General features: G+C 41.8%; 3 protein-coding genes across 8 annotated transcripts in view; 2 read left to right on the plus strand and 1 right to left on the minus strand.

Moving 5' to 3' along the window:
• Positions 1-3,288, plus strand: part of si:dkey-171c9.3 — a 3,547-nt gene extending 259 nt beyond the window's left edge. The window contains exons 1-2 of one of the 3 annotated variants that reach the window (XM_026353566.1): positions 1-234; positions 1,736-3,288. The exon at positions 1-234 is cut by the window's left edge and continues 132 nt beyond it. In XM_026353566.1, the coding sequence (XP_026209351.1) occupies positions 1,742-2,650 (909 nt within the window). In that variant the 5' untranslated portion in view covers positions 1-234; positions 1,736-1,741 and the 3' untranslated portion in view covers positions 2,651-3,288. Of the gene's footprint in view, positions 235-1,713 lie in introns of all 3 variants that reach the window. The other 2 variants (XM_026353565.1, XM_026353564.1) reach the window with 2 other exon arrangements.
• A 5,398-nt stretch (positions 3,289-8,686) lies between these two features.
• tnfsf10l (TNF superfamily member 10, like) lies at positions 8,687-52,061 on the plus strand. Its single transcript, XM_026352870.1, has 7 exons — positions 8,687-8,923; positions 27,510-27,659; positions 45,164-45,200; positions 45,292-45,399; positions 47,520-47,683; positions 47,857-47,967; positions 48,062-52,061. Exons 1-7 carry the CDS (start codon positions 8,687-8,689, stop codon positions 48,245-48,247), a joined length of 993 nt encoding a protein of 330 aa, XP_026208655.1. The 3' UTR covers positions 48,248-52,061.
• A 10,125-nt stretch (positions 52,062-62,186) lies between these two features.
• clcn5b (chloride channel, voltage-sensitive 5b) overlaps positions 62,187-72,089 on the minus strand; it is a 24,406-nt gene continuing 14,503 nt past the window's right edge. For all 4 annotated transcript variants that reach the window (XM_026352780.1, XM_026352781.1, XM_026352779.1 and 1 more), the window contains 9 exons: positions 70,682-70,916; positions 70,394-70,569; positions 69,944-70,084; positions 68,783-68,969; positions 67,447-67,589; positions 67,030-67,179; positions 66,736-66,841; positions 66,274-66,490; positions 62,187-63,387 (listed from right to left, as the gene is read on the minus strand). In XM_026352780.1, the coding sequence (XP_026208565.1) occupies positions 63,297-63,387; positions 66,274-66,490; positions 66,736-66,841; positions 67,030-67,179; positions 67,447-67,589; positions 68,783-68,969; positions 69,944-70,084; positions 70,394-70,569; positions 70,682-70,916 (1,446 nt within the window). In that variant the 3' untranslated portion in view covers positions 62,187-63,296. The remainder of the gene's footprint in view (positions 63,388-66,273; positions 66,491-66,735; positions 66,842-67,029; positions 67,180-67,446; positions 67,590-68,782; positions 68,970-69,943; positions 70,085-70,393; positions 70,570-70,681; positions 70,917-72,089) is intronic.

Consider the following 72,089-nt stretch of genomic DNA (forward strand, 5'->3'; position numbering starts at 1 on the left):
TTTGGATTCGGAGTCCAGTTTTAATAAAAGGTCAGTGAGCAGTAATGTGGAAACTGTCAGGATGTTATCAGAGACGTGTGTAAGGTGCATTAGTATCAAACACATCATCAGCATATGATGTTGTGCTCCTCTCTGGGCTTCGGACCCAGACTGTGGCACATGACTGTAACACACACAGACTGTTAAAAACAGGAGTGTCGATCGCAAGCGTGGAGAGGAAAGACAAAAAGCTCTGTGAGTGCTTTATTATATTTATAGCTTGTCATGTTTCGATCTAGCTTTCCACAGGAAGAGTTGAACTTAAGTCTTTTAAGTCAACTTTTCTAAGTTGATGTTAGGTTCAGTTTCACATTACTTTCTCTCATCTGCTTCTCTTTTTCAGTCATCCTTAAAATAACCTTAGCAATACTGATGCTAGCTTGGAAAAGTGAAACAGATTTTCAGTAGCTGCAAATGATTATTTGAAGACAGCTCAGGCGTAGTTGGCATTTCTGCTACCTAGACAAAGTTTTACCTGTTGGCTGTTTAAGACAAAAACAACAACAACAACAATATATGTGATTAGCGGGTGCTAACATCTTTGTGCTAACTTCTGCTATCTAATGCTACAGCTAGCTTGCTAAATATTAAGTAACTTGAACATGTACAGTGCAGTAAATAAAACCCACTTCTCTGTAATAACAACTATGTTTTGATGTTTTTGGCCAATTGTTGAACCTAAAAATCTAATTGAACTGAAAAGAATTAGCTGGATGCAAAGACACCAACAACTAAAACAACAGAATAACATTTCATTGTTCAATTCACTTCTTTTCCAGGTTTTGGGGATTAAAACTTGTAATGTTGTGTTGTTATTTAATGTGTTTATGAGCATTAAAGGTGCTGCTAGACAGATTTTGATCAATTCAACAGCCACTCCCCTCGGTTGCCAGTCTGTGTTAAGATGACGAGTTTCTGCCAGGAGCTTTATATTAAACATGCAAGTACGAGAGTGGCATTGATCGTCTCATCTAACTCCCATTTTAAGCCTTTAAAGGTATTTTCAAAAATGATCAGACAGACCGTCTTGATCATACATCAATGTTCAACAGAATACCCATGTAATATTGGGTTTACCCCATTTCTGACATTACAGTCTGAACGTTTTGTCTAGATCACCTGAAGATGGGTACAACCGAGTTTAGAGAAATGACAGGTTGCTACTTTAGGGACAAGTGCAGAGTTTTTTTGCTAATCTACATCAAACTGAACTTCCTGCTTGTCACTTCCTGGCTGGCTGACAGCTCGTGTGGTGACAGGCTGTGGTCGGAGGCCTCGATTACTTTCCATGAGGCTGCAGCTAGGACTTCCTGTTCTTTCTGCCCCTGTGTTTTCTTCCTCTATTTATTACTGATATTACGCTTTCTATTTGACTGTACATATAACATTCTTTCAATTTCTAGCTTATCTATTTCTTTTCTAATCTTAAACAAGCAAGGAATGTGGTATTAGCAGAGACTTTGAAGGAAACGCTGCACCAGAGGAAATATTTATAGTCTTCCAAGCTTTAGCTGCTGGCAAGTAATACTCTAATAAAAAATACAAACATTTGCTAATTATAGGAACAAGGCTGTGGTTCAAACCATCTTTGGAATTTTTTGTGCTTGTGCTTTTCAAAGTCCTTTTTACAAAAAACGGCATCAATTAAAACAATATCTCTTCATCCTGATTTAGATTATTGCTCTTATTCTCACAGGATCTGATGCAGACAACAAGTGCAGCTTCAAGGGTGCCAGAGCCCACTCCAGAAAACCCTGGCCTTGTCGAAGGCCTTAACAGACCCCCCCTAAACACTGAGGCTCATGAGAAGTTTGCCCAAAATATGGCAAAAAACATCATACAGTCGTTTCTAGGCCAAATGGAAATCGTGGAATCCAAAGCATCCAGCTCTAAACAAGTCGAGGAGATTTTAGCTGAAGAGTTAGCATCAGCTGTGATTGATGTTGCTCTAAGGGAGGCAAGCAGAGGTCACAATGTCAAGGCTTTCCAGAGTTCAACATTAGCTGGCGTGAAGTTTGGTGATGGACAGGTTGAAAGTCAGTCTATCATGGATGAAGCTGGGGGAGAAAAAGATGTTTTGAACACAGATACAGAGATGGATCAAGTTGTAGAATTCCAGTCCTCCAAAGACACCCAGCCCTACCACCCCCCTCTGTCACAGTCAGGGCTCCCTGTTGTGGGATCCCTCGACTACCCTGATGCCCCTCCAACTACCCCTCTTCTCCCTGAGCTTGAGAGGAGCCGCCACAGTTTTGCCCGGAAGCTGAAAGGGGGCTTGGCAAAGGTTTTCTTGCCCTCACCCCCTCCACCAACCCCAAAGGAAGATGACTCAGATGGTGCCAACAATGACCACAGGGTGGAGTTAATGGAGCAACTGATGCATTCACTGTGCACAGATGATATGGCAAGAGACAATGTGGAAGTTGGCTCTCAGCACGGAGCCATGATGGAAGCTTTTGCAGAGGCTCTCTCATGTGATATTATGGAGTGGGTCTTAAACGCAAAGAGCAGAGAGCAGAAAGCAGATGACAGCAGTCTTCATGTATTTGCTCACCAGCTGGCTGAAAGCATCATAACCTCCTCCCTTGATGAAGCAAAAATGCTTATCTAGCCTTTAAATGTGCTCAGTAGGATCATATTTGTGATGACTGGCATGTGTATACACCCCCGAGAACAAAAACACCCATGTTACCTTCAGGATAAATACCGCTGCTTGAAATTTCCATTGAAGTGTGGTTTACAACAATAACATTGCTCCATATTCTAAAGTTGATTTTTAACTTGTTTGTTTTGACAAGAAAGTTTAGTCACAGCACATCCAGAAGAAAGGTTTAATCCTGAAATATTACTCAGTTATTGCAAAAGACGACCACAAGTCCAACCACAAAACATGCTTGATACATAATTATAATATACTATGGCAATTTTGATAACATATGTATGCTGGAAGCTGCAATAGATGCTGGAAAAACAACCCAACCTAACAGTTTAATGCCAAGATCTATAAAAAGCACATTGGCAGGAAGGCTAATCTAATTTTGACTGGGATCCAACAGCAGTGACCATATGTGTCCTTTAGATGGCAGCACAGGAGCAATGTTTGCCTAATCAGTGCCTGGCAGGAGTTGGAGATGGTCCAGTTTTCCTTTTGAATTTAAAGTTTTGCTGTAAAGACACATGTAAAACGAGCTTTATTTGTCTATGTGTAGTGTTGATAGAATATGAGTATTAAAGTTTTTTTCATTTTTAGTATGTGCACTTTCATTTTCCACGATAGACTGAAACTGAAGGACACTTCAGATACTGTTGGAGTATCACCATTAAGATATTGTTTTTCTACATTATACAAAATATGACATGACATTGTAGATGTTTGATTGCTTTGTATTCATGATGTGCTACACCACTGCACAATTGAGTGTGATGTTGGGAACTTGTTTGGTTATTTCCCCTTTGTGATTGGCCTAATTTTGAAAAATGCAGAATGATTCATTCATCCCCGGACAGAGCTGAACATTTGCATGTGGATATAATTTGCGTTCTGGCTCGAAGATAACACATTTCTTTACTTACTCATTGAGGTCAGATCTGGAAGAAGAGGGAGCCATGGTGTTTAACCAAACAGTGATGTGATCCAGAGGGGAAAAAACTCTTTTTTCTATTAAAAAAAAAAAAAAAGGAAAAACGTTTTTCTTAACTTTTAGAGTGGTTTCAAGTGACAGGTACGTGTGTGTGCAAGAACATGTGCGCATACAGATCTGCAATAAATATACAGCACTTCTCTCGCTCCAACACAGATGGAGTGAGCAAATTGGATTTTATGTGATCCCTGATTCCTGAGAGGGACAAAAAGGGATCAACAAGGACTTAGAGCACAAACTAGTGAAACATGTCACAGCTTAATTCCATGTAGATTTAGGATTTAGATGTTACGCCCTGCAAGGACCTAACTACACATTAGTGACGTGGACTAAGAAATGGCAATATCAGAATTTTGTTTTCCTACACTTGAGGTCAAGTTTAAAAATCATCAAATGGATTGTCATGATATGTTTAGTAAACATTCATGGTGCCTGTGTAACTGTAATAACTCTAATAATCCTCTTTAGCGTTGGGGGGAACAGGTTGTATCAGGTGGGTTCAGACTATTACACTCAGATGCCAACATTACACCAGCAATATGTTTGACTGGCCAACACTGTGCCTTGCTTAATGACAGCAGCACTGCGTCGTTTCGTCATCAAGTCAAAGATGGTGAAAGTTGTAGAGTGGTTTTAGCCTGATTCTTAGGCTCCATTTACATATAGGCTTTACAACAACATTTGTGCGAAAGTCAAATCGCACATTGTGCTCAAAAATATTTTCCATGCAGTTTAAGATTTGGTTTGTTAACACTTGCGTAAAGAAATCAGAAATTAGACACAGGAGGGACAAAAAGATCAGATTTGGGGAGGCTACACTAGGCAATGAGACATATGGATTGGTCATTGATTGATTGTTGATTGTTATCTAATCAAATGACCATGCTTCATGGCCTACTGTAAAGCAGCATGTACTGTATAAAAGGGGAGGCATCATATTGTGTCATTAGGGAATAACATGGAGGTGTGGCACACATTTTCATTTCTCTCTCAGAGGTCATTTGTATTGTTGCATTACACTGGACTGACTGTTGGGTTTGAAGATTTTCACAGCTTAGTGTTGCACAACACATTCACACAAAGCAGACCACAAAACACACGTCAACTTGGCCGCAGTGTGTGATAGTCCCTCGGCTCCGATACATAATATGCTATGGAATGCTTACTCTGAAAATCTTCACTCCCTCTGCTTATCACCACTGTGTGTTTTTGACGCACACTGATGCACATGCACATAGATAAGCTGAAGGGATGGGTGGACAGCTGCGGTGTCAGAGGAGGCGCACACACATCTGGAGAAGTGCTTGTTATGCTGTCAGGTGGTGGTTGGCTGCCAGAAAGAGAGGGACACTGAGGGGGGAGATGGAAAAAGCACACAGAGGACGTACTGGAAAGCAGCTTCGTGAATAAATCTTTACACTCTGAGAGAGGACAGTTGTAAATGTAATATTGAAAGCAATATTATTTTGGGGTATACTCAGGGGCAAACAAAACAAGCAAGGGGTGATGTAGACATGTACCTCTTTATGCAGACACAATTTCCTTTTCATTTGGATTCCCTTTATACGTCAGTTTGAAGAGTTTAGATGACTGTCTTGTGTTCGGACAGTGGGTCAGAGAAGCTAATGAGGTAATGTCCGCAGTAATCTGAAAGTTAAAGACGCAGCACTGCTGGTTCTAGTGCTTTGCCTATCTGGGAAAATGGTGCCCTTCATTCAACTTACACTGAAATGCCCAGCAACAGATGCTGTAAGCACCTCCCAGTTATGAATGGGAATGAGCCAATGCCAGAAAAAAAGTTTTCACAACTGACTGAACACTATCCATCTGTAGTTTCACTGTCGGTAGCTACAAGAGCAGCATTTTAAGGCTGCTGAGTGCACATATCAGTTGATTTTACAAGGGTACCACAGGCTACTGGTGCTAAGTTCATAAATCTGAGTGAGGCAGGATTAGCACACCCGCAGAGTGGAGAATTCAGACTTGACCTTCTTGTTAGCACCTATTAATCAACGGCCCGCAGGAGGCTCTGCTTTGTTTTTCTACCTCTGTTACTGATAATACAGAAGAATGGTGGAAGGTTGTTATACATGTTATTTTACAGAGTGTGCCACTTTAGGGAAAAAAGTATTAGTTCTTTTCATTATTATATTATATTTAGAAAATACCACGGTACCGGCTGTTAGTCCCATTGTGTGCCTCTAAAGCTTTACTATTACATTTGGGTAACACAGCAAAATGTCCGCTTTCCCTCGAGACAATAACCAAACAATCTTTGAGAATATGTTCTGAAAGTATTTCTACAGTCCTCAGTGATTCGTTTAAAGACATCTGGTTCTAAGAATAATCTGTCTGCTGTGCACTGTAAAAGCATTTTAACCCGTTTGCCAAGTTTTGTTCCTTTTTTCTAATCCACACAACAGTGGTAGCCAAAAAATGACATTTCACCTTGCTGTACATGTGTAACAAAATAAAAAAAACGATACTGGTGGCTATAAAGGTGCTTTATCCAATATTTTGGATTTTATATGTTAAAAAATAAAGAAAAAATAAAGAAGTTAATATGTCGCATATGGTTGTAAAAGAACAGGAACCCACAGAACATCATTTCATGAAATACACCTTCAACTTGGGGTACGAATCAATCAACCTTTTTGTTAGAGGACAGGTAGATCATTTCTTCAATTTGGAAAACCCCTTCAGAACTTTGTAGTTAATCAATTTTCTGGGTTTTACAAAGATCTCTGGACATTTATTTTTTGTCTAAATGAATGCTGAGCTCCAGCAGTCCAGTCCCCCTCTGACAGCCCCATTCTGGAGGTCTTCCCTAAGCTCTTACCACAGACTTGGAAAAGCACCTCAACAGACCTGATGATAACCATAACAATTGAAAACATAATTTAAAAGGACGTCAGCCACAGTATTAGCAACATCTGCTCCTTTCCAAATCTCACTGCGCTACTTGTACAAGCAAGCGTTTGCCTAAAGGCGTCGGTGCAGGTAGTAAGTGTCAGCCAGTTGTAAACAGTGAGAGATTTGATTATTGCGGGCAGGGGTTGAACTCGTGACACCGTGGTGTTGCAAAATCATTCAGGACAATACACGTTTTAACAGCTGTGATAGAATCGGCCCTGAGGATTTAAACTTCAAATCCATCATAACAGACGTGAAAAGAACCCGACTCCTCCTTCCCCTCAGTTTTACAACGTTAGTGCTGTGGATTTAACCATCTGCTTTTTGATATTTCTTATAGCGCAAGTCTCACTCAGGACTCACCTACAGAGCACAGCATCCTCACGCTGGACACCAACATTTATAGTGACAGTTCCAGGCAGTGGACTGGATGCCTTTCACATCTGGTGCAGATAAAGAAAAGTATCACTTACTGGTTACTGATTAGTAAATGAAGAAGAGCAGAAGGTCACTTCAAAATGACTCAGTGTTCTCCAACCTCCTTTAAACTTAGTTCTACACGTGACTCTTTCAGCCTCCTCAGCTTGATAAACGTTCACACACACACTGCTGCCCAGCTGCTTGCGGTGATGAAGAGGAAACAAAAGGAGAGAGCGCTGTTTAGAGCTGAGCAGTCAAAACAGTTTAAGCCCATCTCCTTTCTTTAAAGTCTTTATTGTCTGTTTAGGGGAAAATATGACTCATGATGTCAATGCAACAAGCCAATACAAAATCTAGGCACTGTGTTCTCATCACTCATTGAGTTAACATCTCCCAGTCAGTGGCCTGAGAGCAGCTTTGTCATGTTTTTTGGAAACTGAAGTTCAAATATTTCATCCTGGCTGCACTTGTTTCACATTAACTAGAGGGCGTTGGGCAAATATTTGCTCTCAAACAGTGTTAAGCTCTAAAACAGACACACACACAGACAAACACTGGACCAATCAGGTCAGAAAAGACAGAGATAAACAGGGAGGGTGGCGGCTGCATTTATTTACGATTCTGGATCTGGTGAAGATTCTTCAAACAATGAAAAGATCAGCGTTTGTTCAGAGGAAGGAAAAAGCAGCAATTGCACATAATTGTATTTAAGATTTGTAAACCATTTCTCCTTTCCTGTTTATATTCACGTGTCACCATAACTTACCATAAGGATGAAATTGTGATGCAATCCCACGAAAGATGGGAAATGATGTTTGGCAGGACACAGAAATAAAATAAACTAACTCGCATATCTGCAAACCTGGAATCCCATATTTTAGGCCTTTAGGGTGGAAAGAAATGACCATTCCAGCCTTTATTTCTGTTTAGGGAGCCCCAAATTTAGCTGCAACCAAATCTGGAGCCAAAGGGAAAGCAGAGAGCGGTCCCTCAACGCAAGAGGCTCAGGTTTGAGTCTGATCCAAGTGTCTCAAAAGACACAGCCAGGCCATGGTGGAGGTCTGAACACAGTCTTATCAGTTTATCAGGTTTATTTGTTTCAACAAATTGGCAAATAATGAAGGAACTGGAGGTGCGATGGTGTCAGCTGAACATCTGGTGTCCTGTGCCTAGAAAGCACCGCAGAAACAGAAAGAGAGGCGACAGAGAGAGAGAGAGAGAGAAAGGGCGAGAGCATTCCTCCACCGCTCCAGGGTGATGAAGAGGTTAACCCAGCCCCTCGTCGCTCCTCTCTCTCTCTCTCTCTCTCTCTCTCTTTCTCTCTCTCTCTCTCTCTCTCTCTTATGGTTGCAGCCCATCAGTCCAGTGCTGCCTCCTCCTGCGGCTCCAATCCCACTTAACGCAGCAGCTTAGTGCTGAGCAGACATGGACGCATCCCAACTTTAACTTCCACCTCTCCTGCTTTGCTCTCCTCTCCTCTCCTCCCCCGGCTGCTTCACCCGCCGAGCTCCGAAAGAGTACAAAAAAAAAAAAAAAAAAACCCTTGGAGACACATGGAGATCTAATTTTGCTCTGATTGGTCGGTCAGTCGGTCAAGTCTGTGGAGGCTGTTGTTGGCTGTTGTTGTTTTGTTGTTCCTTGGTTTTGTGATCTACTCATGCGTCGGGAATGCCATGGCCACTCCGAGCGCACAGCAGCAGCAGCAGCAGCAGCAGCACCAGGATTATTTCAGATCGGTCAGCAGCGAGTCCACCACCTACATGATGGTCCCGGCCGGCGGGCCGAGCGGGACGAGGCGCAAGGAAGCGCCGTCCAAGATGTGGGTGGCGATGGTGGTGATCGTGGTGGTGGTCCTGCAGATCGCCTCCACTACGGGGCTTTTTGTCTACCTGAACATGTCCATATCGGAGGTAAGAGCTGGTTCCCACTTGTCCTAAGAGTTTAGAAGCAGCCCTTCACTCCATTTGGTGACTTTAGTTGCCTTGTGAAGGAGTAAAGTGGCTCAAAATGCGCAACTCAGCACCAGGAGCTGAAACACACAGTTGAATGTTAGGTATTATTATAGTGATGCTGCAGACAAAATAAAAACAAATAGTCCCATTTGTGCACATTATAAAGCCGTGGGCACGAGTTTTAACCATCCACAGGAACAGAACCTGTGCAGACACATTGGAGAGATGAAGCGAAACGTCACTTTGGAAAGTCGCTGGTTACTAGAAGAGGTTTGGTGAAGTTTGCCCCCGTGTCTGACTTGTCAGGCGCTCGAAAAAGAAAACAGCCGTACCTGAGTGGACTTGTTGAACATTGCAATCCGAAATTTAAAGGAAATCAAGGCAGAGAGAATAAGTAATGTGTCCGTCCAGCAGCAGTTGTCGAAGTTAACGTGCGTAAAGAGACATATTGGAGCCATGTGGGTAGAAAGCACACGGAGACGGGAGCGCACGGCTGGGTAGACTGTACAATGTACAGGTCAGTCAGGCTGGGAGTCCGATTTGTGTTTCCGACCTGGAATAATCACTTACTATTAGGACTAGTGTAGGTGTAAATGTGTATGTAGTTCACAGCTGGAAAAATACGCTGAAGGCTTCAAGACAAGCAGATTTACTGCAGTGTTTGCTCAGCTTAGCTTTGACTGGTCACTCTGCAAATCACTCAGCTTTGCCTCTGTCCCTGCACTGAAAGTGAAAAATGACAAGGTCATCTGTCCTGTTGTTAAGTGAAATCTGCTGCTTGGAGAAAACGTTAAGTGTCCCAGCAGGGGAAAGTCCATGATGACGAGTGAACTCATTACTCTCAAAGCTAGTCCTCATGGTTGCTCAGGGTGGAAGGCAAAGGGAAAGGAAAGGAAAGGTAAAATCTGCAAGGATGGAGCACAATCCTGATGATGAACCCCTGCAGGAGGCCGGTTTAAGCTGTAACGGCGGGGAGACTGACTGGCTTCAGTGTACTGTGCCTAAGAAGATGTGCAATGCGTGGCACTTTCCCCTCCCTGCTGGAAAATCACTTTAGAAATTGGGGTGATAAGTCACACAGCTGTGCATTGTTAAAGACCTCAATCAAGCACGTGTCCTGCACCAGAGCTGAGGATAATTCAGCCCTGAAACACGAAACCTGAGCACGTCTCTGCCACGCTTTCTTACACCGTGTAGAGGCTGGAGAAGATAAATGACATGAGAAGTTGGACTTTATTCCAGCTAGTTTTCATTGAAAACTTTCAGACGCCCAGCTTTTAGTGAGGTACTAAAAGTGAATTGTGACGAACAAACAGTTTAATGTGAGAAGGACAAAAAACCTGCGTCAGCAAATGTGACTAAGAAAAACAAAAGCAACAAGTGGTCAGTCCAGGTATCTCCAGCTTTTTGCTACATGTTTTATCATATCTGGCTCTTAGGAAGTTGTATCAGTTTTAGGATAAATGCCACTGCTGATAGAGCAGTTATAAAGTTGCTATATAAACATCTCAGTGCTGATGTTTTAGTTTAGAGTCCTTTGGTTACAAAGCCAAATTATCATCATGCGGGGGAAACCAACACTGGATACACCGACACACTGCCTTAGATAGCTTTGTAGTGTTGAGATACATAACATTATTCTCTAATGATGGGACCTGCTAAAAACTACATCTTTCAACATGTTTTCTCAGCTTTTAATGGATTTTGCTAAATCGTTGAACCCCTTTATGTCTTTCTTGAGCTGGGAAACAGTAAACAAAGATACATCAGATTTATATTATGTCTGTTTCTGATTGACTTATTTGCATGAAAGCAACAGTGCTGGATCATTGAAGTCAGCTGCAGCGCTGTAGTGAAATAATGCAGACCTCAGTATACACTGCTCTAATGCTAGTTTAACAGTTTGTAGCATCGTGATCAACGGTTTGGTTACTGTGTTTCTGTGGTGAAGCGTCAGAGGAGGCAGGAAATCACATAAGGAATAGTTTAGGGATGATACTGGACAGAGACCAAACACAAACACGGAGCTATGAATCTGCATGTGGGGAAACCCCCAGATTGTCATGTGAAAGCTATTTTAATCTAGAAACAGGCCCCGCTTTGAATCGCAGCGTTACGCCCCCACGTCAGCCTGACTTAGACAAAAGGTGCATGGAACAATACAAATTCAAGAGGAATTCTCCAGTGTTGCCTGAGTGCTGCAGCACTCACACACACACACACACAAATACGTGCAAACACAGAAGCTCCTGGTCTCGTGGGTGCGTGTTGTTTTGCTGTTGTCCAATGAATGGATTCTGTCACTCTGGATTCACATAGAATCCTTCCTACAGTTGCAGTTTCAGTGAGTTGGTTTCAAGGGAAACTTGCTGGTATCTGCAATAAAACTTGATTCATGGCTGCTGACAGTCAGAAATTGCGGGTTTTTGTGCCATTTTCTTTTGTGCTACCTGCTATTGCGTGTGTCTGTGCAGTCGAGATGTCGCGTTCTGGTGCAGATTCACGTCAGAGTTTGGGGAGGATTAGTGAGTGTAAGGTCACAGCGGGGTGAAGGGTTAAAGCTGCGTAACTCGATGAACTGATAAAACAAAACAAAAACTTAATCTGCAGCTGTTTTGAAGTGAATTTCTCTCAGGTTTGGACAGAAATATGTAGCTCGCTTCATGCTCTAATACGGGTACATTGTGACTATAACAGCACCCCATTATAGGGGTTAATTGACTGTTCAGACTCCATTTGTACTTTGTAAAAAAAAGCAAATGGTTTGTAATTGCACCTTTCCTGCTCCAGTTCTGAGAACTTGTTCAGCACCAGCATTTCTTGTTTGTCTTTCCTTTTATCCATCAAACAAAAATGCCTTAATTTGAAAACAACATATTGCTAGACATACATATATGTGTGTATATATATATATATATATATATATATATATATATATATATATATATATATATATATATATATATATATATTCCTTAATAATATAGTGATAGCTGAAGAAACAAACAGGAAACATGAGAAGAGAGAGAGGGGTTTGAAACACAATGGTCCCTTAATTGAAATCACCCAGGGATGTTGTGGTCATATGGTATGCACCTCAACCACTAGGCCACATACTGTTTGAGTTTCTGTTCGGCGTTACATAATGTCATATGCTTTTCATAAATCTGCAGTGACTGTCTGTTGAATATAAAACACCAATATTAGTAGTTAAAAGTAATGACATACATTAACTTAACATTTACTTAACTTAAGTTTTGGGTGTACTTCAAAATACTCATCAAAATACATTTGATCCTACTTAGTAGCTTAGTTTTTGTTACAAAAGTAGAATTCTAAATGCAAATTAGAGTAAATTTGTATAGCGATATTGGTATTTTTACTTTATTATATATATTTTTATATTTTAATCCACTTGACATACTCACTTTAAGTGAGTAGAAGTGAACAGTGGGATCTGCACCGGCTAAAAAAGTAACCAACTTCCTTTTGCACAAGAGAAACCTTGTAGAAAACAGTGCTATTACAAAGTGAACATAAAGTGATTTCACTCTACTGAGTGGCCTCAGCTGTTGTACCCACCACGTTATCAGTGGATGTCCTGACAAGAATAGGAATGTGTGATGTGTTTTCAGGGGTAGACATGCAACATGTGTGCATCACAGGGGGGTTTCATGTCGCAGAGTGTGTGTGTGTGTGTTTGTGTGAGAAACAGGGAGACAGATATTTGAACTTTAACCCTCCCTTCCACACACAAACACACACACTCACACAGGTGCATGAACACACGCATGTTCATCATTAGAAGCCAATTTTGACTAAAATCCAATCTTTCACTGCAAATATTTAGCTTTAATTCAAAGCCACTAATATAAACCTCCCACACCAGACTCCATTGCCAAAATACACAATTCTCTTCCCTCTCTCTCTCTCTCTCTCTCTCTCACACCTTCCTTCTTTCTCTCTTCCTCTCTGTCTGTCTTTTCACCTCCCGCCCCCCTGCAGTCTCTGTGTGTTATGGTTCAAGTCCACGTCGGAGAATTGAGTTACAGTCAGCTTTAGGGCTGGAGGGAGGGACGAATTTTTCAGCAGTGACACATGCAGTTTTTTTTTTTTTTTAAATCCTTTTATGAGGTAGAAACTTAGAAGTTAACAGATTTCTTGGTAATGTGTGTGTGTGTGTGTGTGTGTGTGTGCCCTGTGCATCTAAACAGTCCTTGGGCATATCTCCAGAGTTACATAAGATGTTTATATATAAAAACAGCAAGATAGTGAGAAAACAAGAGGTTTAAATATGCATGCAAACAAACAGTTAATGGAAGAAGGCGAAAGAGAAATATATTTTGGCCTTGCTTAACATGTCTTCACAGCTTAAAGAGGATTAAAACATTTTGAAGATTAAATTGTGTCATGAAATTTTAAAACCACAGTGCACACAAACATACACTTTTCAGTCAAGAAGCTTTTTTGAGTGCTCTGCAAAACTTACTCTGATATGATACATGTTAGATTTATCCCCAGAAAGAGAATCTCCAATCTCCCACCAAGAAAGGTGTTTTCTACGCACGTTATTTGTCTTGTGCAGACACATGCAAGAGACACAGTGCTGTTATTGCATTGGACTCTCGTGCACACTCTGTGTTTCCATGGCCAGGTCATTTGGATGAAGATGAAAAGGAAAGCAGTGATCACAGGGAAGAGAGGGGAAAGAGGAGAAAGTGAGAAGACAGAGAGAAAAGTGAAGGACAGAGACAGGAGCAGATGATAATGAGCCTTGTACATAAAAGAGACGAGGTCCAGAAATACGCAGCTTGAGGGTTTGAAAACCAATTCCACAGTAGTGTAGACTCACAAGTGACAAACCGAATGATCACAATTGAAGCAGCAGAGCCCCAAACTTTTAATATCAGTAGGTCAAACTCCAAAACTGATGGCTTTAATGTTAAAGTTTATCGCCAACAGAAAGGTCTCCTCGAAATGAAATGCATGTTGGACTGTCCCTTTAAATGGTGAATCAGCAGCAAGAAAGAGAAATAAAATACTTTAAATTTTATATTTGAAGCTGCTCAAAGTCATGAACCGTATTTCAAACTCTAGTGAAGTGAGTCCCAAATTCTCCAAAAACACCAAATATAGAGATTATTTGTACTTTTCAAACAGAACAGAGGAATCTGCTGCATTACGTCATCTGATGAGTACAGATACACAGACCCACCACACACACACACACACACACACACACACCTTGGTTTAACAGCTCGACACGTGAAAGCAGGATATGTGCATTCCCACGTTGGAATGCACATTAGGACGCAGCTACAGCTGTGTGTGTGTGTGTGTGTGCGCGCGCACAAACAGCTGGTGCTGCACTGTGTTATCACTGTGTTTGCTCAGTCGACATGGCTATAAAGTGCTGATAAATGCTACTCGTGAGATTTGAGGGCCCTGAAACTCCTCATGGACTTCTACTACATCTGTTAAGAGATATCAGTGCTGTTAACCTCTCTGTGCACCTGGGAACCATAGTATCTTTTCAGTTTTTTCTATTGTTACACCATGTCGACTGCAGAGTCACGTGAACTACAACTTCTGATATTTCAGTTTTTACCATTTGTGTCCAATAATTGACTTACATGATTCATTGGTGAACAGAACTGATGATCATTTTCATTTGATTTTAAATTCTGTTCAGAAACCTTTATCTACTTCTATCTCCACGTGCAATAAAAAGTGTATCTATCTGTCTCTACTGTAAAACATACAGAAGCAGGTTTAAAAACATACATCTTAATATACTGCATATTGATCATTGTGGCTGGTGTTAATTTAATTTTAAAAAACTGAAATTAGGTTTTTGAGCCCAGTTTATGTTGTTTTGGTCATCACTGAGGTGAAATACTGAGCCTTATGGACTAAAGAAATGATGCTGTAAAACTGGACGTTTACATACCTCAAATTGAGTTTGATGACATTAGATCAAAGTCCAGTTTCTTTTTCTTCAATTTAGTATCCCCACGTTTAGTGCTACAGATATTTTATAGTAAGAACACCCACGGTTGAGCTTTAAACAGCATATTAGTTCTGAATATCAAAGGATGCAAAAATGTGCCAGTTGTGGGAAAATGAAAGTTTCCAGAAACTATTTTAGAATTTATGGTGCTATCATCTCCATCAGTTCTAATCTCCACTGTAAGACCCCCATATGGCTTCTATTATATGGTAATCAACTCCTTCTCATAGTTTCTGTAAGTTTCAAACCGAAGGAGAGGTGAAAAAGAAGCTGCTTTGGCCTGTTGGAACATCAAACTATCAAACTGCAGCTGAAACCTCGACTTGGATCAAAAGTGACAAAAAAAAAAAAAAAGAAAGAAAAGGAAAAGGTAAAGACTTTCCCAGGTTCTTCTCAAGGTGACTGTAAAGCTTTAAGGCCAGAAGCAGTGTTAGAAGTATGATGTCACTGATACTGTATTTACTTTATTCAAATGCGATTGTTTTCATGCTGTAAAAATAAGTCAAATTCAAATGAAATCAGCATTAAATTCATTCTCAAAGTCTGATGAAATTCCTTCAGATAAGAAGCTCTGCAGCAGCTATTCAGTAGTAGAAAAAAAAAGCACCCACTTCTTCTAGCTCTCCACACATCCTGTAAAACCAGGAAGCCTTGAATGCAGCATTCCAGTCCTGGTAAGTAATGGAAACATGGAAACAACAACAAAGTTCCCTTGACAAGCTTTTCAATGTGCAACAAAATTAAAATCAGGTTTTATTAAAAGTAAACAGTCATATCACAGACGCCCTAAACCTGTCGATCGATCAGCACAAAAATCATCAGCTAGTAGTTTGATAAGATGTAATCTAATCAGGGAAGTCGTCTTTCTTGCAAACATTCCCAAATTGAGCCAGAAAACCTGCACATGCACGTTGTATGTGTTACTCCAGGTATGATATACTGCATGTTCGTAAACTGATGGTGATGATGAATTTGTTACTTAATTGCCCAGCGGTTGATTAGATGGACCGTTCTCAGTTGGTCTAACCCTGGGAATGAGCAAAAAACTCCTTGTCCTGGCACAAGGAGGAGGGCTTGTTGGTATCAGCCGAAAGTCTGTCTACTCCAGTGTTTTCCTCCCTCACACACACATATACTTGTTCTCTCTCTAATATCAGTGTTTTGACTCTGAACCTGGTAACAAGACCCCCCTCTCCCTCCGCCAGCTCTCATTTCTGTACCAACGTGAACCCTCGCTTTCTCTGTAAACCTCGGCTTTGGCCGTCTCTTTGTCTCCCTCATGTCTCATTGACTGTGAGGAACACTGTGGTTTTGGCCCTTCTGTCCCAGCCCCTCGCAGCCCATCATTATAGGTCATGTAGATCAAAAAACCACTATAAACATTACGGTTGATGTTCCACTTCCTCGGTGCTGCAGTGAGCCCCGGACTGATGCTAGTTTTTTTGGCTTTGCGTTTCACAGCATAACACTACCTCATTAGAAGCTTGGACATGTGTGGACAGAGGTCATCCATGAACCAATGAAGCAGCCTCTAAGGGAGGGTTTGGCCTGGTCTGCAGATGCCGAATGGAAAACCTTAATAAGAAAATCTCCAAGTAAAGAGGTGAAATCATGGACCTGCCAGGCAGCCGGTCAAATCTTTCCTTCAGGCCTTGACTTTTAAGTAATGCTGTTGTTTTTGGTCTAAGTGTGGCCTGTTTAGAGCAGGAGGTGAGCAATTTAGGAAAGCAGAGGTGGGCTCAATTGCTAGATTACATCACCATAATATTGACATTATAGGACTCAGAGAAATTAGACTTAAGACGGATGAGTCACCAAACGCACTATGTTTGGATCTGCATCAGGATGAGTCATCGTTTTGAAACAAGTCAATCCTTGTATCCTAATTGTTTCAGTATCTTGATGACTGAAATTCAGCATCTCACTTCCAACCTCACAGATCCAAATATAACCAACCTCAGCACTAACAGCTTGTCCTGTTTGGACAAAAAGACAGAACTCCTGTTTCCAAAAATAATGTCTTAGATAGCTTAACCTCCCGGAGTGTAGTAGGAGATAAAAATCTTGCATGAATGTTATGAAAACATATGTCCAATCTAGGATTGTGTTTCTCCACTGACTCAAAAACACGGGATCCCAGGCCTTGGTGCTTCCAAAATATTATGAACGAGCAGGGACAGTGGAGAAAAAACTAGATAGAGGTTTTTAAAATTCAAAAGGCTGTTTGTCGACTCACTCACTCACTAACAGCCTATTTTTAAATTCTTTACATTTCATAAAACTGTCACTAAAATATTTCTGCAAGGACAACAAAGGCGAAGAAATCCCCTGAAATTTCTTTGATAGGTTTTAGTAAAACTAAAAAATGTTCCAGCTCCCAGTCTTGACACTCTCAAATGGCACAAGGTGTGTAGTTGTCGGTAAGAAGCGGAACGACTTCACTTCCTGCTCTAGATTCTCAGAGAGCCGAAGGTATTTGAAAGCAACATAATACTAGAAAAGAATCCCATCGGTTCAGATCACAAACGGGTTCTTTGGCCTCAAGAGTTGGCAGCGTTCGGCACTTCTCATGAGATGCTTCTCATTGCTAACGCACAGTGATGGCTTCGGCTCGGTGGCAAATTCAGAGCATGTCGAGAAACACAAGCCGCGGCGAGGCTTTTCAGCTCCGTCAACCCTGAGTTGAAGTCGATTAGCTCTCAGCAAACGAGGCCGGATTCATCGAAGTCATCTTCTGTGTGTAGAGGGATGCGTAGAGGCACTTTGTGGAGAGGAAGGCACTTGTTATGTCATCTTTGTTTATCAGCGATTAACTCAGTGGAACAATTAGTGAACGTGTTAACAATGTTATTTGTACGTAACAATTTCTTGGAAAAGTCCAAACTGCCCGGTCAAACTGGAACTGGTTTCCTATTATTGTGCTAACGTGTTCAATGCCCAGAGCACGAAAGGTTCCTAGAAGTCAACACTGTGTTTTTTATTGTGAGAGCCAGTGACACCAACAAACACTTATCTGCCAGAACAGTAGCTGCACAGAGAGGCCTTCATCCATCCACGGAAACACTTACAGGAGCGACTTTCACGTCACTGATGTCATTTAAATGCAACTTTTAACCAAACGGCCATGAAACTATTTTGAAATGATCATTTTTAGCTCCCCTCTCCTCGCTGGCTATATTATTCTTACCCCCCCTTCTTGTCCAGGCACATTTCCAGACAGATGCTTCAAATGCCTTTAAATTCTAACTTTAGCTTTAAAGAAACACCTTTGTCAGCTTTCTGAAGTGGCTGTTTTCATTCTTGCGCGGAGGTCTGGACCCCACCAGGAAAAAAACTGCTACAGTAGCGTCATTACCATAACACTTGTATAGGCCCCACTCATTTGAGTCATACTTGCTCACCACCTCACACACACACACACAAACAACACTTTTGCCCACCCATGCTGGACCTGCCCACCCACAGGCGCCTCAAAGGCCTCACAGCAACACGACCACCTTGGCTGGTTACTGCTTTGTTTGATCAACATCATTGTGAATCCTTTGGTCAAGCACTAGTTTTATCGTTGCTTCACTTTAATTTTCCTAAATAAAACCCACAGTGAAATCATCCAGTCATGGAAAACATAATTTTGAATTTAGGCGTAATTGCATGAAGCAGATTTGCTAAGTTGGTTGTTTACCAGAGATAAGCAGAGGTCACTTCAGGTCAAAACATGCACCAGGACTACTACCTTTCCCAATTTATATTGGTTGTCACATAGAAGCCACTTGTCAGTTGCATCCCCACATTTCCAGACACATGACGTCGATGATAAGGTGTCACTGGGTCCAAATGTATGAAGAAATACAGCCAGTGTTTTACAGAGTGACAGTCAGTTGTTGGGAGGCATCACAAGGATTCTTGACATCCTTGCCAGTAAATCATGAAATAACACGTTGCGATAGCACAGTGTAAATGTTGTGATTCACTGGCTGTTAGAGAAAAATAAAAACCACACAGATACTTATCATTGACCTGCTGCACTATCAACATCACATCCCAGAACTTGTATCAGTGTTTGTTTCCTGGTGATAAGTCTGGAAAATGATTGACTCGCCCGACTGCATCTTAAGTTGTGTTTTCTGTCACACTTCACCGTCTCCTGTTTGGACTCTGAACACGGATCGTTTCTTTTTCTTTTAATTGCCTTTCTCTGCTTCTCGCAGTCGCCCGGAGCGCTTCCATCGGTATGTGTGTGCACAGGTGACTGAGACAAACGGGAAAGTCCTGACCTCTCCTTGCTCTTTTCTTTACCTCTCTTATGCCTTTACTTTTTTTTTATTTCTATCCTTCCTGTTCATCTTCTCAAGAGACAACCAGAAACTTAACCCTTGCAATAACAGAATAGTTGACTCTTCATTTCTCATTGCCAGTAATCCAGATAACACAGCCCACACTCCTATAAACCACTTACAATAAAGTCTGTGTCTTTATCACAGTGGATCTTTACAGCCAATTTTAACCAAACAGTAACATTCTCAATTGTTTTAAGGGACAAAGAAGTTAATACGTCCACCCTGCTCCTGTACGTCTTTATTTAAACTGGATAAAATCCAAAACAGCACATTTGACAAAGAGAGGTCAAAGTTCCTCGTGCAATGCTGGGAGTGGTAATTGCTGTCTTGCTGTGGGATTGTGTACCTTATCACGAACAGTCGCAGAGAGCTGCACAGATATACAGTATACACCCAATCATGCATACAGAGGGCTGGCGGCGCCCGCACAGATTTGCACAGGTGAAAGATTTAACAGCAAGCACATGCGAAAGCTTGAGAACGCACAACTAGATCACTTGCAGCATTCCTCATCACAAAGAAAAGCTAAGTAGCTTGCACACACCAACACAAACACATAGTGCACCGGACACAAAGGAAGTAACCGCCTGCGAGTGACGTCACTAATGCCTCTAAGCAGAAGCAGACTATCTTCTGGATTGATTTAAAAATGGATTGGGTGTGGAAAGCAACTGCATTCGTGGAGGAGAAGAATCGGATCCTTTCCAACGAGTGTATAAACCAGTTTGTTTGCTTTACTGCTCAGAAATTGAAGTGTGATCGGGAAGATGGGAATGAGGAAAGACTTCTGTTCCCAGAAATCCCAGCGTGTGAAACTCCCCACACTTCAGTTTGCGAGTGACGCGTTTCGTGTGTGTCGAAACGGTTCGAGTGTAATGTCTGTGTGTGAATTTGGTCCAACAAGACGAACTTCAATCTAGTGAATCTTTTACCTGCTGCACGGTGTGTCTGCATTGCTTTTGGTTGTTATTGATGTCTCCATATCGTGCATGGACCGAATTTCAGGATAAACCTCCTCATCATTTTAAAATAAGCCTTAAAAATGCAACTGAAGCAGATTTGCGAAGGTTGGTGTGAAATAACAGTATTCCCCTGTGAGTCAATAACGTTGTTATTTGAACTCTTTCACTTTTCATGCAACTTATCAGAAGACTGTTTTTAAAGTGCAGTCTTGACCTTGACAAACACAACTCATCTCAGCATTTTAAAGCACCTGCTGCTGTTATCGGAGGAAATGCGCAAAGACCAAACACACATTCTTCGATCACTTACGTCTCAAGGAAACGCAAGTGACCCACTGAGAAGTGGGAAGAGGAGGTAGACTTCGGAAGCTGAGGATCAGTTTTTGGTGATTATTCTAATCAGCTTTAGGCCAGGGCTGGCGCTTCCTCGTGTTTCACAATTAACAGTCATTTCAGGATAAGTTTCCAAAGCTCTTTGATTCACAGGGTCGGTTTTTATTCATGTATGTAGACTATACAGAGCAGCACAATGAGCTAACATCAGTATGTAGAGCTAAACCCACACTGCTATTCCTTACTTACATGAATGCACATTTTAATTTTGCTACGCACCCTGCCTCCGCTCCACACTGTGGCTCCTTCAATGAAGCAAAGTGATGTTGGCATGTGAGGCAAGGCCAGGACACATGTGGTTGCATGAACCCATGTTAAAGAGTGGTTTCTGTTCCCCAGTCCTCTAATGGATTGTGCCTTTGGCTCCGATTTTCAAAAATACTCCCCTGAAAGCTGTTCTGTATGTGTGCTGGGCTCTGGCAGGCCTCCCGTGGGGGAGTGCATGTCTTTTCACTGCTCGACAAAAACTTGGCCGGCATCGCGGAGTGAGGTAGAAACTCACCGTTTATCCGCCGTTCATTATCAAAATGGCCTTTATTTTTACAGTGGTAAATACCTTTGTGTTTGGTTGGCAGTGTGCGCCTGGCATGGTGGCTGTGTAGAAAGCTGTTGGTCATTAAACATGTATCAGAGATGATTTAGACAACTTTAACATGTAAATCAAAGTCGGCAGCAGACTGGCCTTCTGCCAGATACACTGAAGCCTCGAAGGGGTGATAAAGTGGAAAGGACACACACACACACACACAGGCTGCTCACAAAGCATGCACACACATGCCTTTACATAAACCCATACACACACACACACTTAGCAGCATGTACATAAACAAAGTGCACACGGTTACCAGAAGCATTTTGCACAAGCACACATATAACTCTCCTGGTTTCAGGTTTTTAAAAAACAAGTTTTTAATGAGTGCCTCAGGCCAGTTTGTTTTTACTAAAGAAAGTTAGAGTGCTGATTTTCCAAAGCCTGATCTTAGCAGTCGAATAGCGATCATAAATCACAACACAGCACATACTAAATATGTACAGGTGTTTATGACAATGCAGGACTTTCTCTTAAATAATTTGACATATATTTTTCCACAGTCTCATTACTTCTAGTAGCAGAACGGCTAAAAAGACCTTGTTGAGAAGTTGTGTTGTTCAACGTGAAACTGGTATCATGGCAGAAAAAGCTCAGTCAGTGTGTCCCCTGTTATTCTGTCCACCCGTACGAGCACTGTGTCATAATAAAGCAGGTTCGAAATCCTAATCTTATGTTAGTAATTCAGAAAACATTTGCCGGTTTTCCATTGTCTTATGTGCCAGCTCTGAGCAATCCAAAGCATTGTTGAATAAAGAACTAATCAGAGAGAATAATCGTCAGACTGCAGAATGCAGCCATTGTCGAGCTTTAGTCAGATTTATGTTGTTACGATCCTTCTTTTTTCTCTCAAAACCTTCCTGTTAGTCCTTTGCCTGAAGACACATCACACATCAGCTGCACAGTATCGCTAATGATACACAGCCCTGCATATCTCTGCCAGTTCCAGCTAAAACCTGCTAGTACGCTTTACTGCCCCAGGCATCTAATGTATAGCCCGTGGTTTACGCGGCAGAGGAGTAACTCAACATGATGAAGCTGACTGCACCGTGCCGTGCACTCACTGTGTTTTATTTCCCCCCTGTGCATCTGCCTGCCTCTGTGTTAGGGTGAAGTGATTTATGTGCAGTGCCACTGCTTGTGGGGCGTTCTGTCTTGTCTGTTTCATTAAAAAGAGAGAGAACACTGAAAGAACAGCCAACCTTTTCCTCTTTCTGCCTCTGTGCTTACTGTTCACCCCCCAACACACACACTCTCCCTCTCTCTCTCTCTCCCTCCATCTTGGTCCAGACCTCTGGACTGCTGGATTTGAGTTACGTGGCTGCCTTCTCCTCTTCCTAATCCCTTCAAATGAGAGTTTTGGACTGCCAAGGAACTCCCAGACCATCACACACACACGCACACACACACACACACACACACACACACACAGGAACAGAAAATTGTAGCTTGGTTTCCAAGTGGCCCTCTGAGATATTCTTTTCAGGGTTTGGTGTCCAGTGAGAGCCAGCCAAACACACACAGTCGCTCTGTTGCACATACACACTAAGGGCAGGCCACACACACAGATACCCACACGTAATACATACTGCATGTACATGCACTCACACACACGTATGCACTCACACAGAGAGGGAACAGTGAAGCATTGTTCGCTGCTTCCTGAGAGAGTCGGCATCAGGATCACAGGAGCTCTGTCAGCTTGGACCCTTCCTCCTTCTATCTCTCGCTGGAGCCCAGGCATCCAATTGAACATGGACAGCCATGAGAGACCACATGTCTACTGGCTAAGAAGGGATTAAAAGCACATAGATCACTCGGAAATGTGTGTTTCCCTCATACTGCAGACGTGGTAATTTCCAAAAGCTAACAGGATCTGTCCCAGTTTAGCTCTTCTATCTGGAGAATGGTAGTTTGCTATAAATAATTATTGTTCAGGTTCAGACCTCGAAAATAACATCCTGACATTTCAAGAAATACTCCGCTCTGCTGCTGCTGCATCACAATCTGGCAAGAAAAACACAGTTGCAGGACATTATTTTATATATTGTTATTTTATTTTATACTTTTTATGTTGTCTGGAGGAATTCAAATATTCCCAGTTGCATCATTTAATAAAGTAATCAAACACATGAGCATTAAATCTTATTAACGCAGAAATGGTTGTGAACCGTGCACAGTAAATTGAAATTCCATGTCCTTATCTGAGAGGATGGCGAAACATTCAACACTGGCTAAAAAACCTGAGAATACATCAGATCTAGTGTCAAATGTTGCAGATATCTTTAGCAGGTGGTAGCCTGTGTTTGGCTGCTGAATGAACTCACTGCATTGGAGCCAAAGGAAGGACATGTCTTCTGTGTCGATATCATTAGAAAATACATCACTCAGGGGACAAGAGCACAGAGCTCCTTTTCTAAAATGGAAAATATACACTTTGATATATAAATCATGTTTTCAGCACAACTGCAGAGCCGATTATTGGCGACTAGTTCAATTACAAAACTTTTGCTGCAGAATTAAAATTAAATGAATCAAGTTTTGTCAGAAGTAAAGAAAACATGATGTTCTCCTGTTCTTAAAGCCGAGGCCGACCACCTCCGAGCTTATTGATTTGTTAATGCTGAATCATCAGGGTGTAACTTGTTCTTTCAATGATAGCTAATGGGGCCAGCTTTACAATTATGAGATTTGGCCAGGAGTCGGATCTGGCAGAGACGAACTGTAGTCAGAGGAGCGCTCAGGGGAAGGTGAGGAGGTGAGGTGGGGGTCGTCTTCTGATTAGTCATGTTTGAAATGTTGCATGTTCCCAGGGTATGGGGGTGATGTAGAACCCCCCCTCTCTCCACATCTCTTGAGGCGTGCATGTCTCTACTGGCCTACAGAACCTCGCTGCTTTCCAGCAGTGAATCTAAATCAAAAACACAACGAGTGCAGGAAATAACTGATACAATCCACTTAAATGAAGATATAATTTCGGCTCCTTGGCTTCAAAAGGATATTGTTATTATGCTAATCAGCGACAGGACTAAGCTGCAGAGTGTGGCCGGAATTGGTGGGACTTGAAAAGTCCGTAAAAAAATGAAGGAAAATGTCGTGCAGACAGAGCAAAGTTGGAAACAGTAAGAACCAGCCTGGATCTGTTAGCAGCGGTGTTGACATACAGTCAGAGCCAGACACCAGAGCGCTCCACTGAACACAGAAGAGAGGAAACAGTGCATATTTCCAAATGAGAGTGAATAAAATCGGACATAAAACAAGTTTCTCTCAAGCGTTGTTACACCAGAAACATTGTTGTTGTCATAGCAGGAGTGTGATTCTAGGAAAGTTCTGATCCACATATTCATGTCCCATTCAGCATGAGCTGTAATGAGGCGATGGGTGCTGTGCTTTGCATATGCTTATTACTAACTAGTAAATCTGCTAACAACTAAACTAAGATGGTTAATTTGGTTTTCTGCTGAACATCAGCATCAACTAATTAAAATACTGGTCATTTAGTTTGGGGAATCATGGGTGGAGTCCTAAATATTGATTGACGTGCTAATCTGTCATTTACAATAAAGGCAGTCACTTTTCCCAAGGAACCAGGAAACTTTTAAGTAAGAAAAAACTCAGGTGGTTTCTTTCTGAAGATTCAGGAACTATTGTGCGGCGCTGAACATCACTGATTGGTCAAACACTGTGCACGCCCGGCATTTTAAAAACCTGCTTAACAAGAAAACAACCATTGCACTTAATATTGTCAGCAGACTCATTTCCTTTATCATTCTTCAAATTACAATTCCCTCGCAGGGCCTTTTATCCGGGGGACAGTTCCTGCGGCCTCGTGCAGTGAAACCTAGAGAAAAGACGAATGTTTCTCTGCATAGTTTGTCTTAGCCTCTGGCCTCCAGCTCCATACACTAATGGAGCAGAGAGTTTTCTGCTAATCCTGTTTTCAACTCGGCGCAGGAGAGTGTACGGCCTTTATCTCTTCACTAATATGGACAAGACTGTTTCCCATAATAGATCAAACACTCCCAACTGGCCCTGTAGAAAGTAAATGGGCACACACGCACGTACGCGCGTGCGCACACAGCAACGCACAGACCAGCACAGATGCAAGGCCTATCCTTTTATTCTCATTTACAGACACTCCTAAATACCAATTAATCCTTCAACCCGAACCACCAAAGCAGGGAGTGTGCTTTGGCAGAGGCGCCACAAAGAAACCAAGCCTACTTTCACTCCATTTACTGCACCAAGTGAGCTCAAATCCACTCATGCATGTATGAACCTCCCCAACACTTATACCAGTGATAGCTGTCATCACACGCTCCCCCTTACTCTAGACCATCTATCTCAGCCCAGACCTCAGTGTCAGCAGTGTTTTGGGGGAGATGTATATATGCAGATGATCCATGAAGGCCTACTCTTCCTAAAGAATTTATGGATACATGACGTTAAGACAAAATGATCTTAAAATACTAATACGCCCCTTTGTGAAACTGAAATAAATAAATGTAAATTACAAGTTTACATACTATTTTGGCTTGTAGTGGCAGCACATCGCATTGTTCAGCTTGTACAGTTCACACACAACCATTTTAACTTCAATGTCCCCACTTAGACGAGTGAAGTCATTAGAGACATGAGTCATTCTTTTCAGGACACCACGTTGAGACAGTTGAGGAGCAGCCCCACTCTTTTCTAAAGAACCCCAGTTCTTCCCGTAAGTTTCCTGTCCTTCCCGCTTGGTCAGAGCTAAATTGACACACTCACACACAGTTAGATACGCACACAGACGCACAGCTATCTTTACTGGGAACACGGAGACCCGCTCGTGTATCAACATGAACGTTATCTGCGAGAAATAAAAACGGTTGAGGAAGCAACGTAAAGTGGAATAGCAAAGAAAGTGGTTAAGAGAAACAATGGAGGCTGGAAAACACGGGGACAGAACGCAAATTCAAATGGGTTTTATTAGAAATAAAGGGTCAATCAAAAAGATATTCATAAAAATAAAGAGAGGGGGTGAAAGAATGCAGCTCTGTAATCTCTCTCTCCTCATCAGCGCTTGTTATAGAGTCATTAGCAGGGATTTCAGACCATGACGCTCACAACATCCCTAAAGGGTATACACACACACACACACACACACACACTTATCCAGATAACTCAGCAAATGCCTCATTGTACAGTACAGTTCCCAAAGACGTCTTATTCGACCTATTGTGCCCAAAATTACATAAAAACATGTCTTAATTCAGAAACACGTCCCCTTAGCTCCAAAGGAACTGCTCTTTGGTCTCTCATTAGACGAGGCATGATATGGATGTATTTTTGGTCTTCGGTACCATGTATGTCATGTTCTCACACAGGGAGATGTGTTTCAGCTCCAGGAGGAGATCCAGTCTGCTGTACGTGTGTCAAAATGTTTTGGTTACATTTGTTCTCTGGTTGTTTCGGTCTCACTTTCAAACACTTCATGTAACATCCCCATTCCCTTTATCTCGTTCATTCATTATCCCTTTCCTTCTACAAATGTGGCACAAAGGCAAAGATACGACGTGTCCCCCAAGGACAATTACGCTTCAAAAGTGAAAGCACGTTTAGGAAAGCGAGTACCACCTCCACTCATGCCACATTTCTGCAGAAACAGAAAGAAGAGTCGATGCACTAAAAGCTCACTGAATGAGAGGTGCAGAAAGACTAGTGAGATTAAGCATCAGGAATAAATTAAATGGTTGAATATCCAATGTGGATAAATGAAAAAAAATAATGAAAGCAATGCCATTTATATAAACCTGTGGGATTTCACTGATTTCATCAAAGAGCAAGAACAAATACTATAATTTTATCAAATCTAATATTTGCAGAATTTGCATCTGGACTTGTGAAATGTTTTTCCTCTTAGTTTGGAGTTTATACACAGATGTTGTTAAAGTGCTATTTTACTTTTCTGTTTCTCCACAACCATTTGACAGATGTTGTTGTTGTTGTGAAAAAGAATTTCTACCCCTTATTAGTAAGCAATTAACCCCCATAGCAATGTGGTTTCCTCAGCATGTTTCATTGTCCAACTGACCAAAGTCCTCTGATTGCAGTGTTTACCCATAATCTATTTATTTATACTTCCTCGCTATTTATACGATAGTAATTACTGTGATGCTTGTCCACATATGTACAGTAGACCACCCGATGAAGGCTTTTAAAATAATTAACCTTTCAGCTTCTGATAATTGTTTGTTCTGTGTATTTTTGACCACAGGTGCGTAGCCAGGGTGTGACAGAGGAGCTGAAGTGCCTGAGTTTACTGAATGCTTTGGATAAGGACCAGGACATCCCAGACCAGCTGGCCCAGCTCTTTGGAGAGCCCTGCATCAAACTGGCCGAAGGCATCAAAGCATACATCTCTAAGGTACGAACCACGGACGTTCAGCAACCCTCCTTCCACATTTCCATCTATTTGTTTTAAGATCACTTTTCATCCATGGTGGAATCTTCCACTGTCTTTAATAGTCATATATACATTTGTAGACAAACATACATATAAATATTGTATATTATTAGAATATTACATAGAAAATTAAATTAAATAAATGCTCCGGCTCCATAGTACCACTCCTAGATTCTGAATGATCTACTCCATATAGCCACAGTGTTAACTGATAAAAGCCAGACTACAATCATTATCTCCAAATTAAACATATTTAGGATATTACAAGTTTAATGAAGGCTGCTTGTGCGGCTCTGCTGGTTTCACAGTGAAGGAATCTGCTCAGTCACAGTGGGTCAAGAAACATCTGTGGGAAACATCCAAGTCTCTGGGTGGGACTAATTGGGCAGATTTTGTCAGCATGCTGGAGAAACCTTCAGCTCATATACTGTATGAAGAAGTAGAAATACTTAAAAAGGACACCTGTGAAAAGATTGTCCTGAAATGACACCATCTCCTGCGAAGCTCTTGACAGCTTCCCTTGAATATACAGGAGGTCCAACAAGTGGCCCCAACGATTGTTTCTGGAACAGAAACATAATGGGACATATGATGGATTGAGTGGAACAAAGCCAGAGTAGTGGAAATGAGAGTAAGACACCTCATTTGTCTCACTTTGGACTTTGTTGTTCCACATTTAGCTCATTTTCTTTATTTTAGCATCAGTGGAGAGGTTGTCGGCGGCGTTAGTTGAGGTTACAGCAGTGTTCACGAGCAACGAACTTTCTGACCGACTGGTGGTCAACTAAGTATCATAACACCAGTTAATAAAAAACGGAGTGTACCCATTTGTCACTGTTACGGTATCAACTCCACCGAGTCTGGTTTGCTACAGGTTTAGATTTACAAGCACCAACTTGTGTTTTTCATGACTCTGGGTCTGAGAGTGTTGTGCCTGTGGGTGTATTTAGCAGCCGATACTTGCACACACAAACACACACACACACACACACACACACACACACACACACACATATGCACAGTCAGATATGTGTGTGTGCACAAGTATTGTCTCGTTGTTGTGTGCGTGCCAACTGTTTGGATTAAAACTTGGCCTTTATGAGCGGTATCTTAAAACTGATGAACCTGTGCCAGACTTCAGTCAAATACAATTCAAATAAATACAGGTGTGTGCCTACTTACAGGTGGCTGATTGAGTCACCTCAGGGTTGTTATGAACTCCAGTCACTTGTTATTGTAAATGACATGAAGCTACTATTCCTCTAAATCATGCTTCACATAGTTTAAAGGGAAATTTCAGGCTTACACCAGGACGTGTGTGGCAGAAGTGCTGAGTTTCATCTTGTGCTACCTTTTTATTTAGTGGGTAAGTCCAATGACATAACATAGATTGAGCTGTGTTTCATTTTCTATTAAGATGTGTTTAGTCTCCCTGTTTCTCTAGAAACGATGATGAGTAATGAATAGTGTCATTAAATCCACAGTTCAATCTATCAAGAAACTGATACTTGACTTATGGCTTAGGTGAGAGAATTAATGAAGACATAAAGCTTTATATGATTTCCGGCTCTTGTCCCTGCAAAGAAACAGCATTTCAGCTTTTCTTTTACAGAAATAGTCCTTTTTGTTTTAGTTTTTTGAACAAGACATGTATAATGTGTATAGTAGCAACACATTTTGAGGTAGATTTTGTTTCCCTCAAGACTTTGTGCTACACTAATCAGAAAATAATATGTGTCTAAGACCATCAGTGCTGTATGCTGGTATGCGTGTGCAGGTAATGATACTGTGTGTGTCTGTTTTAGTTTAGTTTACTGGACTCTTACTCCACTATTACTAAGCCAGTTAGTGTAATACTCTCAAATGATTAATAGTGAGTAATGCTTATTTACATATTGAAATATAGATCTTTAAATAGCATGGTTGGTGCCATTCTATTTGTATCTATCTTAAAAGTCAGAATCCATGTAGGAGGATGAGTTGTCAGAGCCCACCTGTGCCTAGGCACAGACTGTTTCTCACTCATTCATCACCTCTCAGCTTCATATTCCGGCTTTGTGAAACCATCCATCAGCACAACACAAACGTATCAGGATTTAGTTTCTCTGGCCTAAACGATGCAACATAAGAAGACTTCCCAGGATCCAGGAAGTCCACATAACCTTTAGTCAACTTGCTTAATTCATAATTTGCCTCACTGCTGAATCGTGTCATCTGTCAGTCACACGGCTGCTCACACACACAGAAGATCCACACACACACCAATAAAACACATATAAGTCACATCACTATTACCCACACACTCCTGCACTAAGTAAACAGGTTGTGCTTTGACAAAAATTAAGGTCAGACTACCCTCAGCACACATGTTAAATCAGCATAAAAATACCAGTGACTCTGGGAAGCCGTGGTCCAGGAATCCCCCATCACTCTCCCACACGCCCACGCAGTCATTCATAACCCCACTCAGTCGCTCCATTGACATAAGTCATCCAATTGCAGACATAGCCAAAAGGATTTTTCCCACTTAGTCTAAATATCTGGATGCCTACAGCGGTGTATCTCCAGCCCCCTCATTTCCTACCACTGTCACACAAACACATTCAACCACTGTCTGTCTTAGTTAAAACCTCTCTTGTCCTGTTCTCTTTTAGTCCACATTACCTTCCCCCCTCTCTTTTCTTTTCACCTCTCACCTCCTCACCCCTGCTTCTCTCTGCTTGACTTGTATGATACAATCGCAGAGCGCCGTTGCACGCCCATGTGGTCCTCAGTGGACAGGAACAGCAATGTCTAGTTTTTTGCCTCAGTGTAAATGGGTTGTGCAGACAATGCGCACGGTTCCTGGTGACACACGTCCAGACATATTTACATCTCATTACTCACTTCCACACATTCACACAAGCAGACACATATTAGTGAGCTACAGTGATCCAAAGTCCCACTAATTTCCTTGTCGGAACTTAAAGTCATTTTCCTTCCTACAGCTCAAAATGGGGAATGGGCAGTGAATTTGCAGAACCTGCATCTCACATGATCCGCTTCCCTGCAGTGAGGCTTTGGACTTGCTGTCGACCGGCATTCTTCAGCGGCTTCCTTACTCTCCTTAGTTGGCATCTGACCAAGGAAGGAGCATGAGTAATTCTGCTTAAAGGAAAGGATTCTGCTGCTTCGCCATTGCACCGCAAACTGTGACTGACCATGTGGCACCATGCTTAATGAACAGACAGGAGAGTCGTGTCAAACGTCTCATCAAACTGTTGTAAGGGAAATGAACATATTTCCCGATATATGCACACTCAGAAAACTGTTTTCTAATCCTCAGTTCCTACAAACAGTAAACAGATGTTACTGTCCGCTCACTGTGTTTGCATTGCAGGGTCACTGGGACAGCAAAGGCAGCATTCCTTATGACAAATATAGGTCAAGTCGGGCCACAACTACTTGTTCAGGCCTGTTGCTGAAGTGTGTCGGTGTGTGTGTGAGGCGTCCCAGCTGTTGTAGCAACAGGTGCTGGGAAGAAGCACCGCTCACTGCTCCTCACGGCAGATCAGCTACTTAAAGCAATTTGATCCAGTGAAATGTGGAAATGCTAAGACCTGAGTGCCGCTGAGATCATGAAACTGTGAACAGCGTCCATTCAAGTTAAGAGGAAAGAGAAGGCAAATCATATGAAGACTGATTCGTATTGATAAAAGTGAATAAATAAATAAAATGAATGCAGTAAACCTGTCAAACACCTACGCAGCCTCTTTGCCTTTTAACTCTGGCACAAAAACCACAGTCCAGCAAGTCCAAAACAGATGCTTGGATTTAGTTCACTGATAAATTTAAAGTATGCGGTTTGGATGTGCACCCAGCCTCGCCCGGTCATATTGGTTTTATAACACAGAGAATGACAAACAGTGAGTGTGAGAAGTGCAGACAATCAAGAATGAGATGTAGAGTAAAATAATGGAAAACACAAAACAAAAAAAGAGGGGGTGAATAGTTTCAGCTCCAGTTTATCTCCTGGAACTTATTACAATGGCTCTGCATGATTCCTTCATGTGGCACACTTGCATATGAACTGTACTAAATGGAACCAGTGAGAGAGTGAGCAATGGTGATGATGATGTGATAAATATGTGTGCGAGAGGATGACGAGGGAAGATAGAGTAGATGGGAGTGTACTGAAAGACTTCCCATATTGGTATGAAGTGAGAGGCAGATTGAAGAGAAAGAACTGGAGCAATAATGGAAACAGTGCAAGAACAAGAGAGAAAGAAGCTTTTAACAAACGCAGCTGGACGGGAACAAATAAAAAAGAAGGCGATGAGAGACGTGGAGTTTAAGAGGGGAAAAGGGCTGGGGAGGAAAAGGTGCCGAAGGAGAAAGATGATAAAAGAGCAAAAAGCTGGAGACCAGGACAGAAACGAAATACATACACAATGAGGTTTCAATTATTCCACACGGTGTGGGGGAACGAGAAGAAAATGTTTGTTTGACACCCAATAATGATCCAAAAGTTCAAATTCATACTAACGTGGACCACACTGGCAGCTCCAGACCATATAAACACTGAGATGAAATCCATTCCCATCTACTGCAGGTTCACATCACTTCATTAATGTCTAAAAATCAGCGTTGAGTTATTAAAAACTTGTCTTGGGGCGTACTTCATCCATCACGCGACAGACAGCGTTTCACTTTGAGACACTGACCTTGGTAAAGCAGATCATGTCAGCCAACATCACATGAATAAAAGCTGATTAATAAAATGATTATATATAAGTATAAGTCTCCTCAAGTACAATTGTTTAGAAGTAAACTGAATAGACTTTCCATACAAATGAAAAAAGGGCCTTCAACAAGGGAAATGAAAAGCAGACACCGGTAAGAAAGGAAGGACAGTAAAGCTAGGCTAGTCGGGAGTTTCCTTCGTCTTTGGTCTCGATGATCTACCCATGCGGAGAATTCGGCTCCTCAGGCCTTTGATCCTCTTCTATGTGTTTGTGACACGTGAAGAAGTGCAGCAGTTCTCGCTTTCACATGTTATCGCTTCGTCTTGTACGCACGCATTATCCTGTGAGTGATTTAAAGCTAGACAAGGAGTGAACCGGCTGGAAAACAGCACCAAGCTCACGTCTTAACCTCTCAGGGCCGGTGGAGGCCGGAGTAACTTTGCTCTCCTTACTACGACTGCTCTCGTCAGTTTGAGAGACAGCGCTGCTACATCTGTACCTCCTGAGAGAAACTGCCGATACATCAGCTCTCAGCTGCCAGATTCAGTGATGGATAACGCTCTGAGGCGGGGCCATGCGTTAACACATTCACCGCGGAAATCTGTATTAATGCTCGCTCTCCAGGGTGTCAGCTGTGGTATGTCTTTACCAGTGGTGTGACGGACTGTTTCAGCTAAGCTGGTGGTCAGTCTGGTTTCGATTATGCCATATATGCTATCAAATGTAAAGCAGATAACTGTGTTTTGCGAGATGCTACAGTGGCGGAAATAAAAGAGAAAAAACAACCAGGACCGTTCAGGAAGTTGCAACATAGACATCTACAAGTCTGTGAAAAGTGGAAAGAATCTCCTGAACATTATGTGCAGTGATTAAAAGCTGGATCTCTGATAGACACTAAGTGGAAAATTAGCTTTTATAAACAGAAGCGATGGTTCAGACTCACCTCCGCAGCTTCAAATAAAAAACATAAATGTGAGTCTGCATTTAAAAATAGCCTGAACTTGTGACGTTCAACGAAGCCTCACCTTTTCAACCGCGTCTAGAGCTTTTTTTATATCTTGGATGAGTCCTAAGATGAACTGAAACAAAGGTTGACACCCTTTTCTGGAGCTTTCAGCTGTATCACACAGTGTTGGAGCTCAGTAGCTGTTATCTACTCATCACATCAGGAGTTCTCAGCCGCTGTGACTAAAGGCGAGCATCGAGGCTTCATACCTGACTTAGGAAGTAGTAGTTTGACAACCAATCCACACAAACTTTCGTGATTCACTACACTGTCATAATCAGAAAAGATTTAGTTCACTACTATTAACTACAACCATCGACCGCCAGTTATAAGAGGCTTCCTCTTCTATAATCCTTGAACAGACTCCATCTGTTGATGAAGACCATGTGATTCGGTTGAAAAACCTTAAAAATAGCAAACAACTAATAAAAAAAACTTTAAGTCGCAAATGAATTTTGTTGCTTAACAGCAGCGGTCCGACAACGTGTCTGTGGAATCATATGATAGTAATTACACAATAATCTCAATTACAAGAAGAGATGAAGGAGAACGTGATTTTATTTGGTATGGTTTGGTGAATTATTTCTAATCAAAGGTCAGTTTCTGTAAAGAAACAAAGATCCACCGACCTCTCTTTGTCCCACACCGACATATTGTTGGTGCTGTATCCGTGAATCTGCTCTGTCTCACAGCAGTGATGTCATAGCAAATATTTGGCTTTTGACTGCTGATGCAAAACAGCTGTTTTGACATCACTGGTCAGGGTGTGGACAGATACGCAGCAGGCATGAGCGTTTTAACCTTCGGAGTGCAGCACAGCATGTAATTGGACTACACATTGCTCTCTGAGGCTGAAGCATGTGGGTTCAGCAGAGTGAGAGGCATTTGGAGGTTCAAGGGTGTGTTCAGGGGCTTTTTGTGCCACAACATAATTAGGTTCATGCCTCCCGATCTGCTCTTTTCTCACATCACACGGTAAGAAGTGGGTCCTTTGATCTCGACCTTTGTGTTTGACAGGGCCACAGTTTAAAGTCTGAGCCTAAATGGTTCTTTTGAGGAAAAACTCCAAGAATAAAATACACATAGGAGAGAGTTTACGGACTGTACCGAAGTGACCCCGGATTCACAGAGGAACACTGCAACATTAGTTCACAAAGAGACACATGACTGTGCAATTCATCATCAAGCGTGAACATTTCATAATGTGGAAGGTTTTTTTGAAACTCGTGAGTACCACAGGCGAGACTTTGATACTAAAATGTTCCTTAAATACTTCATAAAAACAAGTGTCTAACATTACTGATGTTTCTAAAAGGCTGGACCATAGTAAAGATTAATAGGTGCACATGTCTAATGTTCATGTATGGCCCACTGTACCCTATTCAATATAGTAATGAACTAATTGGTCTAATCACCTAACATAACTCCACCCTTCAATGATAATCCAAAGAAAATGTCAAAAGGTCGTCGGACAAAGACATAGAGGGCAGCATGACGTAGCCGTTGTAACATGGGTATTTACAGTGGCAAACCCCTTTTTTGTCTCGGGTTTGTTTTACACCAAAGAAACAAGTCGACTTGTGAGCAGGACTTCCTTATTCCTTCTTATTCTTCTCTATGGCCATTGAAAAGCAAATGTCAGTCACTGACATGTTGTGTGTACGTGCACACCGGTGCTCACACACACGTACACACACATTGGGAGGCACGGAGGACTGCAGTGTTGTTAGTGATTTCCAGCTGATACACAAACACAAAAGGCCTCTATGTCTGGCGTCAACCACCCTCCCTCTCTCCATTCATCCCCCAGGCCAAATTCCTGTCCAGCAATGACCCCCAAAATCCTCCGCTACCTCCGTCTTTACTTGCATCTTCCTAACTTCGACAAATTGGATACAGTTTCTTTAGAAATTCAACAAGGACAAGAAGCTCCAACAATGATGAAGTACGGATAAAATGGCTGACTGACCCCGGGAAGAAGAATTGAACGTGTACCACTTAATGCTTCAAGTCTGATGAAACTCTGCTTCTCCACACACTTTCCCTAGTGACCTCTCCCCCCACTCAGCCTTCTACCTGCCTTCATTTCCAGCTGAACAGTGTACTTCACTTAATATAGAGAGCATGTATTAGTTAGAAGCACTGGAGAAAGAAACATACCAACCCAGGCCGAGCACTGCAGCGGTTTGTTATGGGCTTTATTACTCAGGTTGATCCTTATCTCACTGACCGTTACTGCCAAACCCCTGAAAGCTTCTCATTATTACAGACTTGTTTGTGGATTCATGCTCCGTCTCCCTTCTCCTTGAGATAACGTTTATCCTTGGACAGATGAGTTTTGGTTCCTGAAAATTCTTATTTGTTTGTTTGTTTGTTTGCTTTTCACTCATAACCAACTTTGAATTGGATCATAAATGTAGGACGGACGGATGGTTTTGGTTTTTGTTTTCTTATGTTGCAGGGTTAAAGCGCGGATCATTTGTAATGGGACGCAAGCAGAGAAAAGTGAAAGAGGAAAACACGAGGAATGATTTTTATTGCTCTCGGTGAAACATGACGATACATGTGTGAGCAGTCACAACAACAGACGATTGCAACACCCTCAGCTCACACCTGCTAAAGAAAAACAACACCGGATTTAGGTTTCGTGTATGCACTGAGTGGGAAAACTACTGGAACACTTTAGATTTGATTAAGAAAATATACTGGTGGGAAAATGTAAACTTTAAATTTAAGCTTTTAAACGCAGGGATGAAGTTCAACTCTGGTGAACTTTGACGTGTGACAGCTGTTTGAACTGTGCAGAGTGGAGGTACAGTAGTTAATGTTACCATCCACTTGTAACAAGCTAATGAGCTACATTTTTATAATGCTCCAGTAACTGTTTATTTAGTTAGTAAACAAATCTCACAATAAAATGCTGGAGAGGAGGAAGTGGGAAATTAGCTCTGAGAGCTGCTGTGATCGGTCAGTGAATGCAGCACGTTAGTAGTTAACTTTCCACCAACTAGGCTCCATAAGCAAGTTTCCATGTATCTGAGACAGACGTGAAAATGTGCAGATGCACTCGACACACTGTGAAACCTCGGTCTATGTCCTATATTATCTTTTAGAGTTTTAACACATTACTTACTACATCATGTTTTTCTGCATCCTTCATCTATTATATATATATTTTCTAGATTAAAACAAGCAGTCAACCCTTAAATGTAAGTCTTTACATACGTGTATGTTTCTGCAGATATGTACAACATGGCTCGTTGGCTTCTAGCGCCAGTTAATAGTAGGTCTCTTGAGATAAACAGGCTAAACATTGTCTCTGCTAAAACATACTGCAGGCTTTGTTGTAACCTTGAAAATGTGACATTTTTGGTCCCATCTGATGAAGTCATAGTTTCATTACCACAACCAAGGATGTTTTTGTTGATTAGGGTTTATTGAGTTTCCTTCTGGGGAAACATCAAGTCCCTCCAGGTCCATCCCTGGCAGCTGGAAGTACTTCTGTGAATCCTTACATTGTTGTCTTCATGTCCAATATCATCTCTTGACCACACTGTCTCCTTGGCTCAGACTTTTATCTCGTTTTATTTATAGCCCGCGCATGTGCAGCAGCTTCGCAGATCACTGTCTGCCTCTGCTGTCAGCAGGAATAATAAGATGGAAAAAGCTGGCATAAACACGGCTGTCAGATAAAAGAATAAACACGTGACTCATGTGAAGTCATCGCACTCTTAGCAGAAAGTCTGAAAACCTCGCTGTACGTGTGATTAATGTGCTTGGCGTGACAGTCTAAACAAAAAGTGTTTGAGGCGCACCACCTTGCAAGCTTGCAAAGACTCCCCAGACTTATTTTTCTATAATATATATTTCCTAAGGGCCTGATTTTTTTTTTATTAAGTTTAAAGAAAGTCTTGGGAGATGATTTATTGCAGACAGGCGAGTGTGGGCCCAACCGAATCTTATTTGCATTTGTTTTGACCTGCCAGATGGAGCTGGGTGGGGTCATTGGACAACACAGAAAGTTAAGACAAGTTTATGAAAGACAGTCTGCAGATGAATAAGGGTTTTCATTATGTTGCAAAGTCTCTATCTTGTACATTTGCCAAGCCGTAACAAAAAAAAAACACTCTTTGTTCACTGATATATAAAAGCAATATAAAAAACAGACAGTACCGTACCTACAGCCTAAATTCAAAATGAAAGATTCATTATAAAAAAAGTAAGTTAATAAATAATAATCCTGTTTAATAAATGTTTGCACCAGGGACAGTATGAGACCACAGTGAAGCTACAACTTCTAGTGCATTAAAATAGAAAACTTAAAAAAAAAAAAGCTAGTTGTAATTATGAAACAGGAAAAGTCTGCGAGGAGTCTCAGTTTCATCTCAGTTAATTAAATAAACATTTACAGTGTAAAGTGTTAAATGAGGGTTTATTTATTAGATTTAGACGAGTTGAATCTTTTACAGATTTAATCCAGTTCTCTTCAGGATTACAAAAATATCTAAAGTATAAGAAAATAATACTAAATATGAATTCAGCCTAATTCACCTAGAACTCATAGTGCAGAATATTGCTACAACTAAAATAAACATAACACAGGTTATATCACAGCTTATAGAAACTATGGTAACAAATAATTCACAAAGGACAAACATTACATTTGGCTTATAATTACTTGATGTAGATAACCTATGATCCAAGTCGGGCCTCTAAACTTCTTCGCAGTAGGCCTGTGAATGCTTTTCTCCTGCTCTCTGTGTTGTGGTGCATCAGCGCCGACTGACACGTTCAAAGTCTTTCGCTATGACAATAAAAGTGATTGTACTTAGAGACGATGGTGATATCATTGAGGTCAACGGCTGTGTTTACACGCTCAGAGCATACGTGAGGCAAACATCTCAGACAGCAATCATAAATGTTTCCATAGCGCTGAACCCAGAAACGCATGCAAGTCAGCAGTGATTACTTAAAACGTTTACACGTCTCATTATTCTGTTAAGACTGGGACATGGATGTATGAAGGTTTTAATGAATGCTTCAGACATTTGCAAAAAGAGAGAAAATACGACATGTTTTAAATCCTGAATGATATTTGAACATAAAATAAATCACAATGTAAACAAGTCATCATACTGATACAGGAACGTCACGAACATGGAAAATTATAAAAGAAAAAAGCATAAAGCTGTAAAAAAAAAGCTCCAAACTCTAAAATGAGAAGTTGTTTTTTTCCACAGACAACACAGACATAAAGGCCTCACGTGTCGGAGGACGCCCTTTGTCTTCATTGTTACCTACTCATAAAGGTATATCAGCTGTTGGTATTAGCGTTTGGTCATGCGTGATTAAACATTAAACATCACTGAGTCCAAGAAACAGCAGACTGTTAGAGTCTGTAAACCAGCTCCGCCCCTGGCCTAGTTTCATGCTGTTTGTGTCCTTAGGACTAAAAACCATGTTGTCACAGAGATTAAATGTGACAGACAGAGAGATAGAGACATAAAGACACACAGGGACGGTGCTCTGATGAAACTTCCTCAGCACAGTGGTGCAGTTGTTTGTGTCTTTTGAAATGAAGTAGAGAGGACGGTAAATACACTTAGTATGCAAAGTGAGAATCAAGTCATCAATGCACAGTTTGATGTTTTATGTTTGAGTTCTTGGTCGTGGAAAACAACTTGTCCATGTTGCTTGTTGAACTGAAGTCAGGAGCCTATGGAGGATTATATCAATCTCCTGTCTGTCGTGTGTGTGAAGTAAACTGCTTCCTTAGCTGTACACAACATCGGTCTGGCAGGAAACTCCCACACCAAACAGGCCGGCTATCAGAGATTGGCATCGACTCGGCCACTGGTGCGTTACCTGTCATAAAACCTTTCCTCGCTGCTTTGCAACAATAAACCACTGAGTAAATCACAGTCAGACCACTGTGCTCAGTGCACACAGCGACTGGCAGCGCGGTGAAATGTTTAAGTTTAAGTGTTTGCCTTACGGTAAAGAAGTGTTGCCTTGTTGGCATTTGGCCAGTTTAGCTGTTCAGAGTTGCATTTAAGCAAGAGAAACACACACACGTACATCTTATAGAAAGTACCACAAATGATAAAGCATCATTAACACAAATTCAGATCTCAGCAAACATGTAGTAGTAAAGACCATTTTGCAGAACTGTAACTGTGCCACAGTCGGGACTGAGGTGTAGAGAAGAAAACGAACTTCTTGCTGTCACAGCTGAATGTGGCGGCATTGTGCTAAGAAATACAATATCTGGCAAAGGAGCGAAGGAAACGAGACATGATCAGATATGAGAAGAGGAAAAGGCCACGCAGCAAGGAGGCCAACAAAAGGTTTTGTTTCTGTCTCGTTTCTTTTCGTATCTCCACTGCTCGTCTCTTCCTTCCCCTTGAAGGAGTCAATTAAGCTGTTGCAGTGCGTCTCCGTGACCAGGTTGGCTTCTGTACAGTGACGGTCGTCACAAGCAGTGCCAACTGTGTAATGTGCATGGATCTAATGCTGGAACGACTCATCATACATTTATTTCAGTCAAATCAGCGAGCTTTCTTGGTTTGTGCCCCTCAGACGTGAAGGTTTGCTGCTGTGCTCCACGAATTTCCCCGAACTTTATCAGCAGCGGCGCGTCGGCGTGTGCAGAAGTCAACACGGAGGTGTTTGACAAATATGCCAAGAACCCTGCAGAACAGTTCTCGCTGTTATCGCTCTAGAGCCAGCGGCAGCTTCCTAAAACGATAGACATCTTATTCTTAAGCAGAAGGTCGCCATTAGCTGGAAAAAGAAAAAACCCTTTCCATTCCTGTTTCTGCAAATCTACATACCAATCTGACTTGAACCAAAGTCTGAGGTGCTTATTAATCATCAACTCTTTAGCTTTAAGGAGCAACATTAGCCCCACACACACACACACACACACACACAGACATACATTTTTCTGCACTTCCCTGTGTCACATACTCACTCGTGCAGTATAGTGAGGAATGAGCAGCCTCTTATAGTGGATAAGGACGGATAAGAGTTTGTCACTGTAGCTCAAAGGACTACACAAAGCTGACACACACACACACACACACACACACACACACACACACACACACACACACACACACTGCCAGTCGAGGCCTGTCAGGGTCAAGCAGCATATTAAAGTATTGGGTTGCAGCTACTGCTAATCTGCAGAAGAAACACTCCTTCATGTGAATACTTGTCCCTCTTTCACTCTCCTTCTTTTCCTCTCTGTCGTCTCTTTCAGTGTTTCCCCCTGTTCTGTTTTTTTTTCTCATACTTGTCCACTCTGACTCTCCTCTGTTTTCCCAACGTTTTTTTTTTTTATACTTCTTATCCTAATTCCTCTTCTTCTCTTGTTTCCCATAATTGTCCATCATCTTCTGCTCCCTGAGTTTCTCCTTTTTCCCAACAGCTTCTGATTTGCGCTCCTGCAGTGTCATGCGCTCTGCAGGCTTGAAATAAGTTTTACCGCGGGATGATGCAGCCATTTCTCTTTAATATTTTATATTCTTTGACGTTTGAATTATGTTTTCCATTGAAGCCGATACACATCAGTCCACTTTTAGTCATGTTGGTGGTGCGACTCTAGAATAGCAGACTGTAGCATCATCATGAGACTCAGATTTGTGGTTTCGCACAACTATTGGATGGATTGTCATTAAATATGGTAAAAACACTCATGGCATATACTAGGGACTAAAGTCATTATCTTTTAGAATAATTTATTTAGAAGTGAGTGTAATTCTACACCTCTAAAGGTCAAATGCATATCAGTATTCGGGGTTACGGTCAGCAGACATGTAGTTAAAGTGGATAAAGAGTGCTTGTTGAAGGTTCGTCTACATCTCTCCACTTATAGTTTTAGGTATTTGTAGTTTCAGCAACGTGACTATTTTTGTCTCTGTGTGTTGTGAGAGAGAGTTCGGGTTTATTTTTTTGTTGTTATTGCAGCTGGACAGAGTCTTTTAGACTCGTAGTGTTGCAGACAGCCTTAAAGCCTGCATAAACACACACGTTAAGTACTCTGGTGTCCGTCTAGCCTACACGCACACATAAGGTCACGCTGGCCGTGAACCTGAACTTTGAGGCTTGGCGTTTTTCAAAGGCATTAGGCTGATTTACTAGAAACCAAAGTGGCGCACTTAACAAGGACGAGGAGTGTAGTCTTTCACAGGAAAACAGCACATGAGAAATGCTAAAAGCCTCGTTAAGGGTAAAGCCCACAAACACATAAACAGGATTTACCTCCTGGTGCCAGAAAGCAGGCGCAGGAACCTTTGCTCTGTATGAGGCGAGAGGTTGTGATTAACCTGCTGATGAAGTCAGTGTTTACAGCAGGGCTTCATTTACTTAACAGAAAGGCGACCTGCTGAATCATGAATGAGTTACGCTGAGACCAATCAGCACTCACACCTCAAATCACGCTGATGCAGCTGATTTTAACAATGAAGACACTAGAGAAAGGAAACGGATAGAGAATGATTTCAGTTCAGAGTAGAAATTCATGTTGTGTTGAGGAACTGCTGCTGTTTCTGTCATTACTTGAATCATTTTAGTTTCATTTTAATTTTAATATGTTACCAGAAACTATGGACAAGCAAACAAAATCACTGGATAATAAAAAATCTCCCATTTTACTGAACTGTGATAAATGAAAAAGTCAAGAGTTACAAATATAATCATGTCAAACATTTGTCCAAATGACTTTCGAGGGAAGAATAAAAGCCAAGAGAAGGCAAATAATAATAAAACTGGACGTATTACAGTTGAGTAGCTGTCCGTATGGAGACATCTCTTAACATTTAGGAGCCATCGAATAACAGACGCTCTAACTTTAAAACTCAGAGGTCACGCCGTAAAAATACCTGTAGATAAAACACACATGTAAACCGTTCGAAAAGGTAGAGACAATAAAGTCTTAGACGTTTGACATGTTATTACGCAGCATTTGTTCATTCCAGCTCATTTGCAGAGAGCTATTTAAATCCTGCAAGACTCCAATAACTGTCTCAACCTCTGACACACGTAACTCTTTCCAGGTGTCAGAATCCACACACACTCGTACTGCGGCGGAGGTTTTCGTTTATCTACTTGGACTTCCATATGTCATATACTGTATATGTGTACATTTTACTTCCTGATCCATTACTCTTTACAGCGCCTACAGATGGTTACATTTCAGAAATCGTATACAAGGCACACTGCGAGACATGGACCTGTAGCAGATAACATTAAATCTGATGTGAAGAAGCCCAAGTTATTCACTGATATTATTACATTACAGGCAGCAAAACAAATACGGTGTTCATGTTTTGAACCATAAGGAAATAAGATTGCATGGAAAAGCTATGCACGCTGAAATGTTCTTATTCCAGGAAGAGACCACCACGACACTAACATGGAGCACTAACACTAATCCAAACAAGGCCCTCCAGCTCTGTGTTTTATGGAGCTCCGTGGCACCAATAACCAATTTCTCATAACTGGAATTACAAAGGTTATAATCCCGACTGCAGGTTGTTGAAGCGGTTTGCTAATGACGTGCTTTTGCCATTAACAGACTGCATCAACAAGCTGAAGCCCTTATTAGCCGGGGTCATCCCACAATGTTAGTCGTAATCGACCTTTCATTTAAAAGAGCAGAGTAATGACTTCAAGCTGTAATCAACCTAACAAAGCATGATGCAGAACAAGTTGCGGCTTCCTTTTACACGGCAAACGTCTCACCCTCGTGAGGGTATCAGCCCTGTTTACCCCCCTCTGCTCAATGTAAGAACTTTAAAGGGTGCCCGTGCGTTTTTAACCTTCAATAGTCACGTTGCACTTCGTCCCAAGCAGGTCCTGCAACCTTTACTCTACGTGTATTAATATACTGTACAAGTACTTCGAGCGGATTCTAAATATAATCCAGATGTAAACAGTAAGTACGAAAACATAGGAGCTGGTCAGATGTCTCTCAGGGTGCCACAGGAAGGGGCCTGTGTGCTGTGTGGAGCAGAAATGATGCACGCAGCCTCTACAGCTGATCTTCTAGTTCAGACGTCCAATAGTTTCCCTGTTGAGCTTTTAGGGCTTTTTAACACAGCAGACTTGCTGAACTTCGTATATTGAGAACATGCTGTTCTGGAGTCACCCTGGCAGAGACCTATGAGCTCACAGTGTGTCCATTACTCCGAAAAAATCCCCCCCTCGCATTTCTTGTTTTTTTTTTTTTCCTCATTCAACTGCAGCTGCATACAAGGCAGAAAATCTGTTGGCAATTTTCTCCCCTTCTCCAACTGTGTGTGGGTGTGCGTGCGAGTCATTTTCTGCTTTCAGGACTTGAGGAACATGAGGCAGAGACAGGCATGCAAACGCCCAAGCGAGACGAGCTCGCAGAGCTGGGTCCGCGAGCTCTACTTGACTGTTTCGCGTTCCCCTTAGAGTATATAGGATATACACGAGTGGCCGGCCCTGCCTGTGTTCACACAGACACACACAGTTGCGCACACACACACGCCAAACCCCAGAGCGATCATGTCCAATTTGCAGGTTAGGCTGAGTGTTTGGTACAGGAGAAACGGACCTGGTGCCAAGAATAACACTGTGGTTGTAGCTGGATGACCATTAAAAACAGTGGGGAAATTAATCACATTCAGGATTTTGTCGCACTTCAGCACATTAATCAGGGAGATGTATCCCAGTCGGCGCTCTGTGATTTCCTCTGGGGCATTTAAAACCGGCCACATCACTAGTAACAGGTAATTAAACTTGTGACCTTCTGGTTAATAGAAGGAAGACACGGAAAGGGGGGCAGACATTGCAGGAAAATGGGGGGATAGTGAGAAAATGTAAATAAATAATAGTAATAAAGAGTTAACTAAAGAATTGAGGAACATTTCAGGTCTCTATGAAGAAAGGCGACTGTTGATTTACGGTTTAAGTGGGAGAGCAGCAGTTTGAGTTACAGAGTGTGTGAGAGTGAGATAATGCATCTGTGTGTGTGTGTGTGTGTGTGTGCGCATACAGTAAATGTTTATATTTTCTTTATACTTTCTCTACATCTGCACACGGAAGATGAAACAGAGGCCGCTCGCTGGGGGCGAGGGATGCCGCCGAGGAGCAGGAGAAATAAAACAGGCAGGAGGGAGACGTTTAGTTTGTTACTGGGATTATGGAGGAAGGAGGGAGAGGAGAGGAACGATGACGGGACCTGTCTGACTTTAAACACTACTATCATTTCATGATTGTTAGAAGTAAGATGCAGCATTGTAAACTAAAAATACTTAAAAGGTCTATAGACAATACTTAATACTATAAAAAAGATTAAATAAATTATAAAGAAAGAAGCTAACAGAACTCTTTTAGTATTTCCGTTATTACATATTCCATGTAAATCAGTAACGGGTTACTGCAGCCAGTTTGTGCACTGATTTAAAATGACGACATTATGTGAGTTTGGAGGTTTCAGCACGCTAACAAGCTAAAGTACGACTGTGAATAATATTAAACATTAGAGGTCACGGGCTGTTAATAATAGGGTAATAATTAATTTGACACTAATAAAAGTTCAAGAAAAACTTTGCACGACAACATCGTGTCCTACAAACACAAACACACTGTGCATTTTTATTAATTCAAAAAAAATATTATTCTGATTATGCTGGATCTCTTTCGTCACATTTTTGGTGACCTGTTTTCACATTGTTGTTTTGTTGTTGTTGTGTTTTTTTCAGGTGACAGAGAACATCATCTCCAAACAAACCTTCATAGGTGAGCATCTCACACACACACACACACAGGTTACAATCTAATCCATCTACAGCTTTGTTTCTTACATTGCTGCATTTCCTGTCTTCCACAGAGGCAAGAACCATGCCTCGTTCTTTCAACAATTCGGGGTCAAAGTTCATGACCTCGGTGGCTCAGAGGCCGTCGGCCCACTTGACCCTCCGGGACAGTGGCTCTCAAGGTGAGAGGTGGATGTGTGCCAGCAGGTGGTTTGATTGAACTCAGAATATTTAATTTAATAATAATAATAAGAATTATTATTATTGTTATTATTGTGTGTGTGTGTGTGTGTGTGTGTGTGTGTGTGTGTGTGTGTGTCAGTGTTGAGTTAAGATAAGTTTTACAGTGGTTGAATACATCACGTATTTAGCCTGTGCTAAAGCAATAAAAACATAATTCATACGTCAGGAGAGAAAACACACTTCACAGTATTTAGCTCTCACATACTGTATCTCTGTATTTCAGTAAAGTAAACAACTGAACTTAAAGTACAGCACAGACAAGGTGAAGCAAAAGACAAAAAAGGCAAACCACAGTGAGAAAGGGGGAGGAGTTGTGTGCAAAGCGAAAAGTTAAGGTGTTCTATAGTACCCTGTATTATCATGGAGAAACAACGTGAGAGCAGCAGGTTGTTCTCATCACATGGTCTGTTCGTGCACCCCGGAGTTTCTCTCTCAGTTTCTCCTGACCTTAAAGTACAGGTTGTCTACAGGTACAGTAGGTAGGTGCAGTACGGGTATGTTATAAGTAATAATTCTTCAATCATTAACGTAACAGCAACCCAGAAACAAGAAACACACACGAGTTGCATATTAAAATATTCTGCTTCCTCACGTTGCTCCAATTGTTCTTGGAATATATATCATTTCCTGTACCGCTGAAGCTTTATCCTTGAAGAACATTTTTCAGCAACTAGTTAAAGACTGAATCATGTGTGTATGTGTGTGTATGTATGTGTATGTGTGTGTGTGTGTGTGTGTGTGTGTGTGTGTGTGTGTGTGTGTGTGTGTATTATCCAGACCTTGATATCGTTTCATCTGAAACTGGCGTGCAAGCTGAAGGGTGTTGACAATCTGCCTGATGTCATTTCCATTGAGTTGACAAAGGGTCAAGGAATGTGTTGAATGTGTGTGTCTGTGTGTGGTGTGTGTGTGTCTGTGTGTGGTGTGTGTGTGTCTGTGTGTGTGTGTGTGTGTGTGGGGTAGGGGTGGGGGGGTTCTCATAAGGAAGTACAACAGTGAGAGGAACTTTCAGGGTTTACCTTTGATATATTTTAATTATCCTACAGTTGTTAAGGCAACAAAAGCCCATTAGCATTACCACACACACACACACACACACACACACACACACAGTTTTAAATTCCACATATGACTGTGAAACAAATATGATACAAGAAATTGCATCATATTTGAAAACACCAGCATTTTAAAAAATGACAAGCAACACAAAGGAACTGAGGAAATACTGTATTTGTATGTGACTGGTCGAGCAGGCGTCAGTTAAAATCACATTCACAAGTCGAACAGGACAAGGTGTTGCCATTGGATGACTCAACAGGCTTCTCCACCTTCACTTGCATATACATTCACAGCCTTGATGTTACTGTAAGTCCTCCATGACGGCAGCTGTCAAGCTATAGACGATGGATGCTCCATAATCTCGGGCTGCGTTTGTGATTACATGCTCATCTCCAACAGAATAATCTGTGGAGTTCACTGGAAACTGGTTTTATCAAGACTCAGTCATACACAACGAAGTCCATTCGCCGTGGTTATCTGCGGTATGTGACGGAGAGCAGAGGGAAAGACTCCAGCTAAATTGAAAACCTTCCTTCGTTCTTGGGCTCTGTCTCTTTGTGTGTTGCCTCCTGTCTAAACACAAACACAACGTGCTCGGCTCTGGTAATTTTAAAGCTACTCAAAGAGCGGCGCTTCTCTCGGGGCTCGTATTTAATCACTGGTTCTGTTTTCTGTCATAGTGTTTTGTCAGCCGCTGCTGCCGTGGAGCTTTTGGCAAACGAGTCATCCGTAGAATGCGCTTTTACCCAGCCTGTCAAACCTTTTATTTCTTAATGAGAACCATGCTTCATAAACCCAGATATGATTTCTAGATACCGTTTCTTTACTTTATTAGCACATTTGAATTTCAGCCTGTTTTTAGGTTTGTTTTTCTCATTGCTGCAATCCGATGTGGAAATCTCTTTTGATCTCTTCCAACATCTGCGGCACATCTTTCTGCTGCTTGGTCTTTTAAATTTGTTCTTCCCCTCTCTTCTTTTTTTTTTTCCCCCACACATAGGGTTCCCTCCATACCCGATCCCCACACCAGGTCTCCACCAGTCCTGTCGCCACGTGGTTCGCTCGTGGGCCAATCAGAGCTTTGGAGCTCACCTGCACAACATGACCCTGTCCAATGGGAAGCTGCGAGTGCCTCAGGATGGGCGGTACTACCTGTACTCACAGGTGACCATACCTTACCTTCAGAAGTATTATTTATTTTATCCACGCTTGTGGATTTTCAAATCCAAAGCACAGATGCAAATCATTATTCTTTGGAATATAGTAGTAACAGTATATGTAGAACAATCCTGCCTGGCTTTAAGCTAACCATTCCACTGTCTTCTCTCTCTATCTAGGTGTATTTCCGTTATCCGTCCCCTGCAGCCAGTGACGGAGACCAGCGCAGCGTGAGCCATCAGCTGGTGCAGTGTGTCTACAAGAAAACCTCCTACCCGAGTCCCATACAGGTATACGATCCATTTTCATCTGGAATATCGAGATCACAATGATTGACACAAGTTCTTAAATAGCTCACTTACCTTTATTTGCTATCCTGTCCAGCTCCTGAAGGGGGTGGGCACCAAGTGCTGGGCTCCAGACGCCGAGTACGCCCTCCACTCCGTCTATCAGGGAGGACTGTTTGAACTGAGGGCCGGCGACGAGCTCTTCGTCTCCGTTTCTTCCCCAAACATGGTCAACGCTGACGATTCCTCCAGCTACTTCGGCGCCTTCCGCCTGGACCTCTGAGAGGAGGGAATGGAAGGAAAAAAGAAATATGGACGTATGATTGGGAGTTCTAGAGACAATGAGTTGGGGCCTTTTGAATGTCCGTTGATTGGAAAAACGGTCGTTTAAGCAGGAGCGTGGGAAGTTGGACTACAACTTGGATCCTCAACGTTTGCTTGGACGGACACATTGAAGGATGGGAGCACTGGGGTTTGAAGGCTTTGTGCGAGATATACAGAGATGCATGTTCCTGTTAGATCAGAATCGCCCCAAATATTAGGCCACCCGGCCGCTTGTCTCCCAAATTACCACATGAATCTCACTGTATCTCACACGCCAACGGCCTTCCTGTGTGAGGCAATCGGACACTCGGATATGGACTCCAGACCGAAGAATGTACACACAATTAAAACTCAATCCACGGCGCCAAACATGTGAGGAAGGACTGTGAAATGGAAAAAGCAGCGAATCAAACGATCAAACCAAAGTGAAGATTTGTGGAGGGTTGCTGTTTTGATAGCGTGTCATAAGTACTGTACATAAAAATGGCTGCAAATGAGATTTAGACAATGATCTGTGGTGATTTTGAAATTCTTACCATGACTGGACTAAAAGCCACTTTGAGTTTGCTGTGGACCATCAGCCTGCAACAATACAACTGTGGATTTTAAGACTTTTTTCGGAGCAGGATAAGGATGCTGGAGACTTTACAGTAATACGACAGTGAGGGACAACGCAGAGTACCGTCTGAACAACAAAAGGAGGGGGAGGGAGACATCTCGTAAATGGCGATGAGAGTGAGCCAAGCAGCTGAAGAAAAGAGAGATCGGAAAAGGCCGAGGGTGGCATGCGGCTCGACCAGTCTTGTGTTGTTGATCTCTCTTTCACTTTCCCCCTCATGCTCTCTTTCTCCTTCCTTTCATGTATAGAATTTTATCCATCTTGTTTTTCTCGTCTAACATGTGAAGCTGCATTCAGTTTGCGTTTTAAGGATCAGTTATGCAAACAACCAGAAAATAACAGACGCATGGGAACAAGATGACACATGCACATTGACTAGTCGCACAAAAACAAAGCGAACTGCAGGAGTTTGGTGGTTTTGAGGTCAGGACAGTTAAATCACCCACGTTAATCTGGTTCACAATAGTTATGAGCTACTTCTTACTGACATTTTCACTTCTGAAATGCAGCCCAGTATTAACTCAGACATGTTTTGTCCTGGAAAGCACCAAATCCAGCTGCTTTGGAGTTATATCCCTTAGCAAAAAAAAAAAAAAGATGGCACACTTATAGAGGTTTAACTAAGAATTAATAAAACTAAAACACACATCACATCACATCCAGGCTCCCCAGACACACACATCATCCACTGTCACATCCAGAGTGAAGAGTCAGACTCATTTATCCACACTGTCGAGCCTTCCTGCCAGTGATCCGGTCGCAGTCGTGCAGGGAGTGTGTGTGTGTGTGTGTGTGTGCACGTAGAGTGCATGTGTGTTCAAAAGGCTTGGTTCTCATGGACAGTTCACAAAAAGAAGGGAAAACACACAACCAGCATCCGTGCGGTGGTCACATCCAAATCAGATTAACAACCAGCTCAACAGGTGCCAAGAAGCGAATGTCTGCTGGATGTCTACATTTGATCTATAACCACTGTTTCAAAAGCAGTTGAGCGACTGTGTTTCAACATGTAGTTAGGACTTCCACTGTCTTCAAATCATTCCAGCGCTTAGGAAACAGTAGCTGAATGTAATAAGGACCTTCTCAACGGGTTACAGGGTAATAGGGCAATAAACAGCAAAGGGCAGAAGATGAAACGATGCTTCTCTAATATCTGGTATTTTGTGAGATATTTAATAGTTTTATTATCCTCAGGCTGTCAGTAGACACTACAGTGTTTCTGTTCTGACCTTTGACCCTGCCTCTCTAAGAGTGAACCACATTTCCCAGTGTTGCAAACACATAATTGGTATTTCTGTTGAGATTTAAACCAGCAATCGCTTTCTTTGCAGGAAGCGCAGCTCATGGCTCCATGCTGCTTTGTTAATTAAGCTGCTGGAGTGTAGATGTTTTTCATTTGTCGCACCCTGCAGAGGGAGCGTGCTCATCTCTCAGCACTGTCATAGCACTGCTTCACTTTCCGTTTGATAATAAATAGCACGCATGCTGTTTCAGTGCCTTGTTCTGCTTAAGCTCAAAAACAGGAAAACCGTTGCACAGTGTAGTCATCTCCAAATGAACCGATGACAGCTAACTCAAAAACACCAAACCTCATGATCTGATATTAAACCCAGCGTACCGGAGTGCAGAACAGAAACCGAGTTAGTGTCTTTTCTGACTGATTTCAAACTCACATGACAACTGATGCAGGAGCAGAGGGAAAACGGAAAACACCACAGCAGCATTTCACAGCCATCTGGGTCGAGTCCAAGCCCTTTATGCTAACCACTGAGCCACCGTGGGGCCCAACAAAAACGGCCAAGGGACAAGGGAATCAGATTTTCATTTCTGTAAGTGCTGCTCTGAAAAATCTTCGCCTCAAAGGTAAACAGCTAATGAGTCTATTAAAATGAGATCAACTGGACAAACGGCCTCCAGGACTCTCGTTTCACGTACAGTATGTGAGCTCTGCAGTCGACTGTGTGCCTAATTATATTCTCAAAAATGAAAACGCCACAGAGTGGAACTGCCTTATTTGGCATCTCGTCTTGAATCATTGAGTGACTTGTGTAAAATATTCACTTCTGTCCAATTTTGTTTTGTGGATTTTTGTTGTACGTGGCTCTTCACATAAGTGCATGAAAGCAGTTTTGGGAAAAGTGCCTTTTGAACTCCAGTACGGTTTTACATTACATTTGAAACTGCCCGACCACAAGTCAGACACACTGTCCATCATTTTCCCTCCATTAAAGCTGGAGAAAGATACTGAGCAGTGCTGTGGAGCACAGTAAGACCTGCCCCTCTTGTAAATCAGTACTGAGACTAGTTTCCAACAGTTTTGAGCTCCCATCCAAGGTTCCTGCTGTGTTTATATTATGAAAATCATGTGGCCTGCTGAACGTAATTATGTCTCCAATTTGCCTCGTTTCAGTTTGAGAGGCAAGTCGTCCAAAAACAATAGTTTCTATTTGCAAAGGGTGGAAAGGAATAACCACAAACTATGAAGATGCTGGTAAAGTGCTGGATGTTTGTATACCATGGTTTTCCTGCTTTTAAAGTTAAAGGGACCCTGTGGAGGTTTTGTAGACTAAGAAAGTTGCCGTTTCTAAAACTCTGTATCCTTGCGACCTCATAAACCCGTTAAACGCAAACTGCCAATTAAGGAAGAGTGTTTTTTTTTTTTTAATATATCAATGTAAATTCAATATCAGCCAGTAGAATTACATGAAAACATAGAAAACATCATGTTAAACCTGAAAGAAGCAGTCTCGTACCTTTACTGGAAGGTACTAATCAGATGTAAAGGCCTGTATTTTCTCAGCTGTTCCAGGTATTTATCAGCCAACTGTCTCAACCTTATCTCACCACAGAAATCCCACTTAATTTATTTTCTAACGATGGTCACACTACACGCCGTACAGAAACCATATATTGTCACATTTTTTTTTTTTTCGTAATTTGTACATTTTCTACTTCTCTGTCTCTGACACAAACCACTCCTTCGAAACACTATGAATGTAGATATTGTTCAATTCATATCCATTTCCTTTTCTAAAAATCTGATACCACTTGAGGAATGTACCTGTAAATGTCTTCTTCTGATGATTGCCTTTCTAAAGTAATGCTCCTCTGTGTTACTCTGTGCTCTAATAAAGTGCCTATTGTCAGACAGAGACGTCAGCGTTGAGTCATTTATTCATAGATACATGAAATCTAGCTGGACATTTATCAAAAAAATGGGAGCGCCTGTGGTCAACTGCAAATGTGTCTTCAACTTCAGTTGTGGTTTGGTTTTACCTCCAACTACTTCCTCAATCTTTTATAATGACATATGTGCATTTAATCAATTTGCCTGGTCGGGAGGTTAATGCAGAGCTGATGCTCACCTCTGGTCTGTGTCCTACAATCGCATTTATTCAGGAATTTGAATCCGGCAACATCCTGTAATTTATAATAATTGCAGTGATTATTAATCATTTCGACTCCTTGTGTATCTACCACGCCTGTGATTTGTCAAGTCCAGATTCCAAACACAAATTGCCAAGAATAATTTAGTTAAGTCTCTTGATAGTTTTGGGCTCCCAGTATCGTGGACGTAATTTGGCTTTTGTCTCGTTTAGTGTGGATGCAGGAAGGATTCAGCGCCGCTGCTTGGCGACTGCAGCACTTTGATGCAGAATCAAATGTTAACAAGTCAAACCGAGTAACATCTACGAACAGCAGGGAGCAGGTCTGGAGACCACACGTGTGTCTGGACCTCTTCCTGTCCAACTCAATTAAGAGAGCTCTAAAGTTCCCATAGATCTAGTTCTGTGTTACTGTAGGTGGGAGCAAGATATAAAAAAAGGAACTGGACTGGACTAATGCAACCAACACATACCAAGTGGTGTTAATCAGTCAGATGCATGGGGTGTGTGCAGATGTGAACAAAGCACCTTGGCACCACATCAGAACCAAAAGCATCCGATGTGTTGCTCACTGAGCCAATAAAGGTGTAATCTCCAGGCCAACAAACCCATTAAGTTTCCAGTTCAGAGCAGATGCTGTTGTTGATGTCGTTAGTGATGCAGTATTAAAACTAACCCACTGCACAGACCGTGTGCTATGGGGGAAAAACCTGGTAGCGCTACATGCGCCGCTGGCAATCCATCTACTTTCATCTCACGTGTAGGGGATGCAGGTCATGCCCTCTGAGCCGAGTTGACCTTACCTCTAGACAGGGTGGCAAGGATGACACTCTGAGCCCCCATTACAAATGACCTCATTCATTTCAGAGCGACTAAAGGCAGGACGGGCGTCACTGAAATTCCTGTGTCCTGAACCGCCGTGATGTATTTCTTCTAGTGGCCTCAGAGATGAAGAACTCCCACTATCTGATGCTGTAGATGCCTGAGAATGATGAGGTTATAATTTAAAACAGCACTGAAGTCAGACATTTTCATATCTAAGACGATACATCCATCTTCGTTGTGACTTGAATATGTAATATCCAGATATGTGGATCGCTCCAGACACACTGCTAACATTAAGCAAGGACAGTCTGAGGGCAAACTGCAGTATAATTTGACGTTCACACTCACCAGAGCCATGTACTTCAAGCAGTACCACTTAGACCACTCTCAGACTGAAGGGCTGAAGTGAGAACCACATGAAAAGGACAAAGCACAATTAAAGTTACTTAGTAACGCAGAATGACTTACAGACGTGCGTTTATGCCTTTAGTGGATTAAACCCAGTTGATACGAGGATGAAATAAGTCAGGTTGCTGCATAAAGATGTCATATAAGTCACGCAAATTCCCTTGTGACTTGATAAAGCACTTGAGGTCCACTAGCATGTGTGTAGAGAGCATGAGAATGTGCTATGGCATTAAGAATTTCCTCTTTTGTGGGGCATCGGAAGAGTTACAGCGCAGAGCTCAGCAATCTAACCCAGGTCTGACGGGGTTAAGACCTCGGTGTGTTCGTGTGTCTACAACTTGTTTTTGCAGATATCTCAGGATCTTCTGCAGCAAGTCCCAAGACCTCCATGATTCACTGATGGTGTTAAACAGGCATCCATCACCTTCTGGTGAGCTCAGACTCTGAGTTCTGTACCGTATGTTCTTCACCTACATCCATTTGGATTCATCGGTCCACAGGACTTGGTTCCAGTCATCTAAAGTCTCTGTTCATCTTGGCCCACTGCAATCTCTTCTCTGAACTTGCCAACCTTAGTAGGGTTTTTCTTGGCAGCTCTGCCCATGAGCTCAGCTGACCTGCGTGTCCTACACACAGCGTCTGTGCACAAGGGTTTATCTCTGGTTCTATTCAATGGTCCGTCTTATTCAGGAGCAGTGGAGCACCTGTTGCTCAAGGACGACACCTGTCAGTACTTGTCTTCTTGGACAGTTCTTGTCTTCTTCCACTGTATCTGCCGTCCTGACTAAAATGTAAACCTTTAAAGAAATCTTTGATTTCTTGGCTATATCTTGTAGACATCAAGCTTTCTTTATAGACCAATGAGTTTCTAAGTTTGTTGAGTTTGTATTTGTCCATTAAAATGATCAATTTAAGACCATCTACAGTCTCAAATCTGGAAAAAAAAGACAATCAAATCAAGTAGCAAAGGTAATCTATAAAGTATTGAACGGTTAGCATGTTAATGAAATGAATTTCTGTCCAGTGTAAAGTACTTTTATATAATTACATTTTGAAATACAAGTATAAAACTGTAATCAAACTTAATTTCAACTGAATCTATCTTAAAAAGAAATGAGACAACTTTCATTTCAGGACCCAGACTACCCTTTTGATAAACGAGGACAGTGGACATGTGTAACACGTTATCTACTTTTCTCTGACCTGCTGTGTTTTCATAGGAGTGTTAACAAAAGACCTATTGCTTTTTTTTTTTTTAACCTCTCCACTAATCCAGTAACACCCTTCCTGACACACATGCACACTCAGTCACCTTCGTCCAGTAGTTATCTCCATATCAGCATTCGCTTCATACTATACCCCGCTTTCCCTTCGCCTCCCTCTCGGACACATATACATACAAACACACTCCAACACAACACATCCATCACGGTGCTGTCACACACCCTTCATATCAACAGCTCTGCCGTTCCCCACACTTCTCTTTTATTATTACTCGACATACTCTCTGTTTTTCTAAGAGCCAGTCAGGAAATGAGTTTTATACAGCTAGAAAACGCACGCGCGCACACACACACATTTATGCATGCACGCAGACACACACAAAAAATTCAAAACATCCTGAAGAGACTAAGTGGGGCCAGACAAGCACTCAACCTGACTGACACACACACACACACACACACACACACACACACACACACACACACTCACACACTTTTTTTAAGAGAACAATACTACTGTCTCAACCCTGCTGCCCCAACTACCGGCCATTGGAAATGGGAATTTCAGAATCAGTGGGGGTGTTGCTATCAGAATACCTTGCAGGGCACCTAGACAATGCAGTTATTCCTGCAATAAAGCAACAAACAGTATTAAGCCTTTGATAAGGTCTTTAAAGGAGCTTGGCACAGGAAGCTGAAGGAAACAGCCGGTGGAGAATGAGAAATTGAAAAGCCGTGTGTCTCAGAGTCGCTGCTTTTTCACACACGGTTAAAGGGGTTTCGTCCAAGCAACGCAATGACAACTGCTTTGACGCGGAGACACCCAACTCTAACGAACGACAAGACGAGAAGGTAATCCATCAACTGGAAACCATTTAAACTATTGAATAAATAAACACTCTGACACAACACAACTGATGATGTGTAATGAACTTGATCATTTTTCTAACTTGACGTTGTGCGTTTTGTGAAATGTTATTTAAAATAACTACATTTATTTATTTATAAGTAAGTAAGACCTATCTGACCTAATATAAGTATTAGGTCAGATATGTCAAGCATTTTCCATTTTACTTCCCACTTTCCAGTACATCCAACAATACATCACACACAATGGCCCATGTACAATGGAAAGGCAGGAACAGCCCCACTGCAGCCAACATGCCGCACAGGGAGATCATCAGATGTGGCTTTTTTCAAAAGTGAGACATGGCTAAAAAAAAGAAGGTTTTAAAACTTTTTTCTGTCTGGTAAAGCAGACAAACCGTGAGGGATTTCCCTGAAACCCAAATCAAACATGCCACATGGATGAAAACCATGGAAACACTGACTAATTCAGTTCAGACTGCAGTAAAGCTGCCATACAGGGTCTTTAAATCTAAATCACTGACAGCTGATTAATGATCATTTGTCAAATATCAACTGAACTTCACATTAGTAGTTACGTCCACACTGGGACTAGGATCAGTAGGTGAGGTGAAGTTTCTGTAGCATGGCAGTAAGTACGAAAACAAACTTGCCTGGAGGTTACTGCGATGTCTATCTAGGCCACGTTTTGAAGTCGAAAATAGGAAAAATATGCTACGCTGCAGACTTTGAGACGCACTGGAACAAATCTAATGGATTCAAATACTTGTCAGTACTTTGATGGACAGTTATTATAAGATTAATGCGAGAAGTATTTTCCTGATTTTATGGATGTGGAAAACGTGCCGAGGGCAACAACGTGCTACAGTAGTCGAGTGGATTGGTCACAGAGGCGCTGTTCATTACACCAGTGACAGGTGTGACCGATTAGGCAACGTGTAAAGAGCAATGGTTGTTTCTGAAACTGAAGGACACTCTAGACAACACAGTTTGGACGACTGAGGTGACGAATAGACGTGGAAAAACGCCTGATTTCATGACATTAAATTGTGTAGACATACAGCGTTGACATTCGCAATACTGCGGCTGGAAACAGTTTTTTTAAAGGGACAGTTACACAAATGTACTGAGGCCTATCATCAGCAAACATTAGCACCGTCTTCCAATAGTACACTGTGTTTCTAACTGTGAGTTTATTCATTTGAAAGGAGAACTGATCATTAGAAGACCTTTTTGCAAAGATGTTAAAGCTGAAGCCGCATTTGTAATTCCTATGCGACTCTAAACCTTTGACTGGTGGAGTATAAACTGTAACAGATAACAGATGTGATTTTAAGCGAGGCTGTGAATTATCGTGCCACCATGGATGTATCACTGATTGGGCCCACTGAGGTCAGGGGGCCTGTGGGCCTCTTTCCAAAGTGACTATGCATATTATTGTTTCAAAGGTATAGACCAGAAGTCCAGATGACCACAACATGACAGAAAACAACCAAAGAGAGAGCGACCCCTCAGTCTGTGGAGCCATTCCTTAGTCTGTGGGGTCCATGCATACCACTATAATAGCATCAGTAAAAAGCGGGTTACATAACTAGCTCTGTGCTGTACCACATAAAACTGTGGCATAATGACTAATAGAACGTGGCAATTTAAGCAGTAAATATGTAAAAAACCTACACCTTCAACTGTAGTGGTAAATCCACACAGGTGATTCTAATCATCTCAGTAAGTCCGCTAACTGTGCTTGACTGACATCTCTGTGAAGCCCTGATCCTGGCGACACGGGGCCGTCTTTATCTTTGTATATATGGTGATGACACCATATAAGATAAAAGCACATGGTAGTCATTTTGTTTTAAAATGGCCTTTAGCGATTCATTTTTCTGGATCATCAGTGTTAAACTCTCTACAGCAGCTTTCCACCACTCGGTGACAGCTTATACCTTGGCGACACACACACATAGTCACCCTCTCCTGAGGATGCTGCGGTGCATGTACAGCCGTTACTCTGCTCTCGGCATCACATTAAACACAAAGTCACACTTCCAGTGCGATGTTGATTTAAAAAAAAACTAAACTGTAGATAGTATACATAAAAAGGCGCAGTAGGTAAAATCTTCCAAAAGGACGAAAGGTTCAGTGCGATTTTTGGGTTAAAACATTGGGATTTTTTGGTCAGAGCGCCCACCTGTCAACAGTAGAATAAAACAGTAAGATGTGTCGATGGTCGTGGCACGAAAATAAATGTAGGCTACAGAAATCCCGCATGAAACAAGTGTAATACTAAACTGAATGAGAGAAATAACCGTTGACATGAGTAGCCGATATTTTTTAGAAAGGCTAACATGTGGGTTTGGCTAATGTTAGAAAAACACTTTGACCACATAAATCCATGTGGGGTTCAAGATTAAAGCAATCTGTGGAAGAATGGATGTGGTTGAGTTTGTTAAATATTTGGCGTGTGTTCCTTGACGTTACAGAAAGTGCCCCAGTTTGTGCAGATACAGGATTGTATTGCAGCTTGGGGTTATGGATCGGCTCCATCGTACTCTGCGACCTTAAGCAAGTTTCCAGCGTCCATGGAGAAAAAACACTGCGGCAGGGGAACAACATGTTGGATGAAAACCAGCCCGATTGCATTTGCAAACTCAGATCTAGTGTTGGAGAGTCCAGTACATGTTGTTTCGGGTGTTAATCTGAAACCACCAGAGACGTATGTGTCACTGGTCTATCCAGAACCACAAGTATGTGTTTCTCCTATAAAATCGTACCTTGCATTTGTTCCTACTCTTCAATCACACTCTTTTCATCTCTTCACCTCCAGGATGCTGCCAACACCATTCTGAGATTACACCACAAACTGCAGCACTAAAAGTTTCAGACACCATGAGGACATCTTTGTCGGCATTTCTTAAACTTCCCTTAAAATGAGTCGGGGTTCACTTCCAACTACTGCAGATCTACAGGGAGGGATCAGTTCTCTAAAAGTCCAGTCCTCAAGCGTCATTGCTTTTTCAACACGTCTTAAAGCTTCAATAATACATATTTTATTATAACGACGGATCAAATCACCACATGTTGTGGGAAAGGGGTCGCTTGAAGTGAAAATCATCACTTGACTTTGCAGCTCTCCTCGGGCCTTTTGGGGCATTTTAGTGTTTTTAAACTCATACGGCTCACTGCTCTCCTCTGTGTCGTTTCCACCAGACACTCCCTGACAGACACAAAGTTAGCAACTAGCTGGTTATCAGAGTGAAGCTTTTCATATCTAACAAGATGTATATTTCCTTCTGTTGTTGGTGGAGAGCTCAAACCAGAGCTCAAAGAGTGCATACAGCACCTATGTTCACTGAACTCTGTGCTGCTCCACGTCTGCTGGACATGTAAAAATGTACGTTTGCTGTATAAGTACTAAAAGTATGTCAGTGTAGAGTTTATATCTTGTTGCACTGATGGCTGCGACCTCATTTATACTAAACAAACGTGGAAGTGGTTTCAATCTTCTCACTCGGCAGGATCAAAAAATCCACTACAGTCTGTAATGGGTATTAAACTGACACCGACATTTCGTGCTTGAGTCATTGTAATGCCGGTTTCGTGTGATTATTCTGATTCATATTTGCAGCAGTGCCAGAAAAAAAACAAGCTGCAAGTGAAGCTGTGGGAACTTCCACCTTATAACCCCAGGTGAGGCCAAGATGGCAGAGACGCCACACTGAGGAGCGGATTGGATTGCATTGTTTGAAATGCACACACACACACACACACACACACACACACACACACACACACACACACACACACACACACACACACACACACACACACACACACACACACACCCTAAATATTTGTTCACTCTGTCTTAGCCCTCAGGAAAATGGCCACACGTCATCTCTTTGCAAGCTTTAAAGCTCTTTCTCCACACATACTCATAGAAAGGTAAGCGGTGTAGGATGACACCATGAATTGGCCTATTACCACATCGAAATGTTCTCGTGCTTTGTAATGTGCACCAGGACAACGGCAGGCCTGAGAACAGGATGGCATTAGAGAATAGGAGAGAGAAGACATGCGGTAAAGTATCTTAGAAGAAGATGGACAAAAAAAAAAAAAAAGTAGTGGAGGAAAAACACCAGAAGCTCATACAAGTTATAAAAAAAGAGGACGTACAAGTGTGCTATATGAAAGTAGTGTGAAAGTGTGTGTGTGTGTGTGAGGTGTGAGAACGCAGCCACAAGCAGGTCGGTAACTCGAGACCCATGTGAAGCCTCAGCTACAGGAACTGAGCTCAAAAATACACCGAGTCATTACTAGGGAGCTACATTGCACTCGCATTCCTCTATCCAGCGCAGCCCCACAACGCACAGTCAAAAACTGGAACCATATGCAAACACCCACTCACTCATTAACACGCACTTCCTCTCCATCATCGCCGCGCCGAAATTATTTCTGGCAGACATTTTGTGGCCAAAAAAACAAGCTCCGAGTCGGAGACGGTGAGTCAAGAACGGCCGCCTGACACCTCTGACCTGGAGCGTGTGGTTCTCAGCTCAGAGATCTCCTGGACATTAGGGCTGCAGCTGATTATATTAATTAAGGGTGAATCATTTTGTCTATAAAATGGTACAAATTTGACTTTACAACCTCCCAGAGCCCAAGGAGGCGTCTTCAAAGCCCCGAATAAAAATGTTACAGTTACTTGCAACAAAGGCTCTAACTAAGCACCCCGCAGAGATCTTAGGAGCCTGAGGTCTGTGCTTAGTAAACCTATTCAGTATTCACCCCTATAAAGCGATGTGATGGGTGATTTTAGTTTTTCTGCATCTACAAAGATCAGTTTGCTTTCCAAAACACTCCTTTGCTATGAAAATAGATTACAATCAATGAGCCATAATGATCTATAATCTACATACTGGATTTCCTTTCATTTGTAGGGTCACAGTGAGATGACGCCTACCACTCACCCTGTCCAGGTTGTAATGTGGAACGGTGGTTCTGTGTTCAAATGTTCAAAAATAGCATTCATTTTCTGAACTGTCCACTATTTATACACACGCTGAATGTAATCAGTGATCTTTACGTCACTTACTTGAAGCAAAGCCAGTTTTAAAAGGGTTACTTCTCTGACAGTAACCTAATAACACCCAGGTAAAGCCGAGGCTAATTCATACAGAAGGTTTGACTAATAATAATAATAATAATCAGTTGGCTGCATTAAGCAAACCAAAAGACAAACTGCTTCTTTGTGTGCACTCAATGTGTCCCAGTCCTTCAAATGTCAAACCACCGCCTCTACAGAAATAAAACCAGCCTTTAAATCCAGCAATACTTTTTTAAACACACACTGGACAAAAGAATACAGATTCAGCGTCATGGTGTGGTGTGAGACAGGCAGAGCATTTGTTGTAACGTGTTATGTTGATTCAATAACGTCTCAGCACTATTACTATTGTAGGTCACCACAGGTTAACATCAGCTCAAATACCTTAGCACAAAGGTCAGAGGGACGTTTTAAAAAGAGATGTAACATAGAGCACATTAGAGACAGCTCTCTTGTCCAGACATGTCCAGACAATTTTTAGGTTTAGCTCATGTATTAATGTGATTTTCTGGCTTATTCTTAATTCTGGGGCCAGACCGAGAAAATAAGTTTAGGAGACCAAAACTGATCGCCAATCGTGGATCTCCCTCTTTTCCCCCCTAGTCTGCTTTGAGAACAAAGCAAATTAGTCAGACCAAAATGTAGGTGTTTTACTACCAACCTGCAAACACATGTACACCTCAAAGTTTGGGCCTTTTACTATGTATTAGTAGGTATAAAATGACTACTTTAAGCTGGCTCGCTAGTGCTAACTGGCTGATTAATTTAACTCTGCAACAGAGAATGTCTGACCACTTGGGGGCAGCAGAAACAAGCTGGAAGATAAACACCGACATCGTGACAGATTTGGTAAGAACCTGTCGGCCTTGTCTGGCAGATACAGAGCAACATAACCATTCATTTGGAGTGGTGTTTTTCTGACCACAGCCTGCTGTTAGTGACAATGATTCTCATGCTGAAAAAGCTCAGCGGAGCTAAGAGGACCAGCACAGTCAGGTGAAAGCTCCTACAATGTCATCACTGACAGAGCAGCTCCCAGGTCTGATGAAGAGGAAAAAGAAAATCAAATTAAATGGATAATTAAAGCGTTCAGAGCCGAGATGAAAGTTTATGAATCCTGGAGTGGAAACCGACTCCCTGGTATGGAAAGAGAGGCCGACACGTTGACCCGCTGAACCTTTAAAGTGTTAAAAATAGTGCTGAATATTATTCTGTTTATGATGGAGGATTAGCAGGGAACCGGGTCGTGATATAGTGGCTCCAATTTCACGAGCTGCCTTTCTCCCTCAAGAAAACAGTATCCACGAGCAAGACACTGATTTCAGACCACCTTCGGGGTTTTACAGCCGAATCTAACTTAGTTTCACATTGTATTAAAGGATGTCGCCCTGTTTCTGACATTTTGTCACCATGTGTGAACAAGATCCTAAACAAAGAAAACACACACACACACACAAAACAGGCTCTCAAGTCTGTGAAATAATTTAGTGGGACAAACAATTTCACATTTACATAAATTAATATATGCGTTATGATTCTTTCTCTGTATTTTAGCCCTTCCAAAGAAGCCCAATAACACTTTAACACTTACATAAGGCATGACACGATTTTTGCTGAATTGTCTTTGTATATGTGTAAATTTTATATGAGAATATTGATTGCCTTATTCCCAATGTGAAAGTCAGTATAATAGGACGATGCTTCATAGTTCCCAGACTGAGTCTATTTGACAACAACAAAAAAAAAAAAAAGAAAACGACGTCTGGATTTCCCAGGCTGTCATGAAGTCTTCATGGAGTGTAAGTCTGTGTGTGTTTTAGATCCTCTTCTCACACTCATATCCTTCACCCTGGAGCTACAGGAACCCTCTCAGACAGAGGGAGGTTAGAAGGGGGAGGTGCCCAAGCATCCATCAGCCCAGCTCCCAGTGCTCTGTCTGGGCTTGCTGTGACAGCCAGAGGGCAGGCGTGGAGCTCCCCAAACAGCCCTTCATCTTCCCCGATGCCTTTCTTTTCCCCTAACCCCCCCCCCCCCCCTCCTCTTCCTCATCACTACTTCTCAGTATCTCAATGAAGAGATGATCTGTTCCAACCTCCTTTTGGCTGTTTTCCTCTCAGGTACAAGGAGAAGCAAGATGGCAAATGGAGGAGAAAGATTTCAGAGGGAGAAGGTGATTTTTGCTTCTCAGGGTTACGGATCCGTCTCTCTTGATTAAAAACAGATCTCAGAACAGATGTGATGCTCCAATTGACATCTGTCCTACATGCTTTTGGCTCAAACATGAAATAGGGGCTAATAGTTTCAGTTAGGATCAGTCTTTGTTTTTGAGAGATTTCTTTTTTTTAGTGGTGCACTTGATTTCTCAAAGCCAAAAATGCATCCAACCTAAAAAACAGCATCCATTGTTCTGTCATCTGTGCAAAAGGAGCTCGGCTTACTTGGCTTTCTCTGAAGAGCCGTTAAAAGTAAAAGAGATAAAGGTGTGCATCATTCAGTTGTACACGCTGGTGCCTTCTTACTCCCCTGGTCTACAGAGGACAGGATCAAGGGTTGATGAAGAGGAAGGACGGAGGAGTTCAGTTAAAGAGGATGGAGTCGGGGTCTCTGTTGGCTATCTGTGCCATGTGTTTCAGTATGTCCTTTTTAGTGATGATTCCCAGTAGCCTCCTAGTCACAGAGAGAGAAGGAGAGAGAGAGAGAGAGAGAGAGAGAGAGAGGAGAACAGAAGTCAGGGAAAACCAGATTACTTCATATCATACTTTGTTTGCTTCGTCGTGGAAAGTCAGAGACACTGACAGAAAGCAGAAACACGCATATCAGGCCGACGTCTGACTTCATATCTTGACACTGTGGCTCAGCTCAGTTTTATTTCTGTTCCAGAGAAAAACTGGCTCGTATCAGGAGATCAGAGCAACGTGAAAACACAGGGTGAATGAGGAAAAACACAACGGCCCTGATCACATTAAGAGTCTTACTAAATTGAACCTAACAAAGTAAAAACAACAACTGAAAAGAAACAAAATGACACGAGGAGTGTTTTCGAGCTCACAGATCAAATAATGGCATGTCACCGAGCCAAATATCTGACCTTCTACTACTGTTAGTCTGGGAAAATACCTTTTTTCCCTGTGATGAAATTAACAGTATCCCATTTACATGATGACTGCAGAGATAATATGCTGCACTTTACACAGCCTCAAGGTCTTTCTCCTGAGTGTGTCAAACAAGCCTCATTCCCAGACAGTGAGTGATTCGTCAGCTTTAAAGCTTCATGTGAAAACACAAATCCTGCCTGATCAAGCAGAACTATTCTTTTCAGTCAGATCCTATCCCTACTTTTTTCTCACCCAACCCTGTCTTTCCCATTCGCTGCCCACCATTTCCTTTCAGCGTCCTACATAATGTGGAATTGCTCTTAAACGTTTCCATTCACATCACACGTGGATCCACTCTGGTACAACCTCAGCCTCCCATTGTTGGGCAATAAGCGTCTGAAGCGAACATAAGTCTCTGTGCCTGTCAGCAGCCTTTTTAAACAGACGTGCACGCCTACTGGAGACTGGAGAGTTTTGTTGAAAGCAGCTGATTTTCATTTGTGCCACCGATACAGGAAACGAAATGCGGGATGATAAAAATGGTGAGCAGCACAGTGGCACAGTCACACGCAAACTGGTGTGGCTGCAGCTCACGCTCAACGTCTTGACCCCTGGGCCACCACAGCGCCACAGAATTATATTAAATTAACTAAAATGAATCTACTTTGTCATTTGAACCGATAAAGTTTGAGTGTTTAGACTTTCCACTTTTTTTCATTTTCTAGCCTCTGTCTTCACATCTTTCTGTCTCTGTAACAATGTATCTCTGAGTGAAAACCAAATCCCCTGTGAATGCTTAGTCCAAGATTTAACTCAAAACAAACTCAAACTATGTGAGAACTGTGCGTGTGTGTGTTTGTGTGAGCTTAGGTGTATGGAAGCATCTTCTCTTCTCTTCTGGTCTGTCTGGATGTGATTCTACAGAGCAGCATCGTCCTTTTGTTATTATACTGAGCGATATTAAGTCTGACAGTCTGTGTGTCTATTGTTCAGCCAAGTGGACCTTTGCAGAGCATGAGAAGGGTATGATGAAGGCAATGATTTTAATACGAACTGGAAAAAGGAAGATTTAGTGCACATGTTTGAAAGATTGCCCCCCGTTTCCTGGCAGGGAAAGGTATTTGTGTGTTTAATCATCCATCACATGCATTAAAAGGTGAAGGGTGTAAGATTTAGAGAGGTCTATTTATAAGTATTGTTTAATCGTCATTAGCTTAGAAAGAGCTACATCGACGTATGGAGTGGATACCCTTTTACAGAGGCAGTCATGTTGTGCTGCTGTTGTTTCTACAGTAGCCCAGAAACAACCAAAACCAAACCAAACCTCTTCTCTACAAAGGGAGTCAGGTTTTGCTTGAATTTGGGTGTGTGACGGGTGCTCAGAAGGTTGTGATGAGGCATTGTGATGCTGCAAAATCACGAAAACATGAAATTCATTGGCTAAATAATGAAGCTAAAATGCCTACTCAGCTATTTGTTTAAAATCATTGTAAACTAAAAGTCTTTGTGCTCTGGGGTAGATTTAACCATTTTGTCCCATTTGACATGAATCAGCCCATAAGCCCATAAACCTGTAAAGCAAACTCAGAAGAAATGTCCACAGAAAGGTTACAGGATGTCCTGACACAAACATCTCATCTCTGTTTTAGTGTTTCTCAAACTTCCTTTCTTCTTTAAATACACTGATGGCCAAACAGTGCATTAATCATGTCCTGATCACTGAGATCGCTTTGAAGAGAGACACTTTAAACTCAGAAGAATTTTATGAGCTATACAAAATACAAAAATAGCAGGAAATTGCTCTGATGCCAGAGCAATGATGATCCTTCCTCTGTTGCCTGGTCTCACGAGTCACATGTCATTCCAGTTTTGCTGGTGTATCTGTAATGTCTCCATCGGGTCAACAAGGATGGTTCCCATTACAGAAACCGACCGTAAATGTGATACAGATACGATGTTTGAAAGGGGCTCTGAAAATGTCCTCGTAACGTTCACGATAATGGGGTCAGTGGCAGTGCAAAGATTTGAGTAAAGGCACCTTGAGAATTTCTTAAACAGCCTCTTCGTCATTATCAGTTTACCTCTTCCTCCCTAACTCCTGTTGCTTTTCCTTTAATGCATGAGCTGACAGTGGAATGATCCCGAGGCTCTCCTACACATCCATCTGTCACTCCTTCCATCCCGCTGGAAGCACAATTTCCTGAAGATGTCTCAATTAAATATCTACAGGAGTGGGAGTGTGGACCCTTAATGGTTTCATCCGTCTTTCCTCTCATCTATCAGACCCACCTTGCTTTTACTTTGTTGTACTTAATGGTTCATGAAATCACCACACATCAGGGGATGTCCTACCCTAAGCTCTAATATAATTATGTTTTAGGGAGTTTGTGTATCACATGCTCAAAAAGCAAAATGTGTAGAAAAAGTCCAAGCAGGCAGCGTATGAGTGTGTTCTCACCCATTGTGTGTGACTAGACACTGGCGTAGCCCCAGTTTCCTGAAAATATCCACAGTGATGTCCATGGGTGTGTGGTCAGTGACCGTAAAGGGGCTGAGGTCCATGATTCCTCTGAGGCGGAGGGGAGGTGGGGCATCAGGAGGCTGGGAAGGAGCATGCTCAGAAAAAAACACCTGGGAGGTACTGACGATACCCTCCTGCCGCTTCCGGGCATTGTCTGAAAATATATTTAAAATTTTAAATAAATGAAAATGGCTGAGAAACGGTCAAACTGTGAAAATATTGTATATACCAGTATTATTTTTGTAAACTGTAGCAGGGTTTCATAACTTTAAATACTGTGACTTAATGTCACACAAAAAAAAGATTTTGTAATAAATATATTTTATGTTATATATATATATTATATGTTTAGCTTTCCCATTAAAATGTACAGCAGAGGATCAAAGCCACAGTTCTGACCTATTGATATGAGTAGATCTCTTCTAAAAACAAATCCAACGAGCCTCTGGGACTCCTGTGACACAACTACAGGGAAGCCACTGTAGTGTGTGCTCTCCACCAAGGTCTGGGAACATAATGAAACGGTATGTTATATGAAGTATGGTACAACATCTACCAATCAACATAGCCTTAGAGCAGATGTAGGTAACATGTTTTTACAGTAGCTCTTTCCATATTCATATATTGACATTCTGTATTTTTACGATTTTATCTGCTCTGTTATTACGTATGTGTGATTGTATGTGTCTTTACCTCCACCTCCCCTACAGTCATGCCATCCTGTGTGAGCACTGCCAGCGCAGGGTCTGACCGCCTTGGCCTCATTACATCCACAGCCAGGCTGCTGTGCTCAAACTCCTCTTTTGGCTCCAGGAACGGGTATCCATTCAACCTGATGTGAGCCTGCAGAACACAGACGAGAAAATACAAACCTAAGACACTGACCACTTAAATCTAAGCACATCACACATTTTTATTCGAATATGTAGGTTTTTAACTGGAGAGGAACCAGCTGTTACATTTAGTGACTGCAGTCTGCAAAAAATACATCAAACTAAAACAATTACACCATAAAAACAAACAAACAAAAAAACAACCTCAAGAGCCATTAGACACGCAGAAATTTATATTTGTAATAATCTTCAATGACAGCACAGTTTTACATCTCACCTCATAAATTCCCTCTCTTCCAAAAGCATCTGCCACCCACTTGCTGGTCATTGTTGCAGCCATGAGGGGGACGATATACTCTAGACCACCAGTCAGCTCAAACATGATGACTACCAGCGACACCGTCATACGAGTCACTCCACCTGAAGGGAGACGAGAGGAGGGATAAGATTAAGATTATCATCCTAAATGTAACCAATCCATGAGTCACATTGTTAAAGTATTATTGTTATACTAGGGTATTGGAGCAGCACACAAAAGACACTGCAGAAATGTTAAATGCCAAGAGATACTCTACTTTAAATTATTTTGATATTTCCTTTTCTGACTCATTTCCCATTATCTTTGTATGAACATGTTGTAGTTATGGTCACTGGTTCCTCTTTGAATGCAGTTGTAATACATATTCCTCTGTTGCAGCCAGAAACCAAGGCTACACTTGAAACTTGATGCCACAAACCAAAGCTGTGGCTTCCTTCCTCCAAACAACTCGTATAAGTTAACTGGATGTGAAGGAATTTCACTGTGAGCACTGTGAGTGTTACATATCAATTTTTGAGGGGATGAAAACCAGCTCTCTTTTCTTCATTACTCTGTAATCCAAAAACGCAAAAATGGAGATGATTATATACTCTCCAAACTGTTCCCTGATGTCGATTGTTGAGTCGTTAGAAAACAAGTACGTGAAAAATGTAGAATTCAACCACAGAAAATTAAAACTTTTCGAGGCATAAATCTTTTGCAGCCTTTTCCATCACGGACTTTTAAAAACATAAAATGACCATAATCAACAATAAAAAAAAAGTAATGTAAAGGGTAAATAGCCAAATAAGCTCTCCCTTGGAGCTATGTTTCCCGCTGTACACATAAGATTAAATGTTTTATCGTTTTGATTAATAACAGCCCATTTTATCATGCTGGAACAAATTTTACTGCAGCAAAGAGGATAAAGATCTTTGGCTTTTGCTAAGTGAGATAAACTGAAAGTAATTATTCACAAGGGCACTAAAAAAGCCCAAAATGCACTAAACTAATGGAAGGTAACAATTATTTGGACTTAATTGCAAACTCGTATGAGTAGAATATTGTATCTTGTAAGCATGTGATGAAGTAAGGAAGATATTATAAGTCAACAACAGGGTTTAAAGTCTTCCTCCATCAATCAGTTTTAAACCTCATAACTGAGTCTTGGGAGCAAACAGCCTTTCCCACAGCAATGAAATGTACTACACAAATCGTTTTTTGACTAGTGTTCAAGATTACATTTTTGTTAAAGTACTGATCTTTCAAACAAATCGAGCCCCAACTCATGTTCTTACTGCCATACGTGTCTCACCTAAACACGCGGCGGCTCCAACCATGGCGTAGAGCCCCGGTGTGATGCAGTCTGCTCCTTGTGAGCACCACCCTTTAAAGATTACCCAGTCGTGGTGGTAGTAGGCCAGCTGCTCCATGCCAACACCAAGCAGTCTGCCAGCTATGGCTCCGACCGCCATGCTGGGGATGAAGAGACCAGATGGAACCTGGAAGAGAAAACAACAAGATGAAAGGTATTAGCCAGCAACGTTTAGCAAATTAATTTGTTTGTGTGACAGTGTAAAGGTTATTAAAGCAGATACGCAGGAAAGATACAATGAATTATATTGATTCTCACTACAATGGGCTACAGCAAAAGAAAACATACAATAATGACAATTAAGAGTAATGAGATCTAAATTTAACAGGTAGAAAATAAAGCTTATGGAGTGGTATACAGTAACTGATTCATATGACATTTGATATCACTTTAGTTTGAGAGTGTAAAAGATCATTGTTACAGTTTTTAATGTTAAAGCTGCTTAAGACTAAAGACTAAAGTGGAGGACTGTTGTACAAAATTAATGATTTATCATGCTGTCGATCATATTATGATGTTCAACAAGTGCAACAAACTGCTGGGCTGCAAAAGCATCATTAGCCTGCAGGTTAAATAACAATGAGTGTCCTCCTCGATGTTTGAGGTGTTTAGTTCAGTGTGAGCATCAGCAACAGACTTTTAAAAAGGAGGCTGGCTGGCTGTAATTAATTACAAATATCTCCTCCTCCTCTTTGACAGTACCGCAGCTGGTGCCCCTTTGAGTCACAGTTTGAAAGCTTCTGCCTGAAAGTAATAATGACGTAAACCCCAAAGTCATTTTCACTAACAACTTGATCCTGCAGTGAGCCACATGATAGTGAGTCATATTGCTGTGACTCAGCATGTAAAACACACAAAAAGGTTTCAGAGGATCAATTACACTTTGTCTGAATAGTAAAATGGGCCAGAGCAGTGATTAAAGCAAGGCAGTGGGTTAAAATCTGATTCCAGATATATTAGAGAGAGACTGTCATTGAGAAAAAAAACGAGTTCAAAGCAAAGTGGTGATACTTAAAAAGGTGAACCAACATGTCACAAGTATGGAGATTTCAGAGAAACACAACTTGCAGTGTTTGTTTATGTTGATGCGTCTCGACTAACCTTCATACCAAAGGTAATCACAGTGATCAGCATCTTGAAGATTAAGGCGAGGGCCAGCTGCCACAAGGCCGTGTAAAGGTTTTCTCCTGCTGGCCGGTCTGCTAGGCTGTTCCCTACGCCTGTGTCTGTTGTGTTGGCTGGCTGGGAAGTTTGAATGTTGGAAGTAGAGTAGAGAAGAAAGATAAACATTGAGATGATAGAGACAGAGAAAAATGAAACAAAATGAAAAGCAGAGGAGCAACAGGGAGACGGGCGGGGAAACAGAAGGGACAGAAAATACATTTGAATTTATTGGACATTGTAAAAACTGTAGTTTCCACTTTAAATAAGATCATCTGTACAAAATATAAACCATGTTGATTTTCTGTCTCCACACAAATAAATCATCCCACTCCATTCTCACACACCCACACTCAGCCTCTTTAAACCCACACAGAGTCAACAGCTGACCTGTTTGTAGCCACAGAGCTGAGAGGAGTCGAGCAGGGAACAATCATTGAAAAGCTCAGAAATCAGCTCGGCGCCGCTCATCCTGGTATAGCTGTTTGGAAATGCCAGCAGTGCCGTCATCGCAGTAACGACCAGCACCTCGATGACAGGATAGTGACCGAGACGAGTGGATTTACCTGGTAGAGAATGAGTAATGACAATGAGATTAAAAAGAGCACGGAGGACAGACACAAAGACTGGGGGTTAAAATTAAATCAAGAAAACTATAACCATAACTTCACTACTCACGTCTCCTGCACCAAGCAATGTTGGCCCTGATGAACAGCGCCCCCCACAGGCCCCCAAATATTCCCAGCAGGACGAAGGGTGCCAGCTCCACCAGGTGCCACGGAGCATGAAACTCCACATAGAACAGCACCAGTCGACTGTTTCCAAACGGGTTGATGGAGCGCAGCGTGAAGGCTGCAACCAGAGCAGCAAAGAACGACCGCCACAGAGTCTTTAGAGGAAAGTAATAACTCACCTGGTGGGTAGAGAGGACAAGGAGCTTTACACTGAGAGCAGGGGAATGTCACACTTTCAGATGACAAAAATGAATCTGCATGTGGCCAACACATTCAAAATGCTATTTTGAATAAATAAAAAATTAATTGCATTGATCGACTTGTTATTTTCGACTTTCATAAAGCAGCACTCTGAAGATTTTGGAACAAACCAGAGGTTGTAAAAGTCACCCTCTGTATCCTCATACATCTACTCCCCTGAGTGTTTGACATTAAGCTGCCAAGACGCATTTTATTTCTAGGCACTGCCTTTCATGACACTCAAAGTCACCGTACAGCTCAAAGCAAAAATTACAACAATAAAAAATATTACAAGTCAAGGAAACCATACAGATAAAATTAATCATAATTATTATTAATAATAAGAAAAGAGAAAATAACTAAATAAACATGGACAAAAGTCACAGCACCAACCATCAGTCTCATTTGCGTGTTTATCTATTCAGTTGTGTTGAGCTGGCATTTGAATGGTGGGGGTGAATTAAGATTAAGAAGTACAGGGGGGGAGGAAATATTTAAAAGACAAAAAGCAAGGGAAACCCCAGGACAGAACCTTGGGGGACACCAGCGGTGTCTGGGAGTGGGTGCAATGTTTATGATTTCAACTGAATGAACTGAGTGCTGCCAGATAGAAACAATTTAAACCAAACAAGGGTTATGGAAGTGAGTTTTGCACAAAGCTGTTTCAGTTTTTTTTTTTGCTTGTAAGATATGCATGAAAATGAGAGGCAACACATTTTCTTAAAACCTTAGAAAGGAATAGGAGATTGCAGATATGATAGATATTATTAAAGTCATTGTAATTCGCACCAGGCTTTTTCAGTTTAGGAAAAACAGCAACTATTTTAAGGGGAGAGGGAACAATTCTAGTGATGAGAAGAGTGAATTATGCGTGTCATGAAAGGGGCAAGAGAGGAAATGGTTGCCTTAATGAGAACAGTTGGAAGGGGGTCTAATTGGCAAGTAGATGATTTGGATTTTTTAATTATATCAGAAATTTCAGCAATGGATGGTAGAGTGAATGCTAAAAGGAACTGAGAAGGGACCTCTGAGGGAGCGGGAAAAGATGTATTTTGATGGCTGTTCATGGCTGAACAAAGAGAACAAAGCTTTAGAATCACCTTCATTTAGGT

This window comes from Anabas testudineus, chromosome 18 (genome assembly GCF_900324465.2).
Source record: "Anabas testudineus chromosome 18, fAnaTes1.2, whole genome shotgun sequence".
Taxonomy (NCBI): domain Eukaryota; kingdom Metazoa; phylum Chordata; class Actinopteri; order Anabantiformes; family Anabantidae; genus Anabas; species Anabas testudineus.

What these genes read in the sequence shown, in the direction of transcription:
- tnfsf10l (XM_026352870.1), top strand. Translation starts at nt 8,687, where the DNA reads ATGGCCACTCCGAGCGCACAGCAGCAGCAGCAGCAGCAGCAGCACCAG. An exon ending in TCAAAGCATACATCTCTAAG is followed by an intron (nt 27,660 to 45,163) that starts GTACGAACCACG and finishes TGTTTTTTTCAG; the next exon opens with GTGACAGAGAACATCATCTC. An exon ending in CCTACCCGAGTCCCATACAG is followed by an intron (nt 47,968 to 48,061) that starts GTATACGATCCA and finishes TATCCTGTCCAG; the next exon opens with CTCCTGAAGGGGGTGGGCAC.